Raw genomic sequence first — 72,089 nt, 5'->3', positions numbered from 1 at the left:
GAGGATTTTAATTGGGCCTACAAAATGGGGTGCTAGGTTTCCTTTCCTTCCAAAACGGACTACCCCCTTACAAGGGGATACTTTGAGAAGGACAAGGTCGCCAACATTGAACTTGAGGGGTTTTCTCCGTTTGTCAGCATAGCTCTTTTGGCGACTTCTAGCAGCGAGGAGATTTTTGCAGATTTGATCGATACGATCGGTGGTGTCTTGGACCATCTCGGGACTGGTGATTTGGGTTTCACCAATCTCGTTCCAACAAATCAGGGAACGACACTTACGACCATAACGAGCTTGGAAAGGAGCCATATCAATTCTAGAATGATAGCTGTTGTTGTATGAGAATTCAATAAGCGGGAGATGAGAATCCCAATTTCCACCAAAATCAAGAACACAAGATCGAAGCATATCTTCAAGGGTTTGGATTGTACGCTCGGATTGACCATCGGTTTGAGGATGATAAGCGGTTCTAAGATTGAGGCGAGTGCCCAAAGCTTCTTGAAGCGATTTCCAAAACGAGAGATGAAACGAGCATCACGATCGGAAATAATGGTCAACGGAATACCATGGCGGCATACAATTTTACGAACATAGGTTTGAGCGAGTTTTTCAATAGAGTATTTTTCGCGGATCGAAATGAAGTGAGCTGATTTGGTTAATCGATCAACTATGACCCAAATGCTATCATTTTGCCTTTGAGTTGGGAATAGGAGGTTGTTCGAGTAAGCCAAAAGGTTTTTGATGTTCGGCTTTAACATTTGAGCAAGTAAGACATTTTGAGACATAAAATGCAACGTCGTTTTTCATACCCGGTCACCATTAAATAGATCGAAGATCTAAGTACATCTTATCTGCACCGGGTTGTTTGGAATATCGCGAAATATGAGCTTCGTCGAGAAAGAAAGTACAAAGTTTATCACGATCGGGAACCCACAAAGGATTGAGGAAATAAAGCAAGCCATCGGGTTTGGGTTCGGGTTGAAGTTCGGCTCCACATGACATTTCGTAATACATATTGCTTTCATAAATGGAGGTTCATTGGGCTCGATAGATGCGGTCTTGGAGATCGGTTTGGATGATGATGCTATGAAGAAGAACGGATTTGACATTAACTTTACGACTAAGGGCATCGGCTACGACATTCGCTTTACTGGGGTGGTAGCGAATTTCGCAATCGTAATCACTAAGTAATTCGGCTAATCGACGTTGTCTCATGTTGGGATCTTTTTTGCTCAAATATGTGTTGAAGACTTTTATGATCGGTGCATACAACACATTTTGTGCCATAAAGATAATGTCTCCAGATTTTGAGAGCGAAAACGATGGCACCAAGTTCGAGATCATGAGTCGTGTAATTATTTTCGTGAACCTTAAGTTGTCTCGAGACATATGCGATAACTTGACCTCGTTGCATGAGAACGCAACCGAGACCTTGGTTGCATGCATAGCAAAATACCACAAAGTCGTTGTTTCCATCGGGAAGGGTTAAAACGGGAGCATTGCAAAGCATATGATTTAGAGTTAGGAAAGCTTCTTCTTGTTTCGGTCCCCATTCATAAGGTTTTCCTTTATGATTAGTGCGGTGAGGGGTAACGTGATTTTGGAGAAGTTTAGAATGAATCGCCGATAATACCCGGCCAAACCAAGGAAAGATCGGATTTCCGTGGGTGTGGATGGAGTTTTCCAATCTTTCTCGGCCTCGATTTTGGTGGGATCAACATGAATACCTTTATCGTTGATGACGTGACCCAAAAATTGAACTTATTTTAACCAAAATTCACATTTTGAGAACTTGGCATAAAGTTGTTCTTTCTTTAGGAGAACGAGAGTGGAACGTAAATGATGTTCATGTTCCGCTTGGGTCTTGGAGAAGATAAGGATGTCATCGATAAAGTCAATTACGAATTTGTCCAAGAATGGTTTGCAAACGCGGTTCATAAGGTCCATGAATACCGCGGGTGCATTGGTTAATCTGAAAGGCATAACCAAGAACTCATAATGTCCTAACCGAGTACGAAAAGAGGTTTTAGGAATGTCGTCTTCATGAACACGCAATTGAGGATGACCCGATCAAAGATTGATTTTGGAAAAACAAGTTGCGCCTTGGAGTTGATCAAAGAGGTCGTCGATTCGTGGCAAAGGGTAACGATTCTTGATGGTGAGTTTATTGAGTTCACGGTAATTGATACACATGCGAAGAGGACGGGAGCGCCCCAAGGGGGAGAGCTGTAGGTTCCCAGCCGGATCTACACAAGAGTATCTCGTAACATGAGGGTGCGGAATCCCCACGTAATACGATACGAGTGTAAGATATATAACGCGTTGAGACGATACACAAACACACGTTACAATACTAATAAACACGTTGTATCGCAACACTTCAACACGTGATCTCACATCACAAAAACACGTTCTGACTTCTAAAAACTTCTTCTCTAAACAAGCCGAAGTTAGGCATTTATAGGCCTCGACAACTTCGCCTAACAGACTAGGCGAAGTTGTCTTAACTTCGCTCGTCTACAAGTTCGCTTACATCAGGCAAACTTGTGTGACACCATATCTAAAACCAAAACAAACAATCTAACACGATTACAGACACAAACAAAACACTAGATACTGAACTACTGACATTATGCACCAACAAGAGCCTGGACGGATAAAGCCCTTATCGGAGAGTTCTTGAAGTTGGTTCGATAACTCTTGCATTTCCGAAGGAGCAAAATGATAGGGAGCCTTGGCTACGGGAGTCGCGCCGAACATAAGGTCGATTCGAAGTTCAACAGGACGAATGGGTGGGAGACCAGAGACGTCTTCAGGAAAAACGCCGGGAAATTCACAAACAACGGGAATGTCTGGAATTTTCTTTTCTTTGGGATCTTTCACCAACGCTTGGAATAGGAATGGAACATACTTTTGGCGTAAGTACTTACCAGATCGAGAGTAAGACATGAGGTTGAGCTTCTTGGGAAACATTTTGCCAAAGACTATGAGGATTTTGCCATTGATGAGCGGGATTCGAATGAATTTGTCATAAAAAACAACTTCGGCACGGTGCAAAGCTAACCAATCCATACCTACTATGATGTTGAAGCTTCCCATTTGCATCGGGATAAGGTCGATCGAGAATTCGTGCTTACAAAGAGTGAGGATACAATCACGAATGATCGAATCAATGGTGATGGAACTACCATTGGCGACTTCGACAGAAAAAGGGCGAGAAAGTTTAGTGCGGGGTACGAAAATAATGGATTCAAATTTAAAAGAAACAAAACTCCTATCAGCTCCGGTATCAAATAAAATTGAAGCTAAATGCTCATTTACTAAAAACGTACCGTTCACCACATTGTTGGAAACTTGAGCTTGGTTGGCCTTCATCATAAAATCACGCCCTTGATTGCCGTGGTTGACTTGTTGAGCTAGAGGAGAAGGAGGATGAAGAGCTTGAATTGCTTGCGGGAGGGCTTGCATGGCTTGGAGCGGTTGAGCCGTGATGTGCTTGAAGTAGTCAAATAATTATTAGCTAAAATTATACTAATCTAGACACTAAGTAATACTCTAGACCCTTAAACTTAACTTAAACTATTAACCGGCAAGTAAACCGGTCGACTCTAATACAGCTAAGTAAGTCCGGATATCGAACCTACGAGACTCTTTAAATTACGGAACTAGCAAATAAGACTCAACTACAAGACACGACTATTTGTTAATAATATTTGAGGGGTATTTTAGTACTAATAAATTAAAACTTAATAATAATTAACTAATGATTACTTTAATTAAACTAATAATAAAACTAATAATAAAATATTAAAACCTAACCCTAATTGATATAATAATAATAATAATAAAACATAATCATTACTCTTGAACTAATTAATTTAATAATAAAACTTAAACCTAATTAATTAAACTAATAAACAATTAAAAACTTAGATTAATTCAGATGACAAAGATAACTACCCAGGCCAGAATCCCCAAAGTTACGGTTATTAATTAAATGAAAAACTCACGTTATGGAACTGAGATCATAAAATAGACCCTTGACAGAAAACCCGAACAGGACCCTTGAACTTCAAGAAGACGCCTATGGATTTCTAACAAGTTTTAAGACTCACCAGTTTTATATTAAACTTCCCTACAGTTATTTAATAACTTATGTCTAAGTATCTTTATGACGAAAACCTACCTTACAGCGCGGAATTCAAAGATAGCAAAGCAGACTCAATTAACTTAATAGACTAAGCTGACAATCAAACCTAGACGGACTCCTTACGAAGAACTAAATCTAGCAATCCCGACAAGCAAAGATCTATTAATAGCCTACCACCTTACAGCTTTTTAGACTAGCAGCTCACTTTTATCTGTTTACTTGATTTTATTGTATCTATGATCTTATTCGAATTCAATCACAAACTAGTCAAGAACACACAGTAAATGACCTAACAAAACCCTATCCTATGAAACAATCAACAAGGGCAATGTGAAACAATAAATTCGAGTAAACAAAACTAAGCACCCAAACGCATCAATCAAATCAAACTTAGCAATTTACTTAGAACATAAAATCCATAACGAAACAAAATCCAAATAAAATCAAACCGAACTAAGGTTCATCACGACCTAGGTAGTTTATGGAATTTAGCCTAGAATCTTAAGTCTAAATCAAACAAAACAAATAACAATGAAAACATGGTGAAATAATAAAGAACGAAAGATTAAAGGCGATAAAACCCGTATTCTTCGATCTTAAACGTCTAGCTCTTCACCGGATGTTCTCTTGCCTTCAAAATCGCCACAAGACTAGTAAGATAGCTCCAAAAACTCTCCAATTCGGCCAAGGGTTTCCAGGTTATGTCAGGTTTAAGTTAAAGGTGTTTTAATACCCAAAACAAGGCCTGACATTAAGCAAAAACGAAATATAAACCCATCAGTAGTCCCTAGGCGCCACGCGACGGGAAATGGCCTCCCCGGTCGCGCGGCGCGGCGTGCTCCACCAAGAGGGCCGGTCAGAACGGCCCAGTCTGACCGGTTCTCTGTTCTGACCCTTCCTGACGCGTTCCGGATCTCCCTTTCGGCTCTTTTTAGCTCGTTTTTCATCCTTTATGATGACGATCAAATCCCAGAACCTACGAAACATAAAAATGTTAGTAGTATACAAATCTCGACTAAAATCGAACAAAAACTATTAAAATATTAATTAAAATATACAAGGGAAACATAAACATTTAGCATTATATCAAGCCGGAGGAGCCAAGAATTGCGGTTGATAGGTTTGAACTTGGTAGGCTTGGGTTTGATAGTACGGGGTGGGTATAATTTGGGCTTGGTTAACAAAAACAAGTCGGGGACAAGAATTGCGGAAATGATTCGGATCTCCACAATTGAAACAAGCTCTAGTTTGAGGAGGAGGAATTTGAGCAAAAGGCATGGGATGATTTTGGTTAGACGGGGCAAACCTTGGTGGAGTGGGTTGCCCACGGGAGGCTTCCCGACACATGTTGCTACGGTGACTATAGCGGTTACACTTTGTGCAATGGTAGCAAGCGGAGTAGGTGGGGTGATGGCGTTCGCAAGTGTTACACATGGGATGCGGGTCGGGATACGGTTTTCGGTTTTGGAGTGCTTGGGATTGAGATGAGGTTGTGATGGGTGGGTGACGGCACAGTTTTGGTAACTGGTTTTGCCTTTCTTCTTGGTGTGGTGGGATGAGTTGGTTTATGGATTGTGGTTGAGGGTCAACTATGGTGAGGGTTAATGGTTCGGGTGTACTCTTGTCGTTGGGTTTCTTGGAGCTTTTGATGGTGAGGGTACCAGCTTTGATATGGTTTTCGGAAAGAGCACCGGCTAAGGTAATTGCATCATAAAGGGTTTGCGGTTTACTACTCATCATCGAGTCGCGGATTTGCATAGACAAACCGCCTACATACTTGTTAATCGCTCGTTCGAGGGGAGTGACCAAGTGAGGAACCAGGAGACTAATCTCATGATAGAGGTCGGAGTAGGCGGAGTTGTCATCACTCTCTTGCTTAAGTTCCCAAAATTCGGATTTGAGTTTTTGGAGTTCATGTAATAGGCAAAATATCTTCGTCATGACTTCCTTGAGCTTGGTCCATGAGTAGGCCATAGCTACTTCCATCCCATTGGCGAACATTTCGTCATTCTACCAAGAGCGGGTGGTTCCCTCGAACATGCTTGAGGCGTATGTGGTTTTCTTGGGTTCGGGGCATTCACAAAGGCTGAACACACTTTGCATCTTTTCGAACCATTGCAACAAGGTAGTGGCACAATTCTTGCCATTAAACTGAGATGGGTTGGCACCGGTGAAATTTTTCAAGAGAAAGGTGCGAGGTTAGGTGTGGTTTGAGTAACGATGGGTTAGGTGGCTTGGATTTGAGTTATTAATCCGGGAATCACAGCGGCGATTTCTTTAGCAACCATAGAGGCCATCCGACGACCGGAGTTAAGCTTACGAATTTGACGACGAAGTGGAGGCATTCTAAATTAATAAAAGAAAAATGATATAAGTTTAGGGTAATTGATATAAGTAAGAGGGAAATGAGTAAATATGGGGTTTTAATGATTGTGAGTCCTAGAGTTATGAGGATGAGGATGTTAAAAAAAAATTCTTTTGTTAGTAAATCAAATAAGTAAACGAAGTGTTAAATAGTTTAAATCTTTGAATTTTGAAATAATGTGTTTGGATTTAAAAGCGAAAAAACTTGCATAAACCACCATGACTAGTTGTCCCAACATTAAATCTTAAAAACCGTGGTAAAGTGGGGAGTTAAACATGTGCACGAAATCACCGTGTTTTGCACGTTTTGTCCCAAATACCGTAATAACATCAATAACAAGTAAACAATGAGGTAATCGGGAGTAAGGAGGCAACCAGAATGGTTGCATTCGACAACTTAAAGTTGGTGACATGTATAACACGGTTTGTTAGCCTAGAAGACGAACACTACAATTCAAGTTCAACAATCCCAGATAAGTAAATCACCTTCAATTCTTGGAATCTTTTGTCAAATGATCATTTCATAGTGTTTCGCCCTCTAATATTGCTACAAACCCGTCATAGAGTCAAGCTTTAAGGAGATTATAAATAACGGGATCCAAACTAAGTTTGTGATCCATAAAAAACATCATAAAAATCTACTTTTTGACGTAAGGTAAGGATACCTTGAAATACTATGAGAGTGTGTGCATGTGTATATTTTTGGGATTTAATGGAATAAATTGGTAAATAAATATATAAGTGTAATGAACAATCAAGTAGGTGACGTGAAGTCGAAGACTTACTAAAAAATAAACCAAATACAAATAAATAGATAGCGGTAAGTGGGTATCGAACGCAGGGAGTTTGTGAAAAATGCTTTACTGAGTAGCTATAAAATTAATATAAATTAATCTAAGTGCAAAATGTAAATTCAATAATTTGGTTGTTTGATTTTGATTAACTAAATTAACTAAAACAATAAACGAGTTTTAAACAATATAAGAAAGAATGCTCTCTCCCGATTTCAGATTTCCAATGTTAATAAAGTTAATGTTTACTTATGAGGTGAACTACACAATTATAATTCGTGAAAATGTGTCACACCCTCAAAATCCACTAACGGAGTTTTACTGTCAGAGGGTGTGAACTAACAGGATCGGAATCATTAGTTATAATCAAACATCATAAGTAAAGTTTTCAAACCACGAAACATTTAAGTGTAAATAAGTGCGGAAGCGTAAAATCATAAACCAAGTGTTGCGTCACGCAGGACGACTTAAAACCCAATTGATAACAGTTTAAAAACAAGTTTGAAAAAACGATAGAGTTCAAGGTAATGCATGATCCTATACCGCGCGCCCGCCTAGGCTACCTGAGAATAACATACTAAAAGTGTCAACACGGGGTTGGTGAGTTCACAAGTTTATTTAAATAAAGCGTTTGCGTTTGCGTTTACGTTTTGCGTTTTGCGTTTGCATTACCAGATAATGTTAAATCAATTATATATCTATAGGTAGCTAGCCTATAAAACAAGTATCACTAAGTGTTCGACACCGAAGCTGACTGTTTATCAATTGCCTTGCCACCATGTCTATCCAGACCATGGAAAATGTGTTAGCCAAAATTACACACACTCGATCTCCAGTCGAGTTTAGAGTTGGGTGGGGTTTGTCAAACCCAGTAGTAATACTCAACAGTGACTCGCTATTATCCAAATATTAAACAGTTCGATGTTATGAAGGACTTTAGTTGGTTCGCTTGCCACTTAGCCTTACAAGTGATATATAATTAATAACAACATCTAAAGCGTTTTGGAGTATGTTATCTCCCCCAAGTAAAAAGCGTTTAAAAGAGTAAAAGGGGAACGTGAAACTCACTGTTTGCGAAGAATTCAAAAACAAGTCAACCAAGAGATGCGCGTCACAGAAAATCCTCACTAGCGTTCTAAAACAAGAATGAGATTTTCTAAGTGTTGGAACTATTATTGAGTCTCAAGACTCGGCGCATAATACCTATGCATAAGATACGTTTCGTGTTTCGTTTGTGAATTGTGTGTGACTCAACAAACACATTGGTGATACGTTACATGTGTGAACAACTACTTACGTGTCAAGTATTAATATTGTACATTACTAGCAATCATTCCCCACAAGGGCAGTTTAGTCAAAAACATGGCAATTATCTAGCAACAAGCACGTTTCATGTATTTTCATATAGTTCAGCAGCTAGTTCTATCAGGACAGATTTCTACTTGAAATATTACTCTATTCAACAGATCATAACATATCAATTAATTCACCAAAAATCGTGACAAAAGCACACATGAGTTAGGTTTCTAGAACTATTTTTATTGTATTTTTATTCCACATAGATTTCTCACAATGATCAAAACATTACAGTAAACTCACAGCAGTCAGAATCATGCGCAACAGAATGTTATTTGTTATTCCCGTTAATTGAAAAACCCAATTAATGCAAGACCAATTGGGTTAGGTTCCTAACTCAATGTATTTTCTTTCAGAAGTAGAACCAACCCATTTGGTCTTGTAGTTTACGAGATATCTTAGTCTCAAAACAGCCTAACAGCAGGTATCCCAAATCAGCCTTGCACAACAGTTTTGTAAAATAATAAAAACAGACTTTTAGGCTTTCAAAAATTACAAACTCGGACTTTTCAGAAACTAGACTCGACCTAGTATACTGTAGAATCAACAATCGTATCAAAACATAATATTAACATCGAGTTACAGCCATCCAAACACGAATTCAATAATCTGTCCAGCATCAGTTTTCATCAAAACTCAATAAACAATTAACCTATGAACTAACGATCATACATGTAACCCTAAATCATCAACAAACAACATATTTAACACTTAGGGTTTATGATTACAGGTTTAGTCATACAATTAAATGATAGAATGGATTAGATATGGGGTTTATATTACATAATTAGCTTCTTAACTCTTCGATCAAGCTTGAAACCGACTTGTATACGTGTGTGTGTGTGTGCCTTGTGGCTCGGTCGACGAGAGAGGAGAGGGGAGGGGGGCTGCTGCCAGGTGAGAGGGGAGGGAGAGAGGGGATTAGGGTTTAGGTTATTAATATGTTGTTTATGTATATAATTATGTTACACTTAACCCCCTTAAGCTTTTAATTAATCAATTTCTAGCATAACATAGACTTTTGCATCTTGAGTTAATGTTTTACATATGAATATCAAATAACACATAAACCTAACACATAATTCTCAAATACTTATTGTTTGGATGTTTGTCATTTATTCACCAATGGTTTGCGTCAACTCGTTTGCGTTTCGGTGCAATCCCGAAAGACTACATGTGTAGTGATTGTAAAGCGTCATTTAAAACCCTAGTTTAAATGTAATGAGATGTGCGTTATAGATCAAGTGATCTTAAGTTTGAATTGACGGAGTTAACCTAAAATTGACGAGTGTCACAAAATCCTTGTTTTCCATATGTTTTGGCCTCTCGCGCATCTCCCGCTCATTCAGTTGCCTCGGTATACACCATAATAGCACCGGAACCTCCTTTGAATCTACAATTTACCGAACACATTGTAGTCATCTAATCCACCAAATAAACCAATTCAAAACATGATTATTACGACTTTAAATCAATTAAGGGTTGTCCCATGGACCACCCATCACATTCCCACACTTAAACGTTGCTTGCCGTCTAGCAACATCTCGACACAAACTTTCTATTCCATTCAACTTGTATCCACTAATCTTACCACAAAACCTGTTCAGTTAAGGTCCCAAGTCATACCCTATTCCCTAATTTTTATCGGGTGCACTAGTTTACTTGATGTTCCACTTAAACCGAAGATATCTAACCAAACCTAACATGCTTTCGGTTTTTACCTATAAATAACACACATTTTGCTTGGTGATCATCGATACATTTCATATTTAATCAATTCTCCTCGCATAAGCTTGTACAATCATCAAATCTCCACCTATGTACATGCATTTGACATGAATACAAATCAAGATGGTCTTAAAACGGGTTGTAATGAGGCCAAGTGTAAGGGTATGGAAGGGAATATTGAAAGTAGCTCAAGCGATCCGATCCGACTTATTACAAACAAACTAAGAAAATAATGAAATAAACAACTATAAACATCACTAACTTCTATTTTTGTATTTTTTTTTTTATTTTTTTTCACTCAATAAATAATACTTTGAACTATGCATACATAAACATTGCACTCTAATAAAAGCTTTTTTTTTTTTTTTTTGAACTAATATAACTTGAATACATACCAGCATGATAAACATAATGCTTCACATATCTAACTGATAAATACTAAAACAATTACATAGAAACCTATTAAGTCGGATCGTTTCGCAGTATAACACCGGGGTTTATCAAATAAAAGAATAGGCCCAATAAGGTTTTCTAAAGGAACCAACCCCCCGCCCCTCACATAACCATCCTCATATGTATAATGTATGAGGCCCCAACCCCCCAAAACCCACACTCTTGCTCATCCAGACGAGGCTTTACCTAAGTTCCTCTATCACTTTTGCACTCATGCCAAGCTAAGATCTCGAAATGCACTAATTGTACAAGTTCTAACGGAGAATATCAACCGTCTCACCAACCAATACTTTCTCAATTCTCAAGTGTAAACGAAGGTGTTATGCAAGTTATTACACCGAAAGCATGCTAACCTTGGTTAGAAAACTACACAATCTCTTTTTTTTAAACAACTAGGCACGTGTTTTTTAGGGAATTGTGACCATGAAAGGGGACCAAAACTTCACCCCGCCATCTTACCACTTTCCGATTTCATTAAACACACAAAAAAAAATTTTCGTTAAGTTTTTCTGATTTTTTAATTATTTATTTGATTTGATTTTTTGTTTTTTTTTCGAAATTTTTCAAAACAAACGCAAATTTCCTCATCCCCACACTTGGTATACATTGTCCCCAATGTACGGTTTTGAGAAAAACTGAAACAAACTACTAAGTAAAACACAACCTTCTTTTCAACACCAATCATAATACTTAATCATAAGTATTACATCCACCACCTATCCACCCAAAAACACATAAAGACACAAAAAAAGTAACAACTATACAGTAATATACAGAACAGTGTTCACCTGGCATCACACAGCTCGATCAGTTGTAAGGCGGGTGAGTGATGGTCGGTTAATTTGTATTTGTTTTAGTTGTTTATTATTTAGTTTTAACTGTTTATTCTAGAACTATCGATACTTCATACGTGTTTTATTGGATTTCAGGTCATAGGCGTTAAAGTACTCAGTATGGACCTGTTGTGACACGGAATGAAGACCCGGGATGTCCAGCACGCAAAACGAGGAAACGAATGAAGTTTGCTGTAGCAGAGTCCCATCGCAGTACGCGATGGGCTTGCTGAAGGACCCATCGCATACCGCGATGGGTTGTAATTTAATGTTGACTTGTTGGTCATTCGCGGTACGCGATTGGACATGGAAGACCCGTCGCGTACCGCGACTGGATGTGCAGACAGGAGTTTTTGTTTAAAACATCTTTTTCACCAAGAGAAACCCTAACTTCGTTTTTGACGACTAAGAGGCGATTCCAGCAGTTCCTATTGGCGATTTCCACTATCCTAGCTCATGTCAAGACCCTACATATGATTTCTATCATCCGTATTGAAGATTCAATGATGTCTAGGCTCGGCTAATCTCCTAAAATCGCACCCGGGATGTATAGTTTGTAACCTTTTACAGTTTTTCTCATGTGATTACGAATACTTATGTTTTGTTATTGATGATTAATATATGATTATTGATGTTTGGTATTTCTGAGTGTTCGGTCGGTTTAGGTTTACGTTGGTCTGAACGATCTGTTACCAGTTGCTAGATAATTAGTCATCTAACTGTTTTGTTAGATTGAATACGATAAAACATACAATTACCCTTAACTAAGTCACACTAACAAGGACTGTTTGATAACCAGTGCCGCGTGTAAAGTAATTGTTGATGTCTAAGGTTTTGTCTGATTGATTAGTTTTCAGTTAATCGTTAATAATTAATCTGTTAGGTTGCATGAGATATTGTTGGTTGCTTACTTGAATTCCCAGGTGTGATTTGCTTTGTGAACTGTTTGAAACTCGTTTATTTGTTCGTTGCTTAGTTCTCTATATTTACTAAAATTGTTTGTGTGATCAGCACTAAAATTCAGTTACCTCATAACTAGAAATCTGTTACACGAATACATTGACCACATACTCCTTGTGATACGATACCCTACTTGCTCTAACTATCTAGGATAATTAGGTTTTTGATTGACTTAAACGACGGTCATTAAAATGACGCCATTGCCGGGGAGTTAGTGCGCTTAGTGTTTTTCGTGTTATTTGATTTTTGTGTTTAATTTTAATTTTAGTTTTAATTTTGTTTTCAATTTATAGTTTAAATTTTACTTTTCTGTATTTTACGCGGGTTGTGTTAGTTGTGCAGATTACAGGTTTATGCACACCCGCCATTCGGGCCGACAGTCTCCGTTAATTTACGAGCCCAAAATTGAGAGGTTAGCTCGGCAGAACCGAGTACAAAACAGAAATTCTGAGATGGAAGACCAAAACCAAAATCAGAACCAAAACCAAAACCAAGACCCACTCCCACAGAATAACCAGTTTCACCCAGATAACATACTTCCACCACTCAATTTCAATAACCAAAACGAGAAAAATAACCAAAACGCCCAAAATAACTCAGCTCGTGCATCCAGAACCCGAAATCAAACCCGAAACCGAAACCTTAACTGAAACTTAAACCTTAACTTTGACCAAGCCGGCCCATCCGCTCCAAACAATAACCCCAACCGCCGAGTTCGGATAAATATTGATGATGTTCAACCGAGTGTTCTGACTGAAGATGAGGATGAGGGGGAAGATAATAATAGAAACGGAGGTTTTCGGGCAGCTGATGATGTGGTAAATCGATGGGTTAGAAGGAATCGGGCGGTTGAGCCCGAGAATGAGGTTGATGATCCAGAAATTGAGGGTGATAATCAGTATGAAGAAGAAGTGGAAGAGCCGGTAAATCGAAGACGGGCTGAACCCGTTAACAGAAACAGAAGGGATCGAGAAAGGGTGAATCGGGCGGAACGGCCCGAAAGAGTTTGTGGTATTCCGGTTAACCGGGGAAGTATGGGAAACCCCGGGGGGCAGAGGAGAAATTATATAGCCCCGGCTCATGGTGTTAACAGTCGGTTCAGACCGGCTATCTCAGACGGAGCATCTCCGTTGGTTCCACAGGAACGAGTGCAGGGACAGCAAACTTTCAAGTCCCGGCCATCATACATCAACATCGTTCCTCACTTTAACGGTATGGCTTCGGAAGACCCATATTCACATTTAACTGATTTTTCGGCTATTTGCGGGTCTATTGGTGACGGTACGTTTGATCAAGATGAAGTCTGGTTGCGGTTATTCCAATTTTCCCTAAAAGACAAAGCGAAACTTTGGTTTAACTCGCTACCGATGCACAGTATCAGAAACTTGGCCGAGATGCAACAAGTTTTTCTAAACGAATTTTATTCACAGTCGAAGACTACCGAGGCCCGTTCCGACATTCGTCACTTTTCACAGTTACCTGCTAAGTTTTTTCACGAAGCCTTTACCAGGTATAAAGAAATGATTAGGAAATGCCCGCATCACCAGATCGAACTGTGGGAACTGGTTAAGTGTTTTGTTGATGGGTTGACATACAAGGACCGAAAGCATCTTAAGGCGTCATGTAATGGTTTGTTGCTGAATCAGCCGGAGGAAGATGATTGGGATTTTTTGGAGTTTATGTGTGAAGATTCCAAGGCAGAAGCATCAGCTGAAAGACGAAGACGTGGTAATTCCTCTAGGTCAGTTAAGTCAGTTACGAGTGCATCTGAAAGAATTGCTGAGTTAGAACGTGAACTGGCTGGGTATAGAAAGGGTAAGAAGAAAGAAGTCGGGAAAGTTGGTGTTAAATTCCCGGTTTGCGAAGATTGTGGTGAAATCGGGCATAAGGTAGAAAATTTTCCCGAGTATTATGATGATGTGGAGGATGACACCGATGAAGTTAATTATACTTACGGGGATTCCAAAGGCCAAGGGTTCAATTTGAACACATATCACCCGGGCCTGAGGAACCACCCGAATTTTCGTTACAGGAACGCGTCTTCTCAGTTGAACCTGAACTTTCAAGGATTGAGCCAGAACAGATCGCAGGGTAATTACCACCAGAGCGGTTATCAGCAGGGTTCGCGTAATCAGAATCGGGGGTATAACAGAGACAGTAACCGGGGTGAAAATTTTTCGGGTAATCAGGCTCAGCAGAAACGGTTCTCGGGTAATTCAGATGACTCAGTACACTCGAAGTTGGATTCGTTATTGAAAGTTATGACTGATCAAAAGGTTGAGACGAAGCAACGGTTCGAGTTATGGGATAAATCGTCGGAGGCAATGATGAAGCAAATTGGTCAGCTCGCTTTAGACATGGCGAACTTATAAAAAAATGTGGGCCAACTTCCGAGCGACACCACAGTCAACCCGAATCATCACAGTTCAAGTTCGAAAAAGCACGTCAACCAGGTAAGTATTTTACGTAATGGTAAGAAATATGATAATAAAGTTGGGGTCCACCACCATTGGTTGATGGGGTGGTGGAAGAAGTTGATGAGACTCTCGTCAGTGACGACGAGCCAGAACCGATTGAATTAAATAAACCTAACAAAAGTGAAACTAAAAATAACAAATCGGTTCCGAAGGATGACACCAACAACTCTAAGGATAAGGAAAAGGTGAAAACTGTTCCATATCCCGATGCTTTGTTGGCGCCATCGAAGGCGAAGATGACATCAAAATGAGGCTCGCAACAAGAAGAATTGTGGGAAACATTTAAACAAGTCAAAATTAACATTCCTCTTTTAGATGCCATTAAACAAATTCCCGCCTATGCTAAGTATTTAAAAGAATTGTGCACACAGAAAAGGAGTCATAAGATTCCTAAACATATTGATTTTACCGATAATGTGAGTGCAATTCTTTCGGGTGCTCTTCCACCCAAGCTACAAGATCCGGAAACGCCTATTATACCCATTCAAGTGTGTGATTTTAAAATGACTCGGGCGCTTCTAGATCTTGGAGCTAGCATCAGTATTCTCCCGGGCAGTTTATATGACCAGTACGATTTTGGCCCGCTTCGTGCGGCTGCCACTACGGTTGTCTTGGCTGACCAGACACCGAAACTGCCCCGAGGAATATTGACTGACGTTATCGTCAAGGTGGAAGACTTTTACTTTCAAGTTGACTTTTTGGTTCTCGATTATGTTTTGGGTGAAAGGACCAAACAGCCTACGGTTATCCTCGGTAGACCATTTTTGGCTACCGCAAATGCCAACATTAATTGTAGAAATGGTACTGTTGACATGACATTCGGTAACCGTAAGCTGAGAATTAATGTTTTCACACGTGGAAATAATTCTCCGGTCGATGAGTGCTTCATGGCTGATGTCATTGACGAGTGCATCTCGCTATACGACTCTGTCGTCAGTTCGGATGGCACGGCGGAGACGTGTTTTATGTTTGATAGGTTACAGGTGGAAACAGACAGGTTGCTGGAAGAGGAAGAAAAACAAATGGAGATCGCAGCTGTGTGAGGAGACCATCCACCATGGTCAGTTCAGGTGGAACCGCTTCCCGAGAAGATTGATACCGGGTTGAAACCGTCAATGCTGGAAGCACCGAAAGTCAAGCTGAAAGAGCTCCCAAAGCATTTAAAATATGCTTTTCTTGGTAAGAATAATACATTGCCTGTTATTATAGCTTCTAATTTATCTGTTGAACAGGAAAATGCTTTGATGGCGGTGTTGGTTGCGAATAAAAAAGCAATCGGGTGGACGATAGCGGATTTGAAGGGAATTAGCCCCTCAATCGTGATGCACAAAATCTTAACAGATCCGGATGTCAAACCTGCGCACGATGCTCAGCGGAGGTTGAACCCGAACATGAGGGAAGTGGTGAAGAAGGAAGTTTGAAGTGGTTAGATGCTGGAATTATCTTTGCCATATCAGACAGCACGTGGGTGAGCCCAACACAGACAGTACCGAAAAAGGCGGGCATCCAAGTCGTCAAGGACGACTCAGGTAACGAGGTCGCCACCCGGCCGGTAACCGGGTGGCGCATTTGTATTGATTATCGTAAACTGAATGCGGCAACAAATTTTATTGCCGAAAAGCTATCTGGTAAAAAATTTTATTGCTTTTTAGACGGGTATTCCGGGTATAACCAGATAGCTATTCATCCTGAAGATCAGGAGAAGACTACGTTTACGTGCCCGTACGGCACATTTGCGTTTAGGCGAATGCCATTCGGGTTATGTAACGCCCCCGCCACCTTACAGAGGTGCATGATGAGTATCTTTTCAGATATGGTGGGGGAGTCTTTGGAAATTTTCATGGATGATTTTTCGATTTTCGGCACATCTTTCGAGTCATGTTTAAACCAACTCGAAAGAGTTTTAAAAAGATGTGTCGAAACGAACTTGGTTCTTAGTTGGGAAAAGAGCCATTTCATGGTCCAAGAGGGAATTGTATTGGGCCATGTTGTTTCGAGTCGTGGGATCGAGGTGGACCGGGCTAAGGTCCAAGTCATTTCCACTTTACCTCATCCCACCAATGGGCATTAGATCATTTCTGAGGCATGCCGGGTTTTATAGACGGTTTATTAAGGGTTTTAGTGACATTATCAAACCCTTATGTAATTTATTACTTAAGGATGCCCCGTTTGAATTTAATGATGAATGTGCTAAGGCTTTTGACATTTTGAAATTGAAATTCGTTGAAGCCCCGATCTTGCAATCACCTGATTGGAGTTTACCTTTTTAAATAATGTGTGATGTAAGTGATTATGCGGTCGGGGCTGTTTTGGGTCAACGGGGTAGACAAGAAACCCGTTGCTATATACTATGCAAGTAAAACCCTATCGGATGCTCAATTAATTTATACCACAACCGAGAAGGAATTACTAGCAGTAGTATATGCTCTAGACAAATTCCGGTCTTATATTTGGGGTTGTAAAGTTATTATATATTCTGACCATTATGCTGTCAGGTATCTCATGGATAAAAAGGATGCAAAACCGAGGCTTATCAGATGGGTTTTGCTATTGCAGGAATTTAATTTAGGGATTCGGGACAAGAAAGGGAGTGAAAATGTTGTTGCAGATCACTTGTCCCGAATTATGGTGGAAAATGGGAACACAGATGGGCCCATTAACGAGTCCTTCCCGGATGAGCATATCCTGGCAGTTTCACAAAATCCCTGGTTTGCTCATATTGTTAATTTTAAAGTTGCAGGTGATTTACCAGAGCATTGGCCGAGGAGAAAGAAGAAACAGTTGATATCCCAAGCTAAACAGTACATTTGGGACGATCCAGATTTGTTTAAAATCGGCGCATATCAGATGATCAGACGATGCATACCTGAGGAAGATGTCAGAGCAGTGTTGGAACACGCACATTCGTCTGCATGTGGTGGTCATCTTAGTGGCCAGAAAACTGCTCGAAAAGTTTTAACGAGTGGTTTCTTTTGGCCATCTTTGTTTAAGGATGCTCACGAGTTTGCGACACACTGTTTAAAGTGTCAACAACTTGGGAGTATCTCAAAGAGGGACGAGATGCCCTTGAACCCGATCCTTGTTGTTGATATTTTTGATGTTTGGGGGATCGATTTCATGGGCCCGTTTCCTAACTCGCACAGTAATCTGTATATCCTAGTGGCCGTTGATTATGTGTCTAAATGGGTCGAGGCAATAGCCACTAGGACAAATGATTATACAGTCGTTTGCAATTTCGTTCAAAATAATATTTTCTTGAGATTTGGAGTCCCCCGAACTATCATAAGTGATGGGGGATCTCATTTTAAGAATTTTAAATTCGGGAAATTGCTTAAACGATACGGTGTTGATCACAGAATAGCAACTCCTTACCATCCACAAACGACTGGACAAGTGGAGGTTTCTAATAGGAAAATTAAACAAATTTTGTAGAAAACTGTTTGGGCGGACCGAAAAGATTGGTCAACTAAGTTGACCGATGCTCTATAGGCCTACCGAACTGCTTATAAAACGCCAATTGGATCCACTCCTTATAGACTTGTGTATGGAAAAGATTGCCATTTACCAGTTGAAATTGCACAAAGAGCGATTTGGGCTACTAAACAGGTTAATATGGATTATGATGATGCAGGTAAAGCGAGGAAATTGGCTTTGTGCGAGATCGAGGAGTTGAGAGATGAGGCATACGATTGTGCGTCCGCTTACAAAGCAAAGATGAAGAAAGTTCATGATGCTAATATCCGGTTGAAGAATTTTGAAGTTGGTCAACGAGTATGGTTGTACAACACGAGAATGAAACTCTTCCCGGGCAAGCTAAGAAGTAAGAGGACGGGCCCGTACTCGATTGTAAGAGTCGGGAATCATGGTCAGTACGATATTGAAGATTTTGATGATCATTTGAGACAAGTAGTAAATGGCTATAGACTGAAGCCATATTTGGAGATGAAGGACATACACGAGCTGGATGAGGAATCGGTGAATTTTATTGTAACTTCACCGGTTTATGAAGATAACCGAGTTCGAGGCATTGTCGAGCTGTAGACTTTAAATTCAGCGCTTACGGGAGGCAACCCGGGGTTTGTAAGTGTCAGTCCAGTTTTGTTTTTATTTTATTGAGTCTTGTACTTAGTGTTGTCTCGATTTTTGTGCAGTAAACGCCAAGTGTGGGGAAGCTTGTTGAAGAATGGGAAATTAGAGAAGTGCGGTAAGCATTGGTGTAGTACACGTCACTCCAGGTATGTAAAGGTATTTTCAGTTTTGAACGTGTCCAGGGTGATGTCGGGATGCCAAAACAGGTGTGTTTTCAAAAAATTTCATATCTGACTTCTGAACCCATCGCGTACCGCGATGGGCATGGCAGCACACACCATCGCGTACCGCTATGGAGTCAAAACCCTAATTTTTTCAAATTGGGCGGCGGTACGCGCCCGATCCATTTCAACCCATCGCAGTACGCGATGGGTCATGGAGCTCCGCCGACCCAGTTCCTTTATAAACACCCTCTTTCTTTCTTTCTTTATTTCTTTCTTCTTCTTTTTCTTTCACCCGTCTTCTCCTCTTCCCTCTATCTTCCTCTCCGGCGAACCCACCACAGTCACACCCACCACCACCATCTCCACTCGTCTTCCTCCTCCCTCCGCCACCACAACCTTCGTCACCATACTGTCACTAATACCACCCCGTCGTCTACCCCTGTCACCACCGTTCTCTCCTTCCCTCTGTCTTCTTCTCCGGCAAACCCAACAACCCACACCCACCATAGTCACATCCACCATCCACCACTCAATCACCACCACACCCTACCCCTGTCACCACCGCACTACCGCTCCTCAACCGCTCGACCACCCCGCTGTCTATCTACCACCGCCCACCACCACCTCCAGCCACCACCGTCTATCCACTACCCACTATATTTTTATTCCTCAGTTAACCGATGATAAGGTATTTTAATTTTATATTCTTAGTTTCTTTCGGCTTCATTATGGTTGTCGGGTTATTAGTGGGTTAATTTCGGGTTGGATAGTCGGGATGCTAGATTCGTTAGGTTTTTCGGGTTTGTCGGGACATTAGTTGGGATTATTAATAGTTGTTTCGGATTTGTGGTTACCGGTTTGTTCGGGTTGGTTATTCGGTTGATAAATCAAGATTGTTCAATGTCTCGGGTCGGGTTTTGATTTTCACATTTAAAAATCATTAATTTATTATAAAATAAATGATAGTATTTGTTCGATATTAAACGAGTTATGTGAACGTATTTTTAAAATATATTATTAATACTGCAAAACCCAACTCGACATATTAGTTGTTTGCTTTGCACGCTTTTCGAGACAGTTGGTCGGTTGTGTCAAGTATGTCAGTTTGTCTTTTGTTTTCTTTGGTTGTGTGTGGTTAATCGAGTTGTGTCGAGTCATGTTTGTTTGTGTTTTGTTAATCGAGTCTCGAGGATACCCTGACAGTTTGAATTGTTAATTGATTACCCGCCTGTACTCAATCTCCATTCGGGCAGGTTAATCTAGTTTTTAGATATACGCAAAGGGTGTCCCCGAATTTTTCGTCTTTAATATTTTATTAATATTTTAATATTATTTTAGCATATGGGACAACCGCGACCAAAATGCTATACGGTCATCGCCATATTAGCATATCTAATTTCTTACCTTATTGTGAAAATTTTCCTAAACTGTCCATCATTAAGGAGGCGTGGTAGTGAAAAGTTTATGAATTAACATTATGTGTTTTACCATACAAGTAAATAATCATGTTTTCAAAATTCAATGGGAAATTAGAACAAGACAGACAATGTTAACATTAATGAAACCAGAAAACAAATGGCGCAACATCAATCACTTGATTATTGTTTTTCGTGTATCTCTTTGGTGATGTTTGATGTATTCTACATTCTAGCTGTTGGGAGTAATTTCCAACTTATTAGGCCCGTCACGTGTATGTGATCATGTTGGATCTTTTGGGCCCATGGGATTCATTAACATGTAATGAGTTTTTGGGATTGAAATTAGGGTTTATTATATTTGGTAATGTCTTGGCTAACAAGTTATGTTCGTTTATATAAACCAATGCATGGTTAGACATTAAAGATTGTGATGTGAGGTGTAACCGAGTTAGGGTTCATCCATCAACAAACGAGATGTAACCGAGTTAGGGTTCATCAAGAATCTAACCGAGTTAATTAGGGTTTGAGATATTGTAATAAGTTTTTTAAGTTAGATTTTCTGATTAATAAACAATAGTTATTTGTTAATTACATCGTGTTTGATTATTTATCCAGGACTTAAATAGCTTCTTAATTGCTAGTTTTAATATTTTAAATAGAAAAAAAATACATTGTTGTCTAAGAATGGTTCAAACATATAAACTGGCCGGGTAGAACATGCAAGAAAATGATGCTGATTATTTAAACGCTTAAAAGGTCCGTGAAATATGCACGACCACAAAAGTTTTATAATGTATAGAATGTGTCCAACTTGTAACCATTTAAAAGCGTTAAAAACTAGTCAATCGCTCTAAAAATGCAGATGCATTCCATCACAACACATTTCTCATCATGATGCTCATCAGAATTGATTAACTATACATACTTAAAGCGTGAAAATATTCCACACAAATTGTGTTGAAGTCAACTAAGCGTAATTAAGATTGAAACATACAAAACGTAGAACATATGATGACTAGCTAGCTCCAAAATAGAACTGTAGAAGTTTCTTACACGTCTTTCAGATCTCGAAGCGATCCTCATATGAATTTGTTAATTGAATAATTGGGTAAGAATGTAGCTTATCAAAAGAGAAAAAAAGAAACATAAAGTGAAAGACAAAAATGTAACAACAGAATAAACTAAGATCATATATAAGGTAGAAATTGGCCTGTCGTTTCCGGATCAAACAAATGGTGTGATTAGTTGACGAAAGAACTGATATACGGTAATAAGAAACACTATGATTGCAGCAAGTAGAGCAATCGCCTTCCATGGAGTATTGATATATGTTCCCTTTAACACCGCAACATTTCTAAACCAGTAACTGTCACAATATTTAACCATATTCTCCCATGGTTCCATGTAGTAGAAATCCTGCAAGTTGACATTTTTGCATATGCTGCTTATCATAATCGAGGCCGCTTCGTTTGAGCCCAAGTGGTTGACAATAACACCTGATTTTCCCAACTTGGAAATGTCTGCTGGAGTAGCAACTAGCATATGCATGGCCATTGCATAGGACGTAACGTAATTATCAACCGGAGAGTACTGCTCGTATGCAATCAGATTCCTTAAGACCACTTCAAAGAAGTTGTCAACACGCACAACCGGCATTTTGAGAGTAGGTTTATGCCAGGATGAATAGTGTTTGAACTCCATTTCCATTGGCCAATTCAAGCTTTTATTCGGCCAAATCTTCACTCCAACGTCATCTAGTTCTACAGCTGAGCGGGCTGTTGGAATTGCTGATACTTTTAGCTCAAAATTTACATAAGGTTTGTAAAATTTATGTAGAAGGCCAAGCATGTGATAGTGCTCAGTTGTGTTTGTGCCAAAATTTCCATCGTGTAAAGGCTGTTCGAAAGGGTTAATGTAATTTAGTAAAACCTTAATCATGGTAGTAAGATTGGATCCTGGTCGAAACCTTTGGACAGTGAGGTTATAAATGTCTTCAAGAACAAAATATGGGATTTGGTTTTCGAGTAACACAAGGTCTAGAGCAATATTCCTACGGCGCAACGGGTTGTCGGATGATGAAATCCCTTTTACCGAAAGTTTATCAATGAACCGAAGTATGTAACAGGCATCCAAAACCATCATTTGAACAAGTTTATCGTCGGTATGTTTCTTCATTCCAAAATAATAATCTCGGATATCTTGTATTTTAGCGCGCACACTTTTCACGCAGTTCTCCAGTGTTTCCTCTGCGGAACCTTCAACTACCTTATGCAATAGCTCCTTCAGATATTCAGGTTTCTTGCTTTCCACGGATTTTAAATTTGTACGCCCTTTGTGGAGAGGTCCAATAGAGACCACCCGAGGGATGAATGAACTAGGGTTAACTTTTCAGAGGATAACAGGAACCATGTAGATTGGCGAAAATTTTACTTTACCATTTTTGTTTTGGACACGATTAAGAAGATATCTGGTGACTGAATCCAAGTTTGTATCTGAAAAAGATACAAATCGATCTATCTGAAGGATATATACCAAAATATATGTTAGTAAAGCGTATTAAGAGACTTTAAATATATACCTGGGTTGTAAACTGCATGACTTGAACTTCCTTCTTCGTAAGTCATTTTTCTTCATATGTATGCAAATATGCAGTTCATGTCATTGGGTCGCTTTAAATATAAAGCATATTGACGATGAACACTAACGTGGAAGGCTAGACTTGTTAATTGCTATATTGCTGGCTGAACTTTCAAACCCCAGCTAAAACCTTATTTTAATTTTGGGAAAATAACCATAATAATAACTATATACGTTGACTAAAGAAATAATTAAAATAACATAAATTTATTAAATTACCACTTACTCAAAGATTGACACGTGTTCTTTTGACGCGGGAGACAAATAAATGGCATAGGAATTATTAAAACGACGTAGAAAGTGATGTGTTGTGTCATATGGTGCAGAAGAAGGAACTTATTATTATCCCTTTTTATTTCTCAAAATGCGTACGGGAGGTGAAGGGTTAACACATGAGCAAAATGTACAAAGACATTTTGACAATTCACAAGTCCATGGCTATTTATAGTTTCTTTGGTCAGCGAGGCTATTTTGGTGAAGGGTTGGGTCATTTAGGTGATAAAGGCACTGAACGAGTTGGGTCATCTGGGTGACGAGTCATTGCAGGGACCCCATATTGGGGTTGGTTCCTGTATGAGTCTGTGTTGGAATACCATATGCCCGAGACACATAATTAGGTTAATGTGACTAATTGTGTTTGATCCAAGTCGGGTCATACCCAATAACGAGTAAGACACACACCAATTATGTATTTGTTAAGATAAGATCTATGAGACAAATACAGAACACGATACATTCAGAAAATCGGGTTTCTGAATACTTACTTGAAAGTGTTAAATAAATTAATTGGTTAATTTATTTATTCAAATAATTATTATTGGAATGATTATTTAACTATGTGTTCTTTTATAAAATGGTTTATAAAAGATGGGGTGTTTTTATATTTTATAAAGTATAAAATAAATAAAAAAAAAAAAAAATTAAAAAAAATTATATTTGGGGCCGGTTTTGGGTGGGCCCCACACCCCATGATTTTGGTCAATATCTTGTCATGGATTTGGTATGGGTTACTTGACCAAAATACCTAACACCATGTTTTGATTTGATGGAATTATGATATAAAGATCAAGATCATCAATCAAAACTTTCAAGTAACCAAAAACCAAACAACTCTTTCTTTTCTTTCTTCTTGTTTTCGGCCAAAACAAAAGGAAGAGGCTCGGGTCTCGGTTTTTGGTGTTCAAGCTCCCTAACATAGCTCGGTGTGTGTTGGAGGCTCGGGGTATATTCCGTTTGAGGATTTTCTTTTGAAAGTCTAGCATCAACATCATCATCTTCTTCAACCATCAACTACATCTCTTAAAGGTTTAAGAATGTAAGTTTTACAAGCTTTGATAGTTTAGTTTTTCCGTATTACTTGATCCTTGCCTCGGGTTTCTAATATATAGATTATTGGTAATCTTATGACATGAATAAACTAGGTTGTTCATGAACATATTTTATATAAACTTGTAATATATACATATATAAACACATGGATACATATGTTAAGTTTGTAAATATCTCGCTTCCGCCTTAATTGTGACTAGTTAAATGGTTAACTAAGTTTATAAATTCCATAGAAACCCAACAAATGGCATCAAGAGTCGGGATACGGGAAACTAAGCTTCGGGTTTTCGGTTTTATATTTTTCCCCTTGAAAGATTTTATACAAAAATAAACATGCATGATTTTTTGTATTTAATCTTGTTATTATTTTTGGCTTTGTTCAAAAAAAAAAATATATATATATAAAACCGAGTTCATGGGCCGAAGCCCAATTCGGATGTGATTGGGCCGAAGCCCACTTCTTTAAGTTAATGGGTTAACCGAGAAGAAAAATAAAGGAGGGAAGAAAGTTAAATGGGCCGAAGCCCATTTTGGTTAAATGGGCCGAAGCCCATTAGACTTTTCATTGGGCCGAAGCCCATGTGTTTTGCACATGTGGGCCGAAGCCCATAATCAAGTTATTGGGTCAAGCCCAAATGGGTTGGGCTAGGCCCGATAAGGTCAAGGGGTTTTGGAACGGGTTCCTAAGACATAACGGGTTATGTTTGTTAAAACTAGACCGAGCCGTAGACCAAATGGATGTTTGTTGTGATTGTTATTAATTATTCAAAGTTTCGGTTTGTAATAATTAATTAGGGGCAATTTTGTAATTATTTATTCATATGGGTATTTAATAAATAGTTTATTTGTAATATCTTTATTTTATAGAAAAAAAATGTATTAGGACATTTGTTATGTAAATTTAAAGAAGATTGCAAAATTGGAAGTTTGGGCCTTATTGGGCCGGGTATGGTGATAATGGGTCTCACAAGCCCATTAAAGGGATTCAAGCCCAAATGGACCTAAGCCCACCTAATGAGCCCAAATGGAAGCTTATGGAAGCTTAGGCCCAAGTTCAAGCCCAATGGATCACAACGGGGTTGAAGAAGATGCTCGAAGCATTTGGATGCGGGATCGAGTGGGAGCTACAACATCCATGTGTCATGTGTCCCTTAGGATTGGACCTAAGACCCACACTTGTTTCGGCTAACAAGTGTGGTCTAACTTAGTGGCTCGTGTCTAGTATAATTGTGTATGCTTGTTAATTGATTGTTTGAATATGTGGTTGCTAGATATTAGGATATCAACTTCGTCACATAGAATTAATTAACAAAGCATAAAACGGGTTCTAATAATTATCGGTAATTACGTGACACATAGTTTAATAAAATGGATTTATTAACTAGCCGTCTCACGCCCATAATAAAATGGTTTTATTATAAATTAGAATTTTGAAAATGGTTTCAAAATAATCATGTTACTAAATGCATGTTAGAACATGATTTAAAGTTTTATAACTAGAATTATTAAAACTAAAAATCCCTTTTAAAATTAAGGATAACAAGTTAAACACCATCCTTTTGTATTAACGCTTAACATATTAGTAAGCTCTTAGTGGGAAAAAGGTCACCTAACCGCGTAGAGTAAATTAATATGTTGAGGTAATATTGGCATATAAATGGGAAAAAGGTCACATAACCGTTTGTATGTTAATATTACAAGTTGATACAAGTAGGACGACTTAAATTAGAACCATGTGAAGAGGGTCACCCAAGCATGGGGTCTAATAGGTGTTGATGGGATAAACATGCCGATACGAAATATGATTTCGAACCGGTCCCATAAACTCTAGAAGTTGCAAAAGGGTTTGCAATTGTTATGAATAACTACCTTGATAAACCGACAATGGGAAAAAGGTCACCTAACCGGAGTCGTGTTTATCGTTGGATTCTAGATTTTAATTATTAATTATATTTGGTATATATAAAAGGGTATTAATAATTAAAATATGTAAAACACTAAAATGAACTTAATTAAAATTCTGCAGATGGCCGCACACGTCGACGACAACATAATCCCTAACGTCCAAAACGTATCTCTCCGATCTATTCTCGCTAAAGACCGTCTTAACCACAATAACTTTTCGGATTGGTTCCGAAATTTAAGGATTGTTCTAAAACAAGAAAAATTATATCATGTTTTGGAAACACCTATCCCCAATGAACCGGAAGAGGGAAGTGAGGTCGAATATATGAATTGGGTCCAACACACGGAAGATTCCATTCAAGTGTCATGCCTCATGTTGGCGACTATGGTTCCCGAAATCCAAAAGGATTTCGAAAACCATAATGCGTACGACATGATTACTCAACTTAAGGAAATGTTCCTTAAGCAATCGAGGGTTGAAAGATTCGAAACGGTTCGAGCCTTGCATGCATGTAGAATGGATGATAATCAACCAGTTTCAACTTATGTGCTTAAGATGAAAAGTTACATTGATCGCCTCGCCAAGCTCAATTGTCCCATCTCAAAAGAGTTAGCTACGGATTTGATCCTTAACTCTTTGTCGAAAAGGTTCGACACTTTCGTGTTAAATTATAACATGAACGGGTGGGACAAAAACATTGGAGAACTTCACTCAATGCTTAAAACAGCCGAGGCGAGCATGGGTAAAAGGGTTTTACCCATGTTTGCGATCAATGAAGGTAAATCCAAGAATCGATCTCAACCCAATCCTAAGGCTAAGGTAGCAAAAAGAAAGGGTCCTCCTATGCATCTTAAGGGTAAGGGCAAATCACCGGTTATGGCAAAGAAACAAAAGGTTGTGGAACCGAGGGGTCATAAGGATGATCCTTGTTTTGGTTGTGGGGAGACCGGACATTGGAAACGCAATTGCCCGGTCTACCTAAAAGAGCTAAGAGACAAGAGGAATGCGGGGCATGCCTCGGGTAATGTCTTTATGATTAATATTGAGCTAAATCTTATTTCTTCTAACACATGGGTATTGGATACCGGATGTGGAACTCATATTTGCAATTGGTTGCAGGGGTTCAAAAGGAATGAAGACTTAAAGAAGGGCGAAGTGAGTCTTTTCATGGGCAACGGTGCAAGGGTGCACGTGGTCGCTAGAGGAGACTTCACTTTATCGCTTCCAAGTGGTTTGGAAGTTGTTTTGAGAAATGTTTTGTATGCTCCTAGTTTGACTAGGAACATTATTTCTGTGCACCTTCTTAGACAATGTAACTTTGACTTTAAATTTTTAAAATCAGAAATGCATGTATCATCTAATGGTATCTTTTATTTTAAAGCTGTACCAAACAACGGTATTTATGAATTGGTTCATGACAATACCTCAAATAGCTCATTATATCAAACTTCCACTAAAAGACTCAAAAAGGATTTGAGTGATTCCTACATTTGGCATTGTCGTCTTGGACACATAAACAAGAATCGTGTAAATACTCTCCAAAAGAATGGTCTTTTGAAAACAAATGAGTTAGGTTCGTTTGATGAGTGTGAATCTTGTATTCAAGGCAAGATGACCAAAGAACCTTTTAAAGGTACAAATGAAAGGGCTAAGGACTTGTTAGGTATCATACATACGGATGTATGCGGACCTCTCAAGCCCACTAGTAGGAATAGTGAAAGGTACTTCATTACCTTTACTGACGATTTTAGTCGATATGGGTATGTGTATCTAATGAAACACAAACATGAAGCCTTTGAAATGTTCAAGGAATTTCAAAATGAAGTACAAAATCAGCTCGACCGAACAATCAAGGTACTCCGCTCCGATAGAGGAGGCGAATACCTAAGTGATGCTTTTCAAAGTCATCTTAGAGATTGTGGAATTATTTCACAGCTCACTCCTCCTGGTACTCCTCAACATAACGGAGTATCCGAGAGGAGGAATCGAACACTGTTGGACATGGTTCGATCAATGATGGCACGAAGCTCACTACCACCATCATTTTGGGGATATGCGCTACTTACAGCGGCTCGCATTTTGAATATGGCCCCGACCAAAAAGGTGGATCGAATACCCTATGAAATGTGGCATGGAAAGGTTCCATCCTTTTCATATTTAAGGGTATGGGGATGCATAGTTTATGTTAAACGTGACACCCCAAATAAGCTTGAGGCTCGATCCATCAGGTGTATCTTCATAGGATACCCAAAGGATGATATAGGATATATATTCTATGATCCTAGTGAACAAAAGGTGTTTGTTTCACGCAAAGGATACTTCTTAGAAACTAAGTTCCTTATGGAAGGACCTAGTGAAAAGAGAGTGGAACTTGAAGAGGTTCAAGAATCACTGGATGATACACAGTTGGTCGATACTAGTTTTCAACACGAGGATGTTGAAGGTGATCAAATGGTTGATCATACACACGTTGCTCGCAGATCTAGTAGGATTAGTCGACCTCCCAAGAAATATGGATTTCTCGTGGATGATTGCTACTTGGTCGATTCGGATGAACCGATCTCCTACAAAGATGCTATGTCACAACCTGATTGTGACAAGTGGCTTGAAGCCATGAGCGCCGAGATGCAATCCATGCACGATAACCAAGTTTGGGAATTGGTTGATCGTCTACTTAACTCCAAAATGGTTGGATGTAAGTGGGTCTTCAAGAAGAAGACCGATATGCATGGAAATTTAGATACTTACAAAGCACGACTTGTAGCAAAAGGTTTCACGCAAACTCAAGGGATTGATTATGATGAAACCTTTTCGCCGGTCGCGATGCTTAAGTCGATCAGGATATTATTTGCCATTGCAGCTCATTTTGATTATGAGATATGGCAAATGGATGTCAAGACCGCTTTTCTTAATGGATATCTTGAGGAAGATGTCCATATGGTTCAACCTGAAGGTTTTGTCGATCCATCTAATCCTGATAAAGTATGTAAGTTAAGGAAATCAATCTACGGGTTGAAACAAGCATCACGAATGTGGAATCATCGTTTTAATGAAGAAATCAAAGCGTTTGGTTTCGTCCAAAACGGTGATGAGGCGTGTGTGTATAAATGGGCTAGTGGGAGTATAGTCATGTTCCTTATTTTGTGTGTCGATGATATACTTTTATTTGGAAATGATATACCAAGTATGGAAAACGTTAAAGCGTGGTTAAGTAGTCGTTTCTCAATTAAGGATCTTGGAGAAGCGACATATATCTTGGGAATAAAGGTCTATAGGGATAGACAAAGGAAATTGATCGGACTCAATCAAAGTGCATACATTGATAAAATCCTGAAAAGGTTCAGGATGGAAAACTCTAAGAAAGGTTTGGTACCTATTCCTAGAGGAACCGTGTTAAGCTCATCCCAAAGTCCTAGCTCTAAGGAAGAGCAGGATAGGATGAAGCATGTTCCTTATGCTTCGGCAATAGGATCTATTATGTATGCAATGATGTGCACTAGACCGGACGTCTCGTATGCTTTAAGCATAACGAGTAGATACCAGCACAACCCAGGTGACAGTCATTGGATGGCTGTCAAGAATATATTAAAATACCTTAGAAGGACTAAGGATATGTTTTTAATATATGGGTCTGGTGAGGAGGAACTCGTCGTAAAGGGTTACGTGGATGCGAGTTTCCAAACTGACCGAGATGATTCTCGGTCACAGTCGGGATATGTCTTCATTTTGAATGGAGGCGCTGTTTCTTGGAAGAGTTCGAAGCAGGATGTTGTCGCGTTATCCACTACAGAATCTGAGTACATCGCCGCTTCAATGGCAGCCCAAGAGGCTGCATGGATGAAAAAGTTCATCATGGATCTAGGGATTATCTCTACCATTCAGGAGCCCCTAGAGATATTCTGTGACAATGAAGGTGCTATTGCACAGATCAAGGAGCCTCGTGCTCATCAGAAAACGAGGCACATTGAGCGCAGATTCAACTACATAAGGGATGAAGTTGAAAAGAGAAAGATATGTATTCATAAAGTTCATACCGATCAAAATATTGCGGACCCACTCACGAAGCTCCTCGATAGGCCAAAGCATGAGGGTCATGTTTGTGCATTAGGACTTCGGTATTCTAGTGAGTGGATTTAATCTGTATTTAGTGTTTGTATAAGAACGAATGTAATGGGTATCTCATGAAAATTAATTATATTTTAATTTTTCAATGAGTTATGTTCTATATTTGCATGTTTAATCCATGAATGACTTATGTTGTTCTAAAAGTCCGTAGTCGATCATGCTTGTGGGAACAAGTATGAAGGAAAGACTATTATGAACCCGGATTGGTTGATATTCATGTGATGAATATAGGGCATAGGTTTGCCACCAAGGTTCATAGATATTTGTGGGATACAAATATTGGACATGATCCGCTCTCAAGGATCACTGCATGGAGTTAGTGCAACTGATCATAAGTAATCCTTGAGTAAAGGCGAGTATCATTGTGTCCTTTGACCTGAGATGCATATCGGATCTGGTTTTTCATCAAGTCTGATATCTTGACTCTCTTCTTTGTTATTTCAGTAACACGATGACGTATAAAAAAGAGCTCAGATATCATATGAGATGTCAACGAGGATGTATGCAGTCAAGATGGAATTTGTTCCTCTTATGTGTTGAGAGTTTAGATGTCTAAGGCCTGTTAAGTTAAATCATTGAGAGAATGATCACTCTGTGTCTCTTCGATTTGACAGGACATCTAGTAACAAAGGGATATAATGATAAGACTTACCTATATCATATCAAGTATGGACTTGAAGGGGATGATGTTATTGAATGGCACTTAGTCAAACACACTAGGGGTGGTGACCTGTTGTTAGGCGGTATTCACCATTAGCATTAACTTCTTATGAGTCACGTGCAAGTGGGAGATTGTTGGAATACCATATGCCCGAGACACATAATTAGGTTAATGTGACTAATTGTGTTTGATCCAAGTCGGGTCATACCCAATAACGAGTAAGACACACACCAATTATGTATTTGTTAAGATAAGATCTATGAGACAAATACAGAACACGATACATTCAGAAAATCGGGTTTCTGAATACTTACTTGAAAGTGTTAAATAAATTAATTGGTTAATTTATTTATTCAAATAATTATTATTGGAATGATTATTTAACTATGTGTTCTTTTATAAAATGGTTTATAAAAGATGGGGTGTTTTTATATTTTATAAAGTATAAAATAAATAAAAAAAAAAAAAAATTAAAAAAAATTATATTTGGGGCCGGTTTTGGGTGGGCCCCACACCCCATGATTTTGGTCAATATCTTGTCATGGATTTGGTATGGGTTACTTGACCAAAATACCTAACACCATGTTTTGATTTGATGGAATTATGATATAAAGATCAAGATCATCAATCAAAACTTTCAAGTAACCAAAAACCAAACAACTCTTTCTTTTCTTTCTTCTTGTTTTCGGGCAAAACAAAAGGAAGAGGTTCGGGTCTCGGTTTTTGGTGTTCAAGCTCCCTAACATAGCTCGGTGTGTGTTGGAGGCTCGGGGTATATTCCGTTTGAGGATTTTCTTTTGAAAGTCTAGCATCAACATCATCATCTTCTTCAACCATCAACTACATCTCTTAAAGGTTTAAGAATGTAAGTTTTACAAGCTTTGATAGTTTAGTTTTTCCGTATTACTTGATCCTTGCCTCGGGTTTCTAATATATAGATTATTGGTAATCTTATGACATGAATAAACTAGGTTGTTCATGAACATATTTTATATAAACTTGTAATATATACATATATAAACACATGGATACATATGTTAAGTTTGTAAATATCTCGCTTCCGCCTTAATTGTGACTAGTTAAATGGTTAACTAAGTTTATAAATTCCATAGAAACCCAACAGTCTGTGCGTGGCCAAGGGTCACAAGGAGGGTTCTATGTCTCAAGATGGGTACTTATGGATTGTTGGAATGACTACGGACCTGAAAAGTGGGAAAGGAGCGACGATTGTTGGTCATCGAGCAAGGCGTGGCGGTTATATGCGAGTAAAGAGATCGTAAGATGGAACCAAAGGTGAAATTAGTATTGGGGAAAAACATGGGTCCTTTACGAGAGAGAAAAGGGGGGGGGGATGACAAGATAAGGGCTAAGCCCCATAAGATGTCCATACGAGCGGGATTCAAATTTCCGTAGTGGTATTAGATGAAGCCAACATGGTCTTTGGGCCTTTAGTAAGTCGTTAACTATAGAGGAGAAAAAGAAAAAAGGGGGGGGGGGATTTACCGTCCGTGTGATGTGTTCCTTTTATGGAGCATAATTACTACGCGAGTTGGGCTCGGGGAAGATGAAAGCTGAAGAATGAGCGATTTTTATTTTTTCTATTATTTTATGTTTCAACTTTTTAGTTTATCTTTGTTAGTTTAGTATAAATAGGGTTATGGTTGTTTAGTTTCTTAGTTTTGTGATTATTTTACTTAGATTGTGATAAGATATGGTTGTATGTATTGCTTTGTATGATTGATTAAGATGAATTGAGCGAATTAATATGCATGTGTAACGGATGGCTTAATATAATTATAAGCTAGTAGAGCAATAACGGAAGTAGATTAAAATATTCATTTGGAAAAAAATTATCGATTATGCATGATCTTAAATGACCCATTGAGGGTTATGGATTTACTTGATGTATAAGCTAGATCGACTGCATGATCAAGAATTTCGAAGATGTTTAATTGGTAATTAATACATATTGTAAACTCATAAATTATGTTATTTGATGTTTAGAATGTAAATTTAAGTTATATACGATGGCGGACCATAAATTTAGTTTAGTGGGGTAAAACGAAATCGGTAAAAAGGATCGGTCTTTTTACACTATAGTCGAACTAATTACTATATTTATTAAACCAAGCGGGGTTGAAACACGCTCTTTAGTACCTATCTTTCTTCCAGAAATCATGACCATCAATGAGGATTATCTAAATAAACAAAACTAGATTCGTAAGACGTGTAGTAATGACATTATGACAACTTTTGGCTTGAATATTTCTTTGTTAACGGTCATAAACTCATGATGCTTTTATTATTCAAGTGTCAAAAGCATTGATATTATTTTCTTTTATCAAATTGGGCTTTTGGAGGGAAAGAATAAAAAACCTGGGTGTTGTGAAAGACACTGAAATATTGAATTTGGATTAATTATTATATGAAAATTACAAAGCCATTAACAAGTTAAGTAGAGGCTTATACACCCTGCCGTTCAAGTAAATCCGTCACTGGTTGTATATCATGGTGCTAGGACTTATCTTTGACAACATGGTGCTAGAACTTATGTTATATCCATTTGTGTTTAAAAGTACGTGTTTAGCATTCATCATATGCATGCATTCTACTTTGCCTATCCATATATTTAAATTTCTACTATTAATTTCTAGATGAGTTTGCTAGTTTGATTTCTTTATTTTCTCCTTGTTCTTTTTTTGTTTATAGACCAAGGAAAAGATGAGAAGAAACGACTAACACGTTTATGTATTTGATGGTATAAAGTATAAACATTATTCTATGAAATTCCTTCTAGTTAGGAGGTAGCGCATTATCACTTTTTTTCTATTTCCTTTTTGCCGATCATAGGTTTTGGTTGACGAAAGTTTTTCATTGATCGATATCCATTTTTCTTAATCAATTTCATGGTTTTTGTTGATCAAGTTTGCAAATTAACGGTAAGTATAGTTTGTAATAATTATTGAAGGTTTTTAATGATAATTAGGTGATGTTAATTAGTGTGCATATGGAGTTTGGTTGAACATGGTGGAGTTGCAGCACAAAACTAGTATAAAAATGCAAAGCATAGGGACACAAATGGTAATTCGAAAAGAACATAAATGCCATTTCGTTTTTTTTTTTTAAAAAAACAACGTAAACTGGTTTCACCCGACAACAAATTAGCTCAACATGCTCATTTTTGAAAATAGGGTCACAAGCGTCCCATGCATAAACCATAGGGACACAAACTACAATTTACGTTGTTATTTTTAAACATTAAACAAGATTTTATTAATTAAGACGGTATCTTATACAACTTATAGAAAACATTCTTACTATTAATGTTTTTTGTTAATCAAATGCAAATTGAACTAAGATGTGAGACATGAAGTTGACAATGTCCTATTTGACTATATAATTTTAAAGGCACAACCAACGTTACGTAAACAAATATAATATAATTGTACTCATTCTAAAGTTGAATAGAATCTGGAAACCGTGTAACTAGACATGTTGATTATTTTATCCAAGTAACCTTTTGTGACTTGAAAAACATAAAAAATATTGAGCTTTTGGGGGCAATGATAAGACTAAAAAACAAATAAAACAATGATATGATACGTGCCCAAACACACAATATCATCTTTACACGCTATATGCAGTATCATCTTTGCTTGCTATAGAGCCTTTTCAAGCGATAAAATGTATGGTTTACTTTAACACACAGGTCTTAAGTTATCTTACAAAATGTATAGCTTCTCTCTGAATATTCGATATTGATCAAGGACTTTTAATCTAGTGGTATCAAGATGTTAAATAAATTTTTACATTTTTTAAGCAATGAGAATCAAATCCTAATGAGTGGATAAAATTAAAAACAAGCCGTTCAAACATTGATGCTGTCCTATGTTTTTTTTTTAACTATGACTATATTATAAAACACGGCAGACAGCCGAAAAGACTACAACAAACACCGACCGAATTACATGAGATTAAAGGAACACCAATCTACCCAAGACCCGTTTAAGTTTCGGTCTATTACAGTACCAGGGGAACTCCAAGACCTTTACATCCTCAATAATTTCTTCTATAATAACCGATTTGTTTTCATAGATCAACTCGTTCCTAGCTTTCCAAATTCTCCAATAAGCAATGACAATAATTCCTTGGAACACTTCTTTTTTCACCTTAGACAAAGCAACAATGTTATGAAGTTCCACCAAATCTCTAATGGAAAAGCCAAAGAACCGATGAACCTTACACCACTACGAAACCCAACTCCACACCTTGTCCGCCACACTGCAACAAGCAAAAAGGTGATCAACCGTCTCCTTAGCTTAATCACAAAGCCGGCAAATATCCGAGTCCACCATGATGTTCCTGTTTTGAAGAGCCTCCAGAGTAGGGATCCGATCCAAAACGGCTCTCCAAATGAAAATTTGGTATTTCCTCGGGACCCATTTAGCCCGATCAAGCACGTATCTGTTACTCGCATCCCGATCCTCCACAATTAAACTTCTCACAGCAGCCACTGGAAAATCTTTTCCAATGTCTCCTCTCCAAACCCATCGATCAGCCCCTCCAAACCCGAGAACCACACCCAACAGGCAAAAAAGTTCCTCCCATTCTAGAAGCTCCTCCTCCGAAGTCGGTTGTCTTCTCCATTCCCACATCCACTCAATCAAGGAACCAATCCTTCTGACCCTCTCATTCATAACACACAATTTATTTTTTTCCAACTTAAATAACTTTGGAAATAAGTCTTTTAACGGTCCTCGATCATGCCACCAATCAACCCAGAATCTTGTGGTTTTTCCGTCCCCGATCTTTCCTCTGAGCAGACTAACCAGGTTGCACCCTCTAACCCTTATTTTCTTTAAAACGGCTCCGATATTTTTCCAAACTCCCGTGATTTTTTTATTGACCGGGACAGATTCCCAGCTTCTAGAGGAGCAGTGAATCGACTCAATAACTTTCCTCCAGAGACTTCCTTGTTCGGTTTTTAGCCTCCAGAACCATTTGGACAACAAAGCTTGATTAACGTCTTTTAACCTAGAGATACCTAGGCCTCCTTTATTGATCGGAGAAGCAACTATTTCCCATGCGAACTAATGAATTTCCTAACCTCTTCCGACCCTCCCCACAAAAATCTTTTAATCTTGCCTTCCAATGTGTTGATCACGCTAACAGGAGCTTTAAAAATAGACAAGTAGTATATAGGCAAGCTTTCTAAAACCGACTTTAAAATGACGACCCTCCCCCCAATCGAAAGAGAGGACGCTTTCCACTTCGAAAATCTTGAATCGAATACCTCAATAACCGGTGACCAACTGTTAACTCTATTCATATTAGCGCCCACTTTTAAGCCAAGCTAAGTAAAAGGGATCGAATCCGGGGAGCAGCCTAGGAGATTAGCCATTCTACCCACTTCGTTACCATCCACCCCGCAACCATAAAGCTTAGATTTATTCAAGTTGATTTTTAACCCTGAACAAAGATGAAAACATCTAAGAATCCGAGAAAGACTTCTAGCGTTATCATCATCCCACTCGCCAATAATCAACGAATCATCCGCAAACAAAAGATGGGAAATCAGCGGACCTCCGTTCGGGACCTGAAAGCCCTTAAAAAGTCCCTCTGAACAGGCTTTCCCAATCATAGAAGACAAGGCTTCCATAACAACCCAAAACAGGAAAGGCGAAAGAGGATCCCCTTGTCTCATACCTTTAGAGCATTTAAACTCAAACGTGGGGGACCCATTAACCAAAACCGAGGAACTGGCAACTGAAAGAATACCCCGAACCCAACTTCTCCATTTCACCGAAAACCCCATTTGGCTCAAAATGCTATCCACAAACTCCCAGTTAACGTTATCATAGGCCTTTTCAAAGTCATTCTTAATAAAAAACCATTTTTTATGGATTTTAGCCCATGAAACAATCTCAATTACCACTAAAGGCCCATCCAGAATAAGACGATTCTTTAGAAAAGCTGACTGAGAGTCCGAAATAACCGATGGAATTACCTTTGTTTATGGATTTTAGCCCATGAAACAATCTCATTTACCACTAAAGGCCCATCCAGAATAAGACGATTCTTTAGAAAAGCCGACTGAGAGCCGACTGAGAGTCCTATGTTTTTAGTATTGTCGTTCGTTTAGGTATCGGAATTAATCATTTATTGTTAGAAATAAAATACTTTTATAATACCTCAAAATTTTGGGATGTTAATCATATAACGAACTAATGCGACAAATCCGATTAGAAAGAAAACAAATCTCTGTAAGAAAATATGATATTATATCTATATAAGGTTTGTAATAGGAGAACTAGCTTAGTAACCCGTGTGCTACACGGGTTGAATGAATGATACAATGTTAAACAAAAAAAAGATCCTCACAATACGCTCTAACTATGTGTGATATAAGTAATATGGCAAAACAAACATGAACAAAATGTCATGGAATATGAAGCTGTGTACACACAAAATAGACAATCATTATCCATAAAAATAAATAAATGAATAAACCACATAATTAATTTGGAGACGATCAAGATAGTTCCCGTTCATAAAAAAACTGATAACCGAATAACCCAATGAGCCCATCTTCAATAAAAATAATCCATCATTATCAAACTTATACGTCCTTAATCATTCGATTCCAAAAAACAGTTGACTAAAGTTGCCCATTTTACCCTTGGAGTCATCAAAGTCAACTCTGAACCATAAAAAGGGTGCACTAGCAAAACGTCAACCACTCCCATTTTTTTTAAATTGCAAAAAAAGAAAAACCACAAAACAATTTTGCTCTTAAGATAAAAAAAAATGACAATGTTGCATTGTTGCTTGTATGCTGCCCCAACTGAACCCATTTTCCTCTAGTTAAATTAAAACAACAAACACCATGTTTCTTATTTAAGACATTCATTTGCACTGTAATACACTTTTGGAATTGACCCCAAATCACATCCTATCTGATTTCGGTTCCGTTCGGAAGAAATTTTCAAAAATAATATATTATGATCCATGAGTTAATAATTATCATTAACTCCAGAAACCATCCGAAGATCCTTGATATAAATCTAGTTGCCTACACAATTTTATAATTAACTGTTGATTAGCTATTGCAGGAGAAATCCCATTTCTGCCCGTTATAGTACCTCCAAGATTGTTGACTGCCTTCATCACAACTTCTTATATCCATATTAGATGTGTTCAATCCAAGAGCAACACTTTCTTTTAATTGTTTCAAAAAATCTTGAACAACCTAAATTTAATAAGATCAAATAACTTATTTCCTATTTTTAAACTAAGAATAGAACACTGAGAAATCTCTTAACCTTGCAAGCATCTTCATAACTCCCCATTTGTTTTCTTTGTACTAACTTAACTGCTAGTGAGCTTAGCAGTTCTGCTGGTTGTAGCAATGAGCTTAGCAATGCAATAATCTTTGGATCATCTTTCTTGAGAAAATGTTCCTTTAAAAGCATTATTCATTAGTTACCTTTTCTGAAACTGATATAAATTAGGGGGATGGGTGGTTCATTTTGATGGTATTTCCATCACTTTCTCTAGCCAATTACATGGTGCCATCTCACCCCAACCAAATCCATCACTAGTGATGGAATTTAGTGGGGGTGGTGCTGTGATTGTGTAGTGTGATGTTTTTTTTTAAATTATATAAAAAATAAAACAATGTTAAATAAATATCGCGTTTAAATAAAATATATATTACAAATATAAATAAATTAAAAAAAACAACAAAGAAAATAAAAAGTTACACTAAACAGTCTGCTCCTCGTCCGAATCCGGAAATTCCAAATCTAAAGAACCTACAAGTTCAACTAGATCATATCTCAACCGATGGTGAATATCTTAATCCCGCAAGTCTTATTGCACATTCTCAGGAACGGGAACTTGAGTAGGAGGATTCGACACCCAATCTGGAGAAATTGCATGCTCGTCTCTTTTATTAGCATATTGTGCAATATGATGCATGCATATACAATGCTATAGATCATGGGTTTTTTCATTGCACGAACCGGCCGACTAAGTATGCACCATCTACCATTTAAGACACAAAATCTCTCTCGACATCTTTTCTTGCCGATTCTTGCAACTTCTTGAACACCTTTCCTTGACCTCGACATGAAATGAAAAGGCTTTCACAAAAACAGACCGTGCCGGGTAGATACCATCGACAAGAAACTAGCAACGTCTGTAATATCTCCCGTTGACAAAATACGGACAGAAGGGTGTGGTACCATCTGTTACGCTTTGAAACATTGGTGATATGTATAGAACACTGATGTCGTTGTTTGAGCCATGAACACCAAAAAAAAAAGAATGCCAAATCCAAAAATACGCAACCGCTTCAAGTACGATGGTCGGTCGTTTGAGATCACCCCTAACATACGCCCCTCGCAACTCCCGTGGACAATTCCTCCATTCAATATGTGTACAATCGATGCTACCGATCATCCCTGGATAATGCCATCTAGCCTCATGCGCGGCGTAAAGACATGTAATGTCGTGTCTTGTTGGTTTTCGTAGAAACTCTTTTCCATACAATTAAATAATCACGTTACAAAAGAATTGTAGACATGTACGTGAAGTTCTAGACGTGTAATGTCGTGTCTTGTTGGTTTCGTAGAGATCTCTGAGACATTTTTAAGTATTCATCGAATTGGTCGGGTGGCTTGCCTTTCGCTATTTGACGAATAGCGGATGTGCATTTTCGAAGCGGCGTAAAACTTCGTTTGCCCCTCGCGCCGTAAGATTCTTGAAACCATTCTTCGCTTGCTTCCACGTTGGCTACAATATTTAAAAGTAAAGATTTCGGCAAACGAAACCGATCTCTAAACGTCTCGTCATTGTATTTCGGCAAACGATCCTCCACAAAATATTCGTTTATTAGCACTTCGTGGTCATGTATACGATCACGATCTGCCATCTTTTTCTTTGGATGGATCGAACCTTCAATTTCTTTATATGACAACGGGAACCATTAAAGAATTTCATCGTCCGAAGACGAAGAGCTATCGGTGTCTAGCGGCAACAAGTTTCTCGGAAATTCCATATTTTTTTGTTTTAAAGTGGTGAAAGAAATAGGTTTTTGTAGTAGAGGATTGAGAGTGTTTTGAGTGGGATTGAAATGGTAGGTTATTTATATTGTATAAAAAAATTAATTTTTTTTAACCTTCCAACGGTCACAACCCAAGCCCCCACCCCACCCAATGGTCACTTTTCCAAGCGTGGTCACCACCACGGTTTTCCCCCCTCACGCGTGATGGGGGGATCAACGACGGTGTTCCACACCACATCACGCGTGGTGAGCGCCCATCACGGACCACCCCCAACCCCCTTATATTTTGAACTTCACTTTCTAGGACAAAAAGTTCTTGTATGTCAAATTACCATATTTCAACACCTCGTCACTTTTGAGGGGAAGTTGAGTTGTAGATGTGTTTGATGTTATGACATTTTTGTAATATTACAGTAAGTGGGGGTCTAAGTTGCTGCCAGCCTTCTCTTCTATTAGGGATATACTTTATCCTGAATAAGAATAACACAATTATTGTTTGTTTTAAATTATATTTTTGAGCTTTTAGATTTGATCTTGAGTTAAAAATACCTTATATTTTAAGGAGACATGGAAGTTTATAGAAGTGTTTCTGAATCTTAAACATGGTGGAGTCGGTCCCTTTGTTGTTTGTTGCGATGCTTCATCATTTGCTCTCTTCTTAAACAAAGTTGAGAACGGATTACTAACCGCATTATCCGTCCTTTATTAAACATGCGAAGATCAATAATCTTGTTAATTTTATCATTGTTATTACGAAATTGGAAATCAAATATGGGTTAAACATTATTTACCTAACTGAAACCAGCTTTACTATCTCGGCCCATCTGTTGCCAAAAATCTTATGTGCCTGCAAACCATGTTCTTATATTACTGCTGAAAAAAGGAAAAGATTTACAGCAACCATATACTCAATGTTATGAAGATGACGAACATGTAATAAATTTGAAGTCGAAAAAAAGAAAATATTTCATGTAATAAATTTGAAGTCGAAAAAAAAAATATTTCGATCTCTGCATTGACTCATTGAGACAAAGGATACCACAAAAGACATCAATTAGTATGAATTAGTTAACTTTTGACTTTGTATATAAACACAAAACCAAGAATTTATGATACCCATTTTTCAACAATCAAAGATCACAAATTGACACAACTCGTATTTGGTTTAGGGTTATTGAAACTTCATGATCAAGGACGAGGAAACGGTTGTTCAGGTTATAGAGTCGGATAGAGAATCCAATTTGTGAGTGACAAAAGGAGGCATATAGGAGGAAGGATTTTGAAAGTAAGGATGGGGTAGACAAATGACATGTGGCAAAGGAAAGTTTTATTTATTAAGTAGTAAGTATAGATATAGATAAAACAAAATTTTTCATCACAAGATTAAATAGTGCGAACTAATAAAGTAATTAGGACAACTAAAAAATGTCATTAATTGATGAAAACTCACGATTTACTTATTAAATGAAAATAATACAAAATCTTTATTTTTAAGTTGAGACCTATAGAAAATTTTTACACGTCTTCAGACTCGAAGTTAATTGGGTTATATGAACATAGCTTATCGAAAGAGAAAGCGAAACAAAAAACGAAAGACATAAGTGTAACTACAGAAGAAACTAGCATCTAACAGAGGATAAAGTGGTTGTCGTTCCCGGATCAAACAATTGGTGTGATATTTGATGAAAGAACTGATATACAATAATTGGAAACACTATGATTGTAGCAACTACAGCAATCACCTTCCATGGTGTATCGATATATGTCCTCTTAAACACTAAAAAATTTCTAGGCCAGTTACTGTCATAAATCTGAACTATATTCTTCCACGGTTCCATGTAATAGAAATCTTGCTTGTTGACACCTTTGCATATGCTGCTTATCACATCCGAGGCCTTTTCATTTGAACCCAAGCGGCTGACAATGACACCTGATTTTCCCAACTTGGCAATGTCTGCTGGAATAGAAACTAGCATATCCATGGCCATGGCATATGATGTAACATAATTATCAACCGGAGAGTATTGCTCGAATGCAATCAGATTCCTTAACACAACTTCAAAGAAGTCGTCAACACGCACTACTGGATTTTGACAGTAGGCTTATGTGAGGTCAAGGAAAATTCGAACTCCGTCGCCATTGGCTAGGTTAAGTTTCTATTTACCTAATCTTTACCCCGACTTTGTCCAGATCTACTGCAGAGTAGGCCATTGGAATTACTGACATTAATGGTAACCTAAATCTCAGAGGTTTGTAAAATTGATGTAAAAGGCCAAGAATGGGATGGTAAGTTGTTTCGGTGACAACACTATTATTATCTTTTAAGGGTTACAAAATGATTCACATGATCTAGCATATCCTTAAGCATGGCAGTAATGTCACTTCCCTATCTAAGTCAAAAATGTCGGGGCGTGAGCTGATTGCTCATAGCTCTCAAGGTACTATCATGCAATAATTAAAGTTATAATATCTATGATTTTAAATTAAATAATCCAACAATTTTCAAATACCTCAATACATAGTCATTCAATAAAATAAATAAAAACAAAATAAAATTTAAGTTATTGTTTCTTATCTCTAGCATGCAATCATTAGTTTTCTTCAAACAACCTTGATAATCATATCACACGATAACCTGCATATGCGTTAAAAATACAAATAGGTTTTGTCAACACTAGGTTGAGTGAGTAAAACACCAGATTTTGTGAATATATAATAATAAGTAAAAGTGCAGACTGTATCAAGTGAGATAACCAATTTAACCAAATAAGCAAGTATATAAGTTGTAGATACGCGCGATGCCGTATGAATTGGGCGATGAATACTACATAAGCAAGTAAATAACTTGTAGATACGCACGATGCCTGGGAGATGGCTACTACATAAGCAAGTAAATAAGTTGTCGATAAGCGCAATGCCAAATGAACTTGGCGATTGCCATTAGGACGGTTCAACCAAATAAACAAATAAGCAAATAACACGTCAGACATAAATTGGTATACACACATGATTAGACAGTTGCAGTTGAGTTTTAAATAATAATAAACTAATTAGAAACGCACACGTCCCCAAAAGAGTTAAAATAAGTAAAAAAGAGAGGAGTAAGATACTCACCTTATCAGACGAGCAAACGAAAATAATAAAATAATAAGAATGAAGGCGACGATTCACACGTTGAGAATATGGCCTAATAAAGATATTGAATGCGGAAATAAATACACAAAGTTGACGGATATGATAGGATTCGTGGGTTTGATGACTAATATTATTAAGTTAAATATTATTTAAACTTATTTATAGATCTTTTAGTTATATTAAATTTTATTATGTTATATTACTTGTTTAGTATATATATATATATATATATATATATATATATATATATATATTTATATTTATATAGATAAAGGATCCAATACAATAATCCATAATCGTACATTACGTACGCGACTCGCATCCCCGTTGATTTCGAATAACACGCGGTGGCAATATTGTAATTTTCATCAAATCGTTGCTCCCATCGATTTCGTCCACATTCAACATGACCGTTCAGCAATCCGTCACCATCCAACGATCCTATCCACCGTCCACCATCCAATGATTCCGTCCACCGTATCTTCCTCCGTCACGACCTATTGATAAAAGTGACCAGTTGAAATTGAAATTGTTGAACGAATTGACCAATTAAACTTTGAAATTGGTCCCATTAATCATCAATTTGAAGTTTCAATTGATCAATTTTGAGTTTTGAGTGATGGGTTTTAACTAAACGTTTAAAGTTTTAAGCGACATTTGCGGAAACCCAGTTGTAGACGTTCATATTTTGTTCATATGATCGAATCGATGATCAAATTGATGGTCGATTGATAATTGTTTGATGATTACGAGATTATATGGAGTGAATTGAGTGTTCAATTTCATGTTACAAATGTTTAATTTTTTTGTTAGTTTAGAAGTTTTGATAAAGTTTAGAAGTTCAGAACTTCAGAACTTCTAAACTTTTTTGAACACCCAGAACTTCTTAGAACTTCTAAACTTTATCAGAACTTCTAAACTTTTTTTTAACAACCTGAACTTCTTAGAAAGTATTAGAACGTTTAAAGATGTTCATTGTTTTTTGAACACCCAGAACTTCATTGAACGTATTAGAACGTTTAAAGATACTCTTTTTTGGTCAGAACGTTTAAAGGTCTTCAGTTTTGTTTCAGAACGTTTAAACATGATATTTTGAACCCTCTTTATCAAAATTTCTAAACTTTTTTTAACAACCTGAACTTCTTAGTAAGTATTAGAAAGTTTAAAGATGTTCATTGTTTTTTGAACACCCAGAATTTCATTGAACGTATTAGAACGTTTAAAGATACTCTTTTTTGGTCAAAACGTTTAAAGGTCTTCAGTTTGTTTCAGAACGTTTAAACATAATATTTTGAACCCTCTTTATCAGAAATTCTAAACTTTTTTTAACAACCTGAACTTCTTAGAAAGTATTAGAACGTTTAAAGATGTTCATTGTTTTTTGAACACCCAGAACTTCATTGAACGTATTAGAACGTTTAAAGATACTCTTTTTTGGTCAGAACGTTTAAAGGTCTTCAGTTTTGTTTCAGAACGTTTAAACATGATATTTTGAACCCTCTTTATCAAAATTTCTAAACTTTTTTTAACAACCTGAACTTCTTAGTAAGTATTAGAAAGTTTAAAGATGTTCATTGTTTTTTGAACACCCAGAATTTCATTGAACGTATTAGAACGTTTAAAGATACTCTTTTTTGGTCAAAACGTTTAAAGGTCTTCAGTTTGTTTCAGAACGTTTAAACATAATATTTTGAACCCTCTTTATCAGAAATTCTAAACTTTTTTTAACAACCTGAACTTCTTAGAAAGTATTAGAACGTTTAAAGATGTTCATTGTTTTTTGAACACCCAGAACTCATTGAACGTATTAGAACGTTTAAAGATGCTCTTTTTTGGTCAGAACGTTTAAAGGTCTTCAGTTTTGTTTCAGAACGTTTAAACATAATATTTTGAACCCTAATCAGAGCTCGATTGAGTGCGTTATTTCTGCAATTCCATAATCGATTGATGATTCTAAAGCCTCTTACACATCAATTCGATTGATTAAATCATCAGTTATGGTGTTTATTTTGGTCAGAACGTTTAAACTTTGAGCAGAACGTTTAAACATGAACTCTAATCATAGCTCAATTAAGTGTGTTAATTTGTATTTTCATAATCGATTGATGATTCTAAAGCCACTTACACATCAATTCGATTGATTAAATCATCAATTTTTGGTCAATTTGAAGATTTTTAATGTTCAGGGGCGTTCTATTTCAATTTTGGTTTTTGACTTTAGAAATTTCATACTTTAAGCTGTGATTAGAGTTTAGAAATTGGATTAGATTGAGCGACAAGTTCCGAATTTGGATCAGAGTTGATTTGTAATCGACGAATTTTGATCGCGAACTATTGTTGGGCTATTTACAAAATTGTCACCGCGCGTTTTTTAATCAAACGCTCTGGAATGTCGCGTACCTAATGTATGATAAGTCATTATTGTACGTTAACCCACCCCTATATAAAAGGTGATAAAATACATTCTTATAAAATAAATTAATTAGTTGATATATATATATATATATATATATATATTTTTATGGTAATTATAAAAGTAAATTAACCCATTAAATATATTTAATTAAATTTATATAGATCTTAAGAAAACTCTAACAAAATGTATTATTTATATATACACATGATTATAGTGTTTATAAGCTTCGGGGAAAACACAAAAAATATTGTCGGCTTTTATAAAATATATTTTATTTGTCGATTATTATCATTATTATTAGTTAAAATATATTATTAAACCCAAATATGCCAAAAATAACAAAAACTGGACGGCTAGGACTCGAACCCAGAACTAACCAGGGTGCACCAGCCAACTACTGGGCTGGTGTCTAACCTGGTTACAACTTATGTTTAAACATTTATAAACCAACAAAATTGAACCCCCAATTCATATAAACCGTAGAAAACCCAATTCGATTAATCCGTTATTGTTAGTCCGATTTGTGCTAGGGCTTTTGTTAATTGATCAGTGGCGATCAATACTCACTAAATAATTACGTCAAACGATGCTGTATAAAGGATTAATTGAGAGAAACAGAGCGGACCTAACGCGATGAGGAACAGACACACAATCAACGATTATACTTCAATTGTGTTGAGGGTTAATAACGGCTAGGGTTAGGTGATTATGTCTGGAAGTTTAGTTGTGTTTATATAAACGTTTATATGTATAACGATTTAGGTTTGGGGTCGGATAGATGATATTAGGTAACACGAATCAAATCGATCGAATTGGCTTAATTATATTGTCGGTTTAGCCGATTTTAGAATGTATAATATGATACTTGATTCAATTTCTATAAACACTACGAAAAGTAAGGTACAAGAAACCTCAATTACAATTGGGTATGATCAACGGGTCTTGGGTTAGGGTTTTGGATCCGAATACGGGTTTGGGTACCAGTAGGGCTGTTCAAAAAGCTCACGGCTCGAAACTCGCTCGAAAAAAGCTCGGAGAAAGCTCGCTTGAAATTGGCTCGGTTGTAAACGAGTGCCTAGCTCGACTCGATTTCTAAATGAGCTGAGCCAGAGCTAGCATCGGCTCGACTCGAGCTCGCTCAATAGGCTCGCTCGATTGGCTCGAACTATTTTAATTTAATTATATATATATATATATATATATATACATACATGCATATAATTATCGAGCCGAATTATTTTAACACATGGGCTTTTCTTTAATCCAGCCTAATTTCATGTCTCAATCCACGGTCCATATTCATAATTCCATATGCTGAGTAACTGAGAGATGGGACTTCACAGTTCACACACTCAATAATCAGTATACGTTCCATTTTCCACCATAACCTTGGCCGCTCATATTCACCTCCGCCATCGGCCACCCCTCATAGATAATACTTCTCTCCTTAATTTTGTATGTGGCTTGGTTTAGACTTGTTAAACATATTTTGCTTTCGATGGTGTTATTATACGTATTTATTTAGTTTGTATTTGGTTGGTGTTGATCTCAACGTCATATTTATTTAATTTGACTTGATGGTTGCATATAATTTTTATTATTACAGGTAAACTCGAGCCAAATCGAGCCGAGCCAAGCCGGCTCGATTTAAAAGTGAGCCGAGCTTGAGCACAAATTTTTAGCTCGATTAAGAGCTCAAGCCGAGCCAGCTCGATTGAATATCGAGCCGAGCTTGAGCTTGCCTTGGCTCGGGCTCGGCTTGGCTCGTGAACAGGCCTAGGTACCAGATTGTAATGGATTATAACATAATTTTTCACTTTAGACCCTAAGGTTTGAGGATGGAATTAATAAGGGTTAAAAGTTTAAGTTTGGGATATTTTTGCCAAACTTTGAAAGTTATAATTGTATAATATATAAATAAATAAGAATAATATTACAATAATGAATTAACTCGATAAATGCGATAGAATTTCCTGAACATCGAAATAGGCCGGGTTTTAATATAAATATTAATTTCAGAAAGTCTGAGTTGTTACAAGTAAGAGGTTTTTATAATGCAATTTTCGGATAGTGAGGTCATATATGTCTTGAAGAATAAAAAATGGGATTTGGTTTTCTGGCAACACTAGCCATCCAGAGCAATATTCCTATTGCGCAACTGGTTGTCTGTAAATAAATTGCCAACTATTAAATGATTCTTGATAAATTTAAGTATGAAACAAGCATCCATAAGCATCATTTAAACAAGTTCATGATCAGTTACAGCTTCATTCCAAAATAATATGTCTTGAGTTTTTTTTATTGAACCCCTCACCTTTTGCACACATTCTTTCATTATTTTCTCTTTGGAACCTACTTCAGACAATAGCACACTTAGATAAGTAGCTTTATTATTTTTCATTGATTTCAAGTTTCTTTGGCCTTTGTGGAAAGGTCCAATAGAGAACACCCAAGGGGTGAACGATCTAGGGTTGACTTCTCTTAGCCTACTAGGAACCATGTAAATAGGTGAAAAATTAACGTTGACAATGTAAAAGGTTTTCGAAGGCTAGATCCACTGGTTCGATTTCCTCAATAGAAAATTTCTGAAAAAGATATAAATCTAAAGGATAAGAGGCTTATAATTGAGATTGTTTATTATGTCAATAAACATCAGTATTTTTATATAATAAATAAAACAAAACCATAAATCGACAGTGACATAGATGTAAGACCAAAGGGTCTACCGGTGACAGCAACACCAACGGTATAAGCACAATTACATGTGTTTCTGCCCATGTTTGGACACGTGGCAAAATGAACTGGTTTAGAATAAGGGAAAACCCTTCATTAGCTAGTAAGGATAATATAGTCTATCAACAATTACCAAACTAATATGTAAGGCCCCGTTACCGGTAGCCCTACTTTCGTGTTGGATTTACTCATAAACGCAGTTCTAAATATCAGAGATAATTAAAACATTCGCGGAACATTAAAAATATTCAAACCATTACATTCCATAACCATAATTCTGGTCTTATCGAGCATTCATAGTCATTTAAAAACAAAACATAGTCTTTTAAAATAAAACATCATAGCAAAATCTTTAGATGCCAGCTTCGTCCAACTTTGCCATGTGTCCTCCTCAAGCTACCTGCCTCATTCTACTCACCTGCGTGCATACTAAAAGTCAGTTACGCTGAGTGAGTTCTAGTTAATCACATAATCATACAATACCTTCTTACATTTCATACTTAACCTCTTAACTTTCTTTCATACACGTATAAGTGCATATACTTTCATTCTTACTTTCATACTTTCTATACATACATAATCATACGTTTTAAAGAGCCTTTCGCCCTATAACCTCACAAATATTATAAGGGTCTGGTCCCTAACATCACAGATATTATAAGGGTCTGGTCCCTAACATCACAGATATTATAAGTTTCTGGTCCCTAACATCACAGATATTATAAGGGTCTGGTCCCTAACATCACAGATATTATAAGGGTCTGGTCCCTAACATCACAGATATTATAAGGGTCTGGTCCCTTTGTTTCGTATAACTGCACCATACCTGTTCATACATGCTTTCCTTGACAATACGTGTAATCTCCGAAGAGCGTTCACGTACCATCATCATAACATACATACATTATGCATACATCATATATTCATACATACATCATATCTCTCATCATACTTATCAATCATGTCTTAACTACCACCTGACGGTTCATGCAATATCCGAAGATCGTTCACGCACCGTCAAGCAATCATCATACGTAAATCATACAAGGTATACACTTATCACTTAAGATAAGTGTATTCACTATCACATCGAGTATGCACACAGCCCCGAAAACATAACAAGGAAGTGGGGCTAGAAACTCACCTCAAGGCGGTTGCGTTCACCGTTTACGGTTATCCCCTTCATTAGCTGTGCGCGACTAACTGTATAATAATTATACGTATCAATAACTATCACTACACATATCGTCTTTCTAGTTTAATTATTACCCTCAACGAACGGGGGTCCGGGGGCAGCGCCCCTGGCAACGGGGTTCTAGGGGCGGCAGCCCCTAGCGGGGTCCAAGGGGCAGAGCCCCTGGCTGGGGTTAAGCTGCCAGGCCAGCTTGGAAAAATTTTATTTTCATTAACTGTCTTAACACATTTTCCATTAGCATTTTGAATCATTGAATAATATGCTACTTAAAAGTTCAAGGGCTTATTTGTAATTAAATCATTCTTTTCTAAGTCCAGGGACCATTCTGTCATTCTGTTAAACTTCTAGTTCGTTACTTATCCTTAACGAACTGACTTGCCATGACGAACTGGTTCTTGTAACGAATTAGAACCTTTAACGAACTGGTTACTTACACGAATTGGACTTTCTAATTCGTTATCTCCTTTAACGAACTGGTCATAACGAATCAAGGGTAATTCGTTACCCTTATCCCTTAACGAATCAGAGACGAATCATAGGCGAACTAGGGCTAGTTCGCTGTGCCCCCTTATGCGAATCGACTAACGAATCACCCTCAGTTCGTTAAGTCCCCATAGCGAATCACCCTCAGTTCGTTAAGTTCCCATAGCGAACTAGGGTTAGGTCAGGAATGTCAGAACATTCCCTGACATTCCCCTTAACCTCTTACCACTATTCCGGCGCCGCCTTTCCGGCGCCGCCTTTGCCGGAAAGCCGCCGGAAAACCGCGAACACGTCGGTTTAACTCGTTTTTCACCGTTTTTCGTCCCGTTCGATCCAGATCTGAGCTAGGGTGACCCCTAAGCTCACCATAGGTTCGGTTTATACCCGATTCCACCCGGATCTCGTGACTTAAACGGTTTAACGGTGTCGGCTCGTCGTTTCATGATTATATCTAACGGATTTAAGTTCCTAAAACAAAATACTATCATACCTTGGGTCGGGATCCGTTTCTTCTTCTATATTTCGGCTAGAGTGAGAGAGAAACTAGAGAGAGAATCTTAAGTGTGTGTTTTGGATGGTGTAAGGGATATGTGTAAATGAATTAAATGGAGGATTAAGGGTATATATATTTTTGATAATGGGCTTAAGCACATGGTCTTTCCTTCATTCCTCCATAACCCAAGTCCATAACCCATATCCATTTACGCAACACTAGTCCATCTCGTATTCTATTAAACTAAACCGATAACGACCCGCTATAAAATAAACGAACTTTATTTTATTAATATAACCGAAAGTAGGATGTTACATAATATATAATAGGGTATAATTAATATTTTGATCTATTATAATATAAATGTTTATAATGGCCACATATAAATATATATATATTATTGTATATTAATTATTAACTAGGGTCTTTGAATAATAAGTTCTTGGAAACTTAGCAGCATGTCGTTGGTGATGCATAATTGATTTTTCTCCAATACACATTCAATAACATATATCGGATCTTGTGGAGGGATGGTCATAAACCACCCTCAAAATATCTCTAGTTACAAAGGCAAGGCAAAGCCGCCTGATCGCAGGACTCAAAAGGTAAGGTCATAAACCATCCGCAGAGTATTACAAGTTAGAGAGGCAAGGCAAAGCCAGCTGATTACACATTAAACCAATCATAGGTTGCCAGTGCCATACCGAAGGGACAGAAGGACATAAGGCAAGCGACATAGAAGCCAATCACAGTCCAAGATCCTGATAAGGATCACGATTACACGTTAAACCAATCACAGGTTACCAGTGCAATACCGACAGAAGACACTTGTCTCCATACGCCAGCTAGTACGTCCAATCAAAAACCTCTAACGTGCTCAACCATAGGAATAAATGGTTCGATTAAGACGACAGCTAGACAAATCCGTCTAAACCCTTTTGGCTATAAATACCCAGGCAAGACCAACGGTAAAGGGATATGCACAATGTCACTCAAAATGATTATTGCATGTATTGATATTGGATCTCACGTCGAAGGGTGGTTACGAGAAAAAACCCTCATTCCCTTCTCGTAACGAGCTCACAGTGTTCTGTTTTGCAGGTTGAACCGATAACAACTCAAAAGACCAGTAATTGATATACCACTTGGTCGAGATACTAAGCTAATTGATGTAGCCTAAAATATGCATATTATAATATAACTAATTCCTATACTTTTAAGTAATTTGAGCTATGTTTTAATTGAATATTACTCTTATTTGGTTCTAATATGGATTTTAAAGATTTCAAGAGTCAACGAGCTAAATTAGAGTAATTAACTAAACTTGAGACCAATGAGTGAATATATATATATATATATATATATATATATATATATTACCGAATAATTGAATATATATATATTACCATTATTATTAATATCATTAACTGTTAGTTATTTAAAATCCTAAGCATCACGTTGAAATTATTATAAACTGGTAGAACTATCCCGCGCTTCGCGGAGGGTATTTGATTGGTATAAGTTCGGTTAAAAACGCAGATAAAAACATGTTGAGGGTATGTTCAGAAATCACGTAAATTTACGTACGTTGTTGTATAGTAAGATTTCAGAATCTAATTAGTTAAGTATTTTAATTAACAAAAATATTAAGTTTAATAACTAAATATAATATTAAATTCACCATTCTAAAAATTATTTTGTTAAATAATACGAATATAGTAATATCAAATTCCGATATCTTAACCTCATCGTTATGGCTTGCACTGTAGAAAATGCTTTATCCAAAACTAAAGGAATTAAAATGCAAACCTTACAAAAAAAATAAATGATGTTGCATCCGAAACTACATGGAATAAATGTGGAAACGATAAACTTCTACTATAGAATTCAAACATAATCAAAAGGAACAAAAAATATAACATCCAAAACTGTAAAAAGTAAATATGCCAATATTAAACTTCTACCATAGCAAAATAGGCTTGCTATTATATATAAGGGTGTTTGGGTGAGCTTTTAAAATTGATTTTTTGCTTATTTGATTTTCTAAAAGCAAAAGTAATTTTGAAAAGCTCCATTTTGAAGCTTTTGGAGGAGCTTTACAAAACATCTTTTGCTTTTCAACAAACAAATAGCAAATAAACCACTTTTAAAAGCTCAACCAAACACCCCCATAGTACTATAATGTTATTTTATTAGTTCAATTCAAATAATATAATTGAATGTATAACACATTTTATTTGTGGTGTTAGTAGCAAGTGCAATTACTATTTTAGAGCTATAAATGTTTAATTTATTTTGCACAACACATGACAGAGACTAAAATCGTTAACATGTATATTCACATGGGCTAAACAAAGTTTATTTTGCATAGCAAATGGCAGGGGCTATAACTGTTTACAAGGGCTAAATATGCATTTATAAAACTTTACTGTAGCAGCACCTTTTCGTTTAATATATAGTGTAATGTAATATGATGTTTAGTTCTTTCTAATAATGAAATCATTAAACTTTAATTTTATAATATTAATAAATATTTTAATGTTTTTTTATGTGGACAGTGGCACAAGAAGTTATGGAGCTTATTTAATTTTGTGGGGCAATAATTATTTGGATTTTAACGAGCCCATTAGAACTTCAATAATAAACCCATTAGGGAAAAAAATGATACGTACAAGTAGCAAGAGAGGAGGCAGCCGCAAGAGGTGAATATTATTCTCTGACGGCTGGGCCCCAGGGCTCGACAATTATTGAAAATAGATAGAAGTAGAAAATTAGAGCAGGAGACTCTTGGGGTTGAGGACGTGAAGACAAGAACAACACAAGGGATATTATTACGGGCGACGCAAGGCAGAAGAGTCATCTTGGAGCAAGGATACAAATTCATTCAACTATTTGGTTTGAACCTTTTAGTTATTTATTCCTTCGGTTTTTGTTATAAACTCAGAATATTTTGTGTTTGCGTTTATTATTACGAGTAACTAAACTTGTTAGAACTACCTAGGTTTGGTTAATTGACGATAATTCAACGATTGTTTTGGGTTGATTAACGAACATATGATTGATTTTCTATTGTCAAGTTCATACTATTATGATTTTATTCTATGATTTCTATTGAGTTTGTATAATATTATATTAATTAAACCGCGTGTGATTTTATCTTTACATGAATTAGTTTTGTGTTTGGTTTAAGATTGCATGCTAGATTGATTACTTGGTGTTTCGGTTGTTTGTGGTAGACGTCACCGTAGGGTTTGGCTGGTTATAGTTGATTATCTCAGTAGTTCATCTCCTTTTAGTCGGACCAACACATTAGGAGTTGGTTTATCTCTTTGGTCTAGTCAATTTAGATAGCCGTTGCGAGACTCGGCCAATTTTCTAGCCATTAATTAGGTTAATTTGAAAGCCAATATATTTAACCTTTAATATTGAACTACCCCTTATTCCCTAGGTGTAACATTCGTTACTTTTCAAACCCGAAAATCCGACCCGTTTTAAATTTTCAGTTTTTATTTATCAATATATGTATAAAAACATATTATAATATCCAACTCCATAATAAAATATACATTCAACATTTCTAATCCCCGATGTGACACCCGGCATTTTCAGTTAAATCCTGTTGACTGTGTCAGTAAAGCCAGTTAGTTCTGTTTAACTATGTTAATGAACTCTCATGCATATAGTGTCATGTATGCATACATTGGGTCAGTGGTGTCGTTGGTGACCTAAGTGAGAGAAACTAGTTATTGATAACTAGAATAATAAACTTGTCACACGTGTTATAATAAATTTGTCACACATGATATGTTACATGTATTATATGTGGTGGGTGAAATTGTGTTACATGCTACATGATTAGTTGTTGTATACTTATATGTTGTTGGAGAAATGAATAATCAAAATAACATAAGCTATGATATATTACATGACAAGTAACAAAAAGACTAGTACACAACATATGGTTACTAGAAAATGTTTATAATAGAATGTAACATGTCACATGTAATAAAAGCTGACATAACCTAAAGTTTAATAAAATTAATTATGTCTTAATGATTTTGTTAATGATGAGTAAATAACAATTAAGGTTATAACTTTTCTTTTTCTTCCTTTTGGCCGTCCATATCACATCACACACACATACATTTTATTTTTCTAAAACACTCTCAAAATATCATAATCAAGTTGGGCGATTCTTAGAACAAATAGTGATATAGCATTGATCAAGCTAGTAAGTAAGCATGGTTAATATATATTTTGTTTATGTTTCTTTGATTTGGGATTTTGGGATTGAGTATCCAAACACATGTAATCATAAGAAATAAAAAGATGATCAAGTTGATGGTTTTAAAAGAAATTGTGCGTCTTGTCATAAACGAAAATATGGAAACCTTTTGTACATAAATATTATTTTATAAATCAGTAAAATAATGAAATACATGAGATTTGGTTATAAAAAAATGGTTCCTTGATGATTAAGAATCATAAGGATATAAGAATCATAATTTTTGTGACTTTTGGTTTGAATCTTCTTGTTGACAGATTCTGTGTTTTAGATTGTAGATTGTATAACTTGATGATAAGTTGGTGTTTCTGATTTATTTATGATACTATGATTAATTACTTTGAATCTAGTTTTCATAAAGACAAAAATCATAATTTTTGGACTTTGTTTGACTAGTTTTTATTAATTTACAAAATTGGGTTGCAATCCTGATTGAAAGAGAAATTTTCTGAGCTGTGTAGTAAATTGTATAACTTGAGATTTAAAATAGATATGGGTGTTATTCCACTTCTAGAATGTTATAAATTGAATTAGAAATCCAATCCATTTGGTCTTGCATCAGTTGGACATAAATGGAATATTTAGCAAATATTTACATTCTGTTGTGCTGATAAGGTAGCTGAAAATAAGTTTCTGTAGTGTATGAATTTTCATGATGTTTGTGAGTGTTCAAATATTACAAGAAAATTTTATGTTGTTCCTAATACTTGAAAGTATCTGTGGGAATTATTTGGTAAATTATTTGCATGTTTTGGCTGGTTAGAACAATAGGTTTTGGTGACTTAAAACCTGCCCAAATTTATCCAGCATGTTGTTTGGTAAAAATAGTTGTAGTTTGTACAAAGATTGTTGTTTTACATTGGAATTTGACTTTATTGGTCAACTTGAAATTATTTGACTAAATTCTTGGTCTTACTTATGAGAAATGAAATTGGTAAAAGTGTGACTTAGTCATAGGGTTGCATGAAAAATGATTAACTGCAAATTACATAATCGATTGTTAGGTTGCGACTATGAATATCTTATGATTATTTTAAGTCTAGATAATTGGTCAAAAGCCACCAACAGGTCGTCGGTCAACATTTAGGGTCAACATTCAATATTTTGGTAAACGGTCAACAACTTGGACCTTTTGGTCAAAAGTCAACGGAAAGTCAAACTTTGTTCAAAGTCAACGGAAAGTCAAACTTTGGTCAAACTTTTAATAATCCGTGGGATTGTTTGGATACTAAGGATTCTAGGAATTGATTAGAAAATACTTATAGTGCTTGTATGAATATCTACATTTTATAAGTCGTCAGTTAATATTAATTTTTATGCTTTTAATTCTAGTTCGTGACGTTCAATTGCTTCGATTTCATTTACGCACTTTCCGTTTTATTTCAAGTTTGTCTTCAACATAAAGGTGAGTTTCTCACACCCCCTTTTACCCTTTTTAACTATTTTGGGGGTAGTATATATATCCTATCAACAATTCAATTTCGTTTACTCATTATTTACAAACTACAATTCGCTACATGGACTTGTGTGTTTACTTGCTACTTGCTACAAATTACTTGCTCATGGATTACTTCAATATAGTATGATCATACGCCCCCCCTTTGCACTCAATACATTTGTTGTTATGAGTGGAAAAGGGCCTCATTATCCGAGTACGTTGGTGCACAATCCCAACTGGAAATGACCTTACTTTCGCTTATCTGACTACGCTGGTGCACAATCCCAGTTGGAAAGGACATTACTTGCTGAATTACACTTGTTCATGGAATTGTATGATTTTTATTTACGTATATCAAACTGTGAAAGCTCACCAACTATTCATTTTGTTGACTTTATTTTATATATATGTTACAGGTACAATTATTAGAGGATGAAACATAGAAGACACTAGGACTTAGGTTATATTAATAAATGGACAAGTTGTTAATTGTTCTTGTATTTTCTTTGTATTACAAACTTGTGTACTTGATGTTTAAATTAATTAATGATAATATCGTCACTTAATAGTTTCACATGTGTTTTGAGCAATCTGTACGTCACACTCGGGCGTATTCCGTTTTAGCCGGGGTGTTACAGATTGGTATCAGAGCCGTGACTATAAGATTGGACATTAGACGTAGTGTTCTAGTTGGTTATAGTTTATTTGCTTAATTGTTTAGGTTGCATGATTAGAAATTATGTGAGCCTAATATGATTGTTCAATGCACATTATTTCGTTATTATTGATTTGTTTATGCCTCATGTACGCAAATACTATTATACTGATGATTCAATTTCTTCAAATACTTTAATTACACAAGCACACACAAGTCCAAGACTTATGCCTAACGCAAAGATTTTCAATTTCAATAATCAGATTTTCGATTTTTGGTTGCCCGATATTTCTTCCTCTTAAAGATGGTTCGTTATGGCGGGTATGTAGTAAACTGTAAGGGGACGCGCCTGTTTTCCGAAACTCTTGACACCAAAGTTATTAAAACCTAAGGATAAGCAATGCGTATAAATCCCAATCAGACGCGGGACCCGGTTGCACCTAGAGAGTTAGGAAAGAGCATGAACTCTATTAAGCCAAAGCATACCACTTTCAACGCCATTTGAATCACAATTTTAAGTTTCAAACATGACCATGTTCTCTTGGTGAAAAGAATATGGTTGCACTCATGTATGTTTTACAATGTGTTATAACTAGAAGTCTGTACACGAATACCCAGCTTTTGGTTCGATTTAATTGCGCATTTTTATACGAGAACAGTTAAGTTTAAAAATTTTATGACACGTTTTCTTTATTTATACGTTCATTTACGGCCACGTTCATTTACGGCTTAAAATTTTAAAAGTTCGAAAAGTAATAACCGAATTTCAAACGATTACTTTATTATTTTACTATTATGTTTTAGAATTGAAAAAAAAATCGAAAAGTCATGTTCATGAACACTCGATTTTCAATTCGATCACTAATTATTGTTAAGTTTAATATGTTTTACATATGATTATTCAATAATTTATGAGGTTTTCGTTTATTAAAAGAGAGAAACTCATGACGTTTCATGGGAATTCCAACTTTGATTTCAAATTTGTTTCATACTATTTATTTTCTTTACTTGTTTATATTGATGTATCTATTAGATGTTTTCATACTTACGTCCCAAGTCACGCGAATTCTTCACGTTTCGTATCATGCCTCCTCGTTGTTCCTAGTTGTTACACTCAACTCACAAAATGACAATCCAAGTGATCAAGCAAATTGGCCTTCGCGATCCCGATCACCCCAAGTTTAACCACACCCACCTTCATCACTATAGTAAATTCAAATTCAAACCAGCACCATTCTTGGAAACGCAAGCTAAACGCTACCGAAAAGCCTCGCGCTGAAACACACCCTTTCTACAGTATGTGTAAATCCCATCACTTACTTCCCTGAAACGTTGATATACTTCAATCTGTGGTAGATTCAATTACCACTTATTGCTAAAACCCACCCAAACTCAACGTCACTCACCCATCTGCAAGACCTGTACCTAACCATTTGTCTCAATCACATGTTAGACCTCATGCTTCAAGCCTACTATCATTGTGGTGACCCTAGCACACCCGCTATACTTTGGAAGGCCTAACTTGGTTCCGCCATGCAATATCCTAACCCCTCATCCTTTGTCGACCTTACACGATTTTCCGGTTTCAATACTTAGATCTTTACAAAAATCATCTAACTCGTCTATATTTTCATTTGCATACTTTCCTATATTTTATCTCTTTTACTAACACCTCGCGCTTAAACCCAAATCCTTGGTTGTTTTTAACTTTCAATCAAATGATTTTCTTTAAAAAGGATTTATTACCTCTATTACTATTATTATTATTAAAGTTATTAACATCATTATTAATATTACTACTACCATTATTATTAGTACCATTAGCGTCATCATTATTTTTATTACCATCATTATCAATATTATTATTAATAAAATTTATTAGTACTATTTATTATTATTAGTAATATTATTATTATTAGTACTATCGTCACAACTAATAACAATGTAATTATTTATTCAATCCATTTTTAAAGTAAATTTTTTGTTCCAAACAAGTCTTAAGCCCTTTAAGTCTATTTTTCATTCAACAAGTCGGATACCTTGACAATCATTTCTTTCTTTTCTACCTAGGCCGCAGGCCAAAAGAAAACATTTGTTTTTATGTGAAAGTTTCATAAAATTTGCAAGTCTTTGCGATAGCTAAAAAAAAAACTTTTTGTCTAAATAAATTTTATTTCACCATTAGATTTAAAAGTATCACGATTTACAACAGATTTTTGTAAATTAAAATATATGTTGTATCCTTTCCTTTCTTTCCCCTTCGATAACGCCAGTGAGTTTCGGCTAAGAAATCATGGCACCACCCCCTCACGTCAACCTTTCATATCCCAAACAAACCGACACTTGAGAAGACAAACGTCGTAAGCTACATTTACTTTTCTTTATTTTCTCCTTCACGTATGCTTCGAACTTACCCAAAGTGATTTTTATCTACTTCTTTATAATATAGTTACGAAGTTTATTTTATTGTTCATTAATCCTTGGTCCATATTTGTTTGTATTTTTACGAAATGTAAATTGGTACATCATTCTTATTCGCTTTATTAAATCGCTTTACGTTTGTTATTTTGAATTCTGTGATCTATGACCAATTTCCCATCAACGTAACCGTTAAGTGGAAATTGGGACTATGAACATGTATGTGTACATAGTTACCTAATAGAAACCGTTTTTTTTTTTTATTTCTACATTTGAGTATTCGTGACCGGTTCTCTCCAAACGAATTCGTTTACTTAGAACCGGGACTGAGTCCCATTTACATACTGAGTTTATGTTATGTTATTTTTACACAAATTGTTTTGGTGATTCGTTTGCTTCTCTTCCACGCAACGTTTTATTCGAACAATTTGTTGTTCTTGACTTCATCAATCTGAGACAAATGCTTTATTTTGATTTCGAAATTCTAATTATTTACCTTGATTTGCACAATGTTACTATTGGAAATTTCCTTTTTACAAACTTAACCGATTTTTTTTATATTAAATTTTTGTTTATCCATTTCATTTCTAGTTATTATCAATTTACATGTTTGCAAGATATAATTGTTTATTCTCAACGTTGCCATTGGTCACGTCGATTTTTAATTGGAGATTTTCTTTTTTTTTTAAACGTCATGATATTTTGATACTTAAAAGTTTCGTTCCTTTAAGCTATTCTTAAACCCAATGCGTTAACAATTTACATGTTTATATTTCATTGGTTAAATGCTACGTTTGTTTGCCACATTATTCTCAACCCCGTTATTTCAATTACATGTTACGATGTTTATAATTCTAAATGTTTCATTCTTTAATTTCATTATCTCGTTTATTTCGTGTTCGACAACGTTTACTTGCTTTAGACACGATGAATTTATTTACTTAACTTAGTGTTTTCGCGTTGTCCTTGGCCTGAATGGTCTATCAATATGTTTTGTAATGTTTACCCTTTAAATTCATTTTTTTTTTATTTTCAACGTTACATATGAGAATTTTTGTTATTTATGTAAGGTCTATGTCTTAAAACCACACAATATGGGCACGTTATATGGACCATCTGACGATAGAGGTAATTATGGGTCGACACGTAATTATCAAAGTCCTCGCATGGAAGATATAATAAGTCCGGTTGTGTGAAATAACTCGAAACTTGGAATGATTTTTGGGGAACGGGGCAAATACAATATGATAAGGGCATGGTGCATACGCCGCTGGTACATCCTATATATAAGTGTCCTTGTCATATTTTCTATTTGTGGCGTTATCTTGGGTCATTAAAAGATCGGCGTTATTCTATTTTTTTATTATGTATGTATAAAATTGTTTAAACTTCTAACAACTTCGTGTATTAGTTGTTCTCTTTTAAAATTTTATTTTTATTTTAATTTCGGGACCAAATTTACAAAAGTTGTAAGTCCTGTAACATTCGTTACTTTTCACACCCGAAAATCCAACCCGTTTTAAATTTTCGGTTTTTATTTATCAATATATGTATAAAAACATATTATAATATCCAACTCCATAATAAAATATACATTCAACATTTCTGATCCCCGATGTGACACCCGGCATTTCAGTTATATCCTGTTGACTGTGTCACTAAACCCAGTTAGTTCTGTTAACTAAGTTAATGAACTCCCATGCATATAGTGTCATGTATTCAAACATTGGGCCAGTGGTGTCGTTGGTGACCTGAGTGAGAGTAACTAGTTATTGATAACTAGAATAATAAACTTGTCACACGTGTTATAATAAATTTGTCACACATGATATGTTACATGTATTATATGTGGTGGGTGAAATTGTGTTACATGCTACATGATTAGTTGTTGTATACTTATATGTTGTAGGAGAAATGAATAATTAAAATAACATAAGCTATGATATATTAGATGACAAGTAACAAAAAGACTAGTACACAACATATGGTTACTAGAAAATGTTTATAATAGAATGTAACATGTCACATGTAATAAAAACTGACATAACCTAAAGTTTAATAAAATTAATTATGTCTTAATGATTGTGTTAATGATGAGTAAATAAAAATTAAGGTTATAACTTTTCTATTTCTTCCTTTTGCCGTCCATATCACATCACATCACACACACATACATTCTATTTTTCTAAAACACTCTCAAAATATCATAAACAAGTTGGGCGATTCTTAGAACAAATAGTGATATAGCATTGATCAAGCAAGTAAGTAAACAAGTTGGTGTTTCTAATTTATTTATGATACTATGATTAAGTACTTTGAATCTAGTTTTCATAAAGACAAGAATCATAATTTTTGGACTTTGTTTGACTAGTTTTTGTTAATTTACAAAATCGGGTTGCAATCCTGATTGAAAGAGAAATTTTTTGAGCTGTGTTGTATATTGTATAACTTGAGATTGAAAATAGATATGGGTGTTATTCCACTTTTGGAATGTTATAAATTGAATTAGGAATCTCATCAATTGGTATTGCATCAATTGTACATATATGGAATATTTTGCAAATATTTACATTCTGTTGTGCTGATAAGGTAGCTGAAAAAAAGTTTCTGCAATGTATGAATTTTCATGATGTTTGTGAGTGTTCAAATATTACAAGAAAATTTTATCTTATTCCTAATACTTGAAAGTATCTGTGGGAATTATTTGGTAACTTATTTGCATGTTTTGGCTGGTTAGAACAATAGGTTTTGGTGACTTAAAACCTGCCAAAATTTATCCAGCATGTTGTTTGGTAAAAATAGTTGTAGTTTGTACAAAGATTGTTGTGTTATATTGGAATTTAAATTTATTGGTCAACTTGAAATTATTTGACTAAATGCTTGGTCTTACTTATGAGAAATGAAATTGGTAAAAGTATGACTTAGTCATAGGGTTGCATGAAAAATGATTAACTGCAAATTACATGATCGATTGTTAGGTTGCGACTATGAATATTTTATGATTATTTTAAGTCTAGATAATTGGTCAAAAGCCACCAACGGGTCGTCGGTCAACATTTAGGGTAAACGGTCAATATTTTGGTCAACGGTCAACAACTTGGACCTTTTGGTCAAAAGTCAACGGAAAGTCAAACTTTGTTCAAAGTCAACGGAAAGTCAAACTTTGGTCAAAACTTTAATAATCCGTGGGATTGTTTGGATACTAAGGATTCTAGGAATTGATTAGAAAATACTTATACTGCTTGTATGAATATCTACATTTTATAAGTCGTCTGTTAATATTAATTTTTATGATTCTAATTCTAGTTCGTGACGTTCAATTGTTTCGATTTCAATTACGTACTTTCGGTTTTATTTCAAGTTTGTCTTCAACATCAAGGTGAGTTTCTCACACCCCCTTTTTACCCTTTTTAACTATTTTGGGTGTAGCATATATATCCTATCAACAATTCAATTTCGTTTACTCATTATTTACAAACTACAATTCGCTACATGGACTTGTGTGTTTACTTGCTACTTGCTACAAATTACTTGCTCATGGATTACTTCAAGATAGTATGATCATACGCCCCCCTTTGCGCTCAATACATTTGTTGTTATGAGTGGAAAAGGGCCTCATTATCCGAGTATGTTGGTGCACAATCCCAACTGGAAATGACCTTACTTGCGCTTATCTGAGTACGCTGGTGCACAATCCCAGTTGGAAATGACATTACTTGCTGATTTACACTTGTTCATGGAATCGTATGATTTTTATTTACGTATATCAAACTGTGAAAGCTCACCAACTATTCATTTAGTTGACTTTATTTTATATATATGTTACAGGTACAATTGTTAGAGGATGAAACGGAGAAGACACTAGGACTTAGGTTATTTAAATGGACAAGTTGTTAATTGTTCTTGTGTTTTCTTTATATTTCTTGTTACAAACTTTTGTACTTGATGTTTAAATTAATTAATGATAATATCGTCACTTAATAGTGTCACATGTGTTTTTAGCAATCTGTACGTCACACTCGGGTATATTCCGCTTTAGCCAGGGTGTTACACTAGGTTTGTTAGAATTACGAACCTTAGAAGAATTTGTAAGTTTGACACGAACCAAGTAATAAATCATTAGGGTACTTAAAAAAATAACCGTGCTTTATCCTTCTTTCTAGACATTTTTTGGGGTCTTTAGTAAAACTGACCCTGGGGACCTATTTTCCCTTATCATTGTCTAGTTAGATAATATTTAGAACCCGGTTTTATATGTTCATTGTCACCTGAGCGTTGTTGATAGTCGTTAAGATACTTTACCAAGGTGGTTCCCCTTCATCACATTTAAGAGCTCTGTTAGTGGCGTTAAGTCTTCCAGCTAGTTTCGTTAAGTTAAGTTAGTTTAAATTAAATAAAAATAATAAAAATAATAAAATCAATTTGAAATCATTCAGGGCAGGACTTAATTAGGGTTTAGTATCCGAGCCACATCTAGTGTCCTTGAGTTCGATACCTGGACTTCCTTTCTCTTTGCTACACACGACGGGTACATATATATATATATATAGGTTAGGTAGTTTGGCTTGAAATAGGTTAGGTAGTTTGGCTTTAAAGATTAATTGCGAATCGCATTATATATATATATATATATATATATATATATATATATATATATATATATATATATATATATTCGCATATCAAGTTTTTGAGGCCGTTGCCAGAGACACGGTTAGAGGTGATTAGAGAACGACCCGAGTTGGGGACTTGCCTATTTGCTACTTGTTTTAATATTATCTTTAGTTTAAATTAAATTAGATTGTTTTTAGTGTCTTACTTGCTAATTGTTTAATTAGTATAAATTTATTTTTTCTTTTATTTTGTAGTTAGTTAATGTGACGTACTCGCTCCCTAGGACCACTAGAGTTTTCAGGATTCAAAAACCCGAGAGAGAGTTTCATGAGAGGCGCCGTGTCCAGTCTGATAGGAGAGTAGTACCCGAGAGAGAGTTTCATGAGTAAGTGCTCCTTGTTCTCGTACTTCATTTTCTTCATCTATTGTCATTAAGGATATGGGAGGCCAGCCTGATAGGAGAGTAGTTGCCGACTACGGTAAATCGTCCACCACCATTCGGACAAGGATCATCATACCCGTCGCTGATGGAGCTGCAAACGGGAACTGGGTGAGTCCATCCCACGTCGTTAAGTTGATCCGAAGTTCAAACCAGTTTCATGGGCTAGCACACGACGACCCATCTAATCACACTGAGATGTTCGTTCAAACTTGCAATACCTTCAACGTCGGAAATCTTAGCAATGAGTTCATCTATCTCCGTTTGTTCCCATTCTCTCTCACTTATAAATCCTTCTAGTGGGTAAAATCTCTGCCGACTGGTTCCATCACCACTTGGGCTGGTTTGCAAGAAAAATTCATGAACAAATTCTTTCTTCCGTCCAAATCTGCTTGTATCCGCGATGAAATGTGTTTTATCCGAATGAGGGCGGATGAATCTTATTGTGAGGCTTGGGAGAGATTCAATGACCTACTTCTTTGTTGTCCTCATTATGGCCTCGCGACATGGATGCTTGTGGAGAAGTTATATAACGAGGTGGATTCAAACACCTCACTCCAAGCTCAAGTTGACTCGCTAAAGAAAATGGTGAACGATCTCACAGTGAAAAGTGTTGCGAAATGTGAGGTGTGTAGAGGCGGCCATGACACCATCGATTGTCTAGTGCCTTACTGAAAATCAGGAGGCGGTTGACTTCGTCAATAACGCCTTTCGATAAATAACCTCGCCTTCGGTGGTAACACCGGCTGGAAGAATAATTTTCGTGGAGGCCAAACAGATGGCTATCAGCAGCAGCAGCAGCGTCGTGAAAACCTATTCGCATCGAGTGGTTCGTGCCAGGGGAATGCGGAGCAGGGTGATAGTGGTGAGAAGAAATCCTCGTTGGAAGAGATGATGGCAGAAATTCTGAGGCGAGATGAATGTAGCGGACCAACAAACGAGGCGAAATTTGCGGAGCATGACGCGATGTTATAAAACCAAGCCGCGAATTTAGCTAATCTTGAGAGACACGTTTGATAGATCGCTAGTCAATTATCGAAGAGAACACTAGGAAAACTACCAGTACGGGGATAAAATTTCATTGGATAACACGTGCATATACCATCATGACCATAAACGGGGACTTTTCCCGCTTTCCACCAGACGCGGCTCATACTGGCAGCAACGAGAGCTGGGCCCTTGATGAAGCAGCGAGGGGTAGAGAAAATAGTCAAACTCCTATACCAATACGATCCTTGTACTCAATTAAAGGCCGAGAGAATTTGTAACCACCTCCTTTCTTTTTGACGATTGAAGAAGTAGCCATTAACCGATCAAAAACATCGAAGAACGCAGAGAACAAATGAAAAATCTTGGGAAGAAAGAAGATAAAAAAACGCCAAGATAATTGAAGAATGAAAACGACAATGAGTTGAAATCCCCACTTATACCATCCGTCGGCGTAAAGGAGGGGGCAAAGTGATAAATGAGAGCATATTAAAGGTCCAATGGAAAAACGACATGTCACGTGGGGAATTTAAAACCCACGACAAGTGGGAGCGTGGGGTCACACGCCCAAAATGGTGAAGTGGCACCCTGACGTAATGACTGACATGGAAGACGTCAACTCAACCAGACCCCACTAGCTTAGAAGTTCTATCCATATCAGAAGACAAAGTTACAATTCGATTAGCCTGTAGATACCAAAAAGCTCTTAGAATATTCGTAAAAATCTATCGCAACAATAAATAAAATAGTAAATACGGAAGAAAAGATGAAACGTCGTAAGTATGGAGGAACAGAATATATAATAACAAAAACTAACTGTAAAGGCAAAGCAACTGCGTGAGTGATAGAACCAACTACACAAAAGACGACTCAAGGCTTGTGGACATTAATGATAAGAAACAATGACATCTGACTGGAATGAAGCCTGGTCCGAAATCACCACCAAACAAGATGAACAAACATCACATGTAGGTAATGGTTTTGGTCCAGACAACATCCCGATCAAATAATCTATTACAGGAGAGAAGATTAGAATTGGATGATTAGACTACCGCAAAGACAACAATGCAGAAAGAACAAGTCCAGTAAGAATGAAATAAATAAAGAAGGTAACCCCTATTTATACACGCAACATTGATTGAGGTAGTTGACAGCTGTAAACCGTCAACATAAACAACCAATCAGGAAAGGGAACACGATGCGGGAGTATGAACTTAAATGCGCTGCAACGGCAGAGCATTTATACCACACCTGAAATAAATAAAGGGCGGATCGGCATGTATGATAACGTCATCACTACAAATGTGAGTTGTTTTGTCAACCTCTATAATCATACTTCACCCCTACGTGGAATAGACTAAAAATAACGACCCAGACCCCTAATTATTTAAAGTCCAAAATTTCATCCGCACAAAAACAACATAGAAGAAACAATAGACTGAGAGCATGTGGATGTAGGGTTATTACCCAACCACAAAATACCCCAAGTTCCGAAGGTAAAGAAAAGTCGCCTAACCGCGGGACTCAAAAGATAAGGTCATAAATCTTCCGCAGAGTATTACGAGTTACAGAGGTAAGGAAAATCCAACCGATTACGGAACATAAAACGCCATCCGCGAAGTGAGTACTAGCATCACTCACGGAGGAATTCCTTAGCATATCATAACCAGACGAGTTAAGCGGAAGACACATCGTACATAAGAGACAGAAGGGCACAAGGCAAGCGACATAGAAGCCATCACAGTCCAGGATCCCGGTAAGGACCACAATTGCACGTTAAACCAATCACAGGCTCCGTACCATCAAATGACACCTGCCTCTGTATGCAGCTAGTACGTCCAATCAAAAACCTCTAACGTGCTTAGCCAGGGGAATAGAAGGTTCAATTAAGAGGATAGTTGAACCAATCCTTCTCAACTCCTTCAGTTATAAATACCTAGGCAAGACTGACGGTAAAGTGATATGCACTCTGTCACTTTAAACAATTATTACGTTCATGATACTGATTCTCATGCTGGAGGGTGGATACTAAAAGAACCCCCCCCCCCCCTTGTTTCCCTTCTCATAACAAATTCATGATGTTCTGTTTTGTCGTTGAACCAACAACAGCTCATAAAGACCAGTAATCCATACACCACTTGGTCGAGATAATAAGCTAATCCTCCTAGGGTTAGATTGGTGATTTTTAAGAAGTGTAGAAATATGGGAATATATGATATTTATTTGTATTGAAATAAAAAAATCAATAACATGAAGGCCATGAAATGAACTGGCCGCCTTATGAAATCCTAATTTCCACAAGTAAACAAAGATTGTCCTGGGCTGCCTTATGAATTCCTTGTTTCCACAAGTAACACAGATTGTCCTGGGCTCCTTGCAACCGTAGAGCTGTGGTTGCGGAAATTCATCAGTGAGCGTCATTGAGCATTCCATTACTGTCACATTTGAAACTGGGACGGTAAGTGCTAGTAATTGATCATATGTTTTTATTTGGCTACTGAAAAACTGTAGGTAACTATTACTTGTAGAAGCATTTACTAGACTTTAAACGACTAGTATTTAATCTCTGAATGATGTGACGACTAATATGCAACATGCCAGCGGTTACACAATCTGGCAGAAATAAAATTTGTATTTATGATGCAATGATCATTTATTAAAATGGTTTCTATCGATAGTAGACGTCGCGCCGTCTGAACGTCTATCTTAAATCTACCAAGCACAATTTGTCGGTTAGAATCAAGCCGCTAGTCTAAGACTAAGAGAACGCCATAACCCACTATTTTTCCTTTTATAAAGAACCAAAATCTTGTTGGGGCACGGTTTAAAAACTTGGAATATGTTTATTAGAAATAAAAATAAATGGTTTAATTCACTAAGATCAAGTTGGTAAACATTTGAATGTATTAAAACCAAGTCAACTGCTCTCAGTATGTAGATGAACTCCATAATTAAAACACGTATCTCATCACGATGTTCATCAAAATCAATTAACAACTGTACATATACTTAAAGATCGCATATTTCCATACATATCGTGTGGAAGTCAACTAAGCTTAATTCATTGAGATTGATAATCGTAGAACATGGATGGCTTATTATGACTAGGTCCAAGAAAGAATTATAACCCAAAACTGAAGTCGAGGAATAATCTTATTTATAAGCATCCAATTTCGTTGAAACCACATCTTTGGAAGAAAATAGATACTATTTTACAAAGTCATTGATTTTTTAAAAGATTCTAAAATTTTGTCACAACTTAGAAATTGAAAACGGCTACTACTACTTTACTAGTTAACTAGATTAGTACCCGTGTTACACACGGTGGAACATATTTAAAATCATAATATATATAATATATATGTAACATCATATAAATTTAATTAAATATAAATGTTGTACTTGTAAACAAATGATAATTTTACATGAATTATAAGATATTATAACTTATTGAATCATATATAAAAACATACAAAGAATAACAAAGATAATAAAAGTTAAATAATTTTATAACTTATACCATTAGTACAATAATAAGCAAAAAAGGAAAATTAGTCTCCAAATCAATAAAACAATTTTACAATGTCGATTCAACAAAACTACTATCTCAATGTTGATTCAAAAGATGAACTCTTTGTAAGACATTTAATACACACCAATAACCGTAATGTTTATTATTCTAAAATAGTACCCGTGTTTATTTACACATCAATTTAAAACATTTATTACACATCAATGTTAAAATGTGTTAAAAGATGAATAATATTTAAGACAATTCTTTTTATAAGTGTATTATAAAATTATGTTACAAAACAAATTGTTATGACAATCAAAAATCTAAATTTAGTTTTTCATAATACAATAATTAATTGATCTTTAAAATGAAGTCTTAATCAATATCCAATAACATATTAAGTTTCATTCAAGTGTAGTTAACGTATAGTTGATTCCTAATATATATCATTCATGAAATATAAAAAGCTTTCTTATTCAATTCTTTATAACTATTTTATAGATAAATTATGTTAAATAATCATTGAATACATATAATAATAATAATAATCTTATATTGTTTTAATAGATTGTGTTCTTTAGCTTTATGTTTCTTTCAATATGTAGCCATTTAATCTGTTTCCTTTGTAGCTATATTTTTTTACCCATTTAGAGATAATGTAATTTGAAATTGTTGATGACTATCTATGAAATTTGAAATAAATGATCAACTGTGTATTGTAAGTCTCTTAGACTTGCTTGGTTGCTGCAAATTTGAATTTTTTCTAACAAATGTCAGACTGGAAAATATATATATATATACATACATATATATATAGTTAGTAAATTTTCATCTTAAAAAAATTCACTTTTGAATTAAAGAGTGACTCGTGTAATACATGAGCGGGAATTATAGAAAACGTAAAATATACATATTTGTTCTGAATTTAAGTGAATTGTAAATGTTATATTTATAAGAACGGATTATTTGAGATGAATAATAAGGTATTACATCATGAATATTAATTAAAAGGTAAGTGCATTATTTGAAATTAAATTATTATTAATTATTATTAAAATTATAATAAGGTACACATTTACCAAAATTAGAGTCAAGTCATATTAATAAAAATATTCAACTTGTTAACCTATTAAGATTCGGTTTCTGAAAGTTTAGTCAAAGTCCAACTGTATAACCTATTTTTGTAAATTTAATATAAGTGGTAAAAAATTCGTATTTTATAATGGTTTAAATAAACAGTTTTTACTATTCTCATTTAGGAATAAATATATATTAAGGGATTTATTGTTTTAATCATTAAGTAAAATATAGTTAACAAAATGATCATATATTTAACAAAATGTATTACACGGGTAATTGTTAACCTGTTTGAGGCCCGTGCATTACAATAATGATTAAAGTACAAAATTTTGATCAATTACCCGTGTAATATACGGGCCTCAAACAGTGTATAACTCATTTATGTAAACTATAATATAAATAGAAATGATAAATAAATCCGTATATTATAATATATTGTAATTGTAAAATTGTAATATAAATACAAATCATATAGTTTCCTATTATAAAAAATACGGATACTTATTTTCAAATTAACTTGTACAAAAAATATACAAAATTAACTTATTTACTTGATGGTCAAAAAACATTCAAATTAAGTTTAATTTGAAAATAGGAAAATTTTCAAATACCAAATTATCACTCTTCAATCTCGTTTAATTTTAAATTTTCGAATACCAAATTAAGATATTCACATTGACTATCAAGTATTTAATTTCATATAATTCAAATTAACTTTAAAATCGGTTTGTTTATAAATTATAGAAAGTCAAAGTATATAAAATGTGTTAATGGGACTCGACAAGTGAAACCTTTCGTTAATATTAATATTAATATTAATATTTTTTAAGTAATTTTTGATATATTTATTATTATCTAAATTTATGATAAAAATTTTCAAATTAACTTATACCAAAAATAAATATAAGAATAATAGTTTTTAAATTATTTTAGTCAACATATACCAAAAATATATGAATACTTATTTTTCGAATTAAATTTAATATTTTCAAACAACTTACCATAATTCGACTAATTATTTACATATTTACTTATTTTCAAACGACTTATCTAAATTTACTTATTTACTTTAATAATAACGTTTTAAAATTAATATTTGAAGTGACGGTATAACATTTGTAACAAAAAATTTGTAATTTATAATTTGTACCACGAAGTATGATTATATACCAAAAAAATTATTGTTATAATAAAATAATTAATTAATATTAACGTTAAGTATAAAGTAATCAACTTGTAATTGGTAATTTGTACCACGGAGTATGGTTATATACCAAAAAATTTATTGTTATTATAAAAATATTTAATTAATATTCACTTTGACTATAAAGTAATTAATTTGTAATTTGTAATTTGTACCAAGAAGTATGGTTTTATACCAAAAATATATGGATTACCTTAATTCAAACGAATTTAAATTTATTATTCAAAATATATGGATTACCTTAATTACCAAGAAGTAATTAATTTAATGTATTTAAATTTCATATTCAAACGAATTACCTTAATTCGTATAATGATTTACACATTTCCTTATTTAGTTATTCTTTAATATTAACGTTTAAACTTTAACATTTGAACTAACAATATAACATTTTAATTAATTTATTGTTATTATAAAAATAATTAATTAATATTCACGTTGACTATAAAATAATTAATTTGAAATAATTCAAATATACTTTAAAATCGGCTTGTT

At 36.0% G+C, this 72,089-nt stretch overlaps 1 protein-coding gene and 1 pseudogene across 1 annotated transcript; both read right to left on the bottom strand.

Annotated features, from left to right (window-relative positions):
• Positions 1 to 21,461: 21,461 nt before the first annotated feature.
• On the bottom strand, positions 21,462 to 22,985 carry LOC143634761 (UPF0481 protein At3g47200-like). Its single transcript, XM_077102762.1, has one exon. The coding sequence runs from the start codon at positions 22,953 to 22,955 to the stop codon at positions 22,005 to 22,007; it is 951 nt and encodes a 316-aa protein (XP_076958877.1). The 5' UTR covers positions 22,956 to 22,985; the 3' UTR covers positions 21,462 to 22,004.
• Positions 22,986 to 35,757: 12,772 nt separating this feature from the next.
• On the bottom strand, positions 35,758 to 64,792 carry LOC143634767 (putative UPF0481 protein At3g02645; annotated as a pseudogene).
• Positions 64,793 to 72,089: the final 7,297 nt, after the last annotated feature.

The sequence above is a fragment of the Bidens hawaiensis genome, unplaced genomic scaffold (assembly GCF_021521415.1).
Source record: "Bidens hawaiensis isolate Kalapana, Puna unplaced genomic scaffold, B.hawaiensis_p1.1 tig00007241_1, whole genome shotgun sequence".
Taxonomy (NCBI): domain Eukaryota; kingdom Viridiplantae; phylum Streptophyta; class Magnoliopsida; order Asterales; family Asteraceae; genus Bidens; species Bidens hawaiensis.
The sequence above is the reverse complement of the archived record's forward strand: the minus strand, read 5'-3'. Positions and strand labels throughout refer to the sequence as shown.

What these genes read in the sequence shown, in the direction of transcription:
- LOC143634761 (XM_077102762.1), bottom strand. Translation starts at nt 22,955, where the DNA reads ATGAAGAAACATACCGACGATAAACTTGTTCAAATGATGGTTTTGGAT.